We start from the raw sequence: 72089 nt of genomic DNA, 5'->3' as shown, positions 1-72089 counted from the left end.
CTTTGAGAAGGTAAGAAGGAATCTTTCTATCTTTGCCTTTAGGCAAATTTTCATCCAGGCAATTTTCATTTATGATTTCTTGAAATATAGTGTCTAGACTCTAGTTTTGATTATGGTTCTCATGTAGATAAAATATTCTTTTTTAAAAAAAAATTATTTATTTTGGGGATTGGTGAGGCAATTGGGGTTAATTGACTTGCCCAGGGTCACACAGCTAGTAAGTGTTAAGTGTCTGAGGCTGGATTTGAACTCAGGTACTCCTGACTCCAGGGCTGGTGCTCTATCCACTGCGCCACCTAGCTGCCCCTAGATAAAATATTCTTAAATTTTCTCTCCTTGATTTTTTTCTAGGTCAGATGTTTATGGGATGAGATACCTTACATATTCTACTATTTTTTCAATCTTCAGACTTTATTTTCAATATTCTTTGATGTTTCATAGAGTTATTGTCTTCTATTTGATCAATTCTGATTTTGAAGGAGTTATTTTCTTGGGTAAGGTTTTGTCTGTGTTTTTCCAAGTTATTTTTTCATATCTTTCTTCCAAACTCCATATTATATTGACAAAATACTGATTGGTTACATGTTGAGGAAAACATACAATATAAAATATGGGAAAAGTTGGTTCTGTTCCCTTCTCCCCCCTTTCCCCCAAATACTCATCTATATGATTTGTTCAAAATAGGACTCAGAGCCAGAGGTCCCGGTGATAGCTGGAGATTTGGGTAAAGGGTTCTCAGCTGCCACAATAATGCTGTTTTTCTCTGGTCTGTGAGTCAGCGGGGTGGGGTAAAGGAATAGGGTGGCCCCCAAAAGGACCAGCTGAGGGGAAATCGTCCTATTCCCTTCCCCCCACCCAGGGCTTTCTTTCTGTCCCAAGATAAACAAAACTAACTCCCTGAAGGTGAACGAGGATATAATGAAACTGAGGTACTACCAACACTTCTCCCAATCAGCAAAAGGGACTGGAGGGGTAACCACCTCCCTTATTCCCCCACCCTTAAAAAAATACAAGGGTAGGGAGAAGAATTGGGACATGCAGTGACCACCAGAAAAGAATAAGAGGGGAGGGGTAGGAAGAGCTGAAGTTCATATATATTAAAAAATTGACTTAAGACTTAAAATTGTATTAGTATTTGTACAGAAAGGTGCCGGTGGAATAGCTCCCTCCAGCATACGATCAAAAAATATATGGAGAAATCACTGCAATGCCCCCCCCCCCCCCCCCCCCCCCCCGCACCCCATGACGGCAGCTGGCTCTCGTTAAGTGCGATTGGTTAGAGTGGATTCCAGTCAGGTTGTTCAGGCTGGGAGAGGTGGGGGGGCAGTGGGCAGGCAAGTGGGTGTTCAGTTGCTGCAGGGCTGGCTCCTGCTGGTTGGGCTGTTTTCCTGGAAGTCCACGCCCTAATTATGGCCCTGGCACCAGGTACATTCTGGGGCTCATTCTTGGGCAACTTCTTGGCTATTGCCATGAAAATTTCATTCACATTCCTTGCTGTCTTTGCTGATGCTTCCATGAACAGCAAGCTGTTGTCATCTACGTAGGCTTGTGCTTCTTGGAAATCCACAGCTCTCTTGCTGGCCAGGTCAGCCTTGTGGCTGGCGAGTGCAATGACTATGTTGGGACTAAGCTGCTGCTGCTGCTGCTGCTGCAGCTCTTTCAGCCTGTTCTTGGCCGGTGCAAATGTATCTGTATTTGTGATGTCGTAGCCCACAATGGCTGCCTGAACACCCCAATAGTACATAGGGACCAGGCTGTGATATCGTTTTTGTCCTGCCATGTGTCAGATCTCAAAGTTGACCATTGTGTCATCCAAGCAGACAGTCTGTGTGAGGAAGGTCGCTTCAATTGTGCTCTCCTGATATTTGTGAAATTGTCCTTTGATGAAGCAGAGGACGCTTGACTTGCCCACTGCTGACTCCCCCAGTAAGACCATTTTAAACTGGCAGATTTTGTTACCAGCAGCTGGTCCATTGGGTCGTGCTATGCCTCCCTGACCCTCCATGGCCCCTACCACAATAGTGGCACCAATGAACGTGGGGGATGGGGTAGGAGGCGAATACTGAGTGCAGAGGCACTTAGTGGGGAGAGGAGGCCTCCAATGAGGCTCTGAGGTGACTGGTCTGCTGGGACCGGATCTGTGGACTGGCTGCGCTCCTCTCCCCCAAACTCCATTTTTTAAAAATGTATCTTAACATTCATTTATTAAAATTTTGAGTTCTAAATTCTATCCCTCTCACCAGTTCTTTTCTCCCTATTGAGAAGGGGGGTAATATGACATCCGTTATACATGTGACATCATACACGGTATACTGCAGAGTTCATCAGTTCTCTCTGGAGGAGTTTAACATTTTTCATTACAAGTACTTGGAAATTATCTTCGATCATTTTATTGATTAGAATAGCTGTCTTTTACAGTTGATCATCATTACAATATTTCAGTTACTATGTACAATGTTCTCCTGGTTCTGCTCACTTTACTTTGAATCAGTTCATATAAGTTTCCCAGATTTTTCTGAAACCATCCTGCTTGTCATTTCTTATAGCACAATTGTATTGCATCACAATCATATCCCACCATGTATTCATCCATTCCCCAATTGATGGACATCCCTTCAATTTCTTTTTTTTTTCTTTTTTTTTCTTTTCTTTTCTTTTTTTTTTTTTTATTGGTGGGGCAATGGGATTAAATGATTTGCCCAGTGTCACACAGCTAGTAAGTGTCAAGTGTCTGAGGCTGGATTTGAACTCAGGTCCTCCTGAATCCAGGGCTGGTGCTTTATCCACTGTGCCATCTAGCTTCCCCCATCCCTTCAATTTCTAATTCTTAGCCACCACAGAAAGAACTGCTATAAATATTTTTGTATGTATAATGCCTTTTCCCTTTCTTTGATCTCTTTGGAATATAGACCCAGTAGTTGTATTGCTGGATCAAAGAGTATGCAGTTTTATAGCTTTTTGGGTACAGTTCCAAATTGTTCTCCAGAATGGTTGGTCCAGTTCACAATTCCACCAACAGTGCATTAGTGTCTCATTTTTTCCATATCCCCACTAGCATTTCTCAATTTCCTTTTCTGACATGTTAACCAATCTCATTGGTTGAGGTGGTACCACAGAGCTCTTTTAATGTGCATTTCTCAATAGTAATTTAGGGCATTTCTTATTTGACTTTTGATAACTTTGATTTATTCTTCTGAAAATTGCCTGTATGTATCCTTTGACTATCAGTTGGCTCTTTTTTTTTATAAATTTGGCTCAGTTCTTTATATATTTGAGGAATGAAGCCTTTATCAGAGAAAATTGCTATAAACTTCTCCTCCCATTTTTGGCTTTCCTTCTAATTTTGGCTACAATAGTTCTGTTTTTGCAAAAACTTTTCAATTCTGTGTAATCAGAATTATCCAATTTACTTCCTGTAGGTCTTTCAATCTATTGTTTGATCATAAACTCTTCCCTTATCCATAGATTTGATATGCAAATGTTATCGTTGTCCACTTATTTGCTTATGATATCAAGAAAGTGAAAGAATGGGGGCAGCTAGGTGGCACAATGGATAGAGCACTGGCCCTGGAGTCAGGAGGACCTGAGTTCAAATCCGGCATCAGATACTTGATACTTACTAGCTGTGTGACCCTGGGCAAGTCACTTAACCCTCATTGCCCAACCAAAAAACAAACAAACAAAAAAAGAAAGTGAAAGAAGGCAAGCTAGGATTCCAATTAGGAGGCTGTTGCAAAAATTTAGGTCAGAAGTTAGTACAGTGGAGGTGGAGATGCTAAGTGAGTGGGGATAAAAGAAGAGACAGAGAGATATTATAGAGATACAGTTGTCGAGACTTGATTGTCACCAAAGTGATTTTTCTAAAGCCCAGGTTCAATGATGTTGCCCCCACTCTTACTTAATAAACACCAATGCCCCCCTCTTACCTCTAGTATCAAATATAAAATCTTCTACTTGGCACTGAAAGCCCTTCTTAACCTAATTTTCTTCCTCCCTTTCCAAACTTCTCACAACTTCTCCTTTACCAATTCCTCTTCAATCCAGCGGCAATGGTCTCCTTGCAGTTAGATGAATAAGATGATCCATCTCTTGGCTGAGCATTCTCTCTGGCTATCTCCCATTCCTAGAATGCTCTCCTTCCTTATACTCACCTAATGCCTTCCCTGGCTTCCTTTAAGTTCCAAGTAAGTCCCTACTTTCTACAGGAAGTCTTTCCCAACCCCTTGTAATTCTACTGCTTTCCCTTTTGTGTTATTTAAATTATTGGGGGACTGGGTTGGGTTTTCTAAAATATTACTAAATTAGATATTAATGGCTACTGCATCAGATTTGGGCAGTAAGCATTTATTATTAATTAATATCACATATTATTAAAGTATTGACCATGTGTCTCTCTGAGTTCCCCACTACTCACAGGCTTAAAGGCCTAAACATTTACATAGCCAGTGTATTGAGTGAAGAGGGCAAGGAGAGGGCATATAGAGAGTAAAAGGGAAGCAGAGAGCAAGCCTCTCATGGCCCTGTCTTTTTATCCTCTTTTTGGTAAAGGTGGGTCACCATACATTGATCTAAGCTAATTGGTTAGCATTATTCTGCTCCACTGATTAACAAGACTTGGCGCAGTGGGGTGGTCTGGAGATCAAATTCCAGCAGTCTAGGTGTGCTTCTTCCACTAGCTAAACAAAAGAAACAATCTACATTCCTTTTATTAAGCTGAAGGCTCATCCCAGGCTGCTTTCTGGTTAAGGGGAAAGAGCAGCTAAAACTAAAGTCTGGGTTTCTCTCAGAAATCCATTATTAATTATTATTTTCTCACACTTTGTAAATTCTTTCCTATTTATCCCATATATAGCCTGTTTGCACATATTTTTTGCTTGTTGTCTGTCCCATTAAATTGTGAGGTCCTTAAGGGAAGAGACTATCTTTTTTGCCTGTCACATAGTGGGTGCTTAACTAATGTTTATTGACTGACCGGTTATATATGGGGGTAAAGGAAAGCATAGTCAGTCAATTAGTAAATATTTATGCAATGTATACCATGTGCCAGGCATTGTGCTAAGCACTAGGAATTTTAAAAACAAAAAAGGCAAAAGGTCCTTGCCCTCACAGAACTCACAATCTAATGGGGGAAAATTACACATTTTTTTAAAAAGCAAAAAAGGGAACAGAGCTTGTTTATCATGGAAGGGAAGCATAATGAAGACCTGAAGGTGGGTGGGAAATGATGAGATGACTGTCCTGAGCTCTCTCCTTTTGTGGGAGATCTGGAGAAATCTCTCAAATGTCCACCTTCCACACCCTCCAATCTGAGGGAAGGAGAAGTCCTGGATCCAGTAGATACTAAGGAGATACAACTTTCAGAGTTGATACAATCTTGCAGGAAGATGAATTGGTGAAGATTTGAAGTTCACTCCAAAGTTGTGAACATATATGATAAAGGTTCTTACTGCCATGGGTGTAAATAGGAAAGGTAGGAAAAGGAAATTATGGGCTGTGGAAGGAATATCCTCTTCAATGCAGTGGCAATGGCCTCCTTGCAGTTACACGGAAAAGACACTCCATCTCTTGATGATGATGATTGTTGTGGGCCCAAAGTTCCCCAGAAGTTCCCTGGGGTACATTGAGGAATCTTCTCCTTGAGAAACTAAACTGAAGGACAGATATACCTAGACAGATAAGCTGAACCAAATCCCACAGCCAGCTCCAGGACCTCCACCCTTCATTCTGATCTCCCTTACCCCTGGGGAGATAACTTTGGGTGTGGCTGTGGTCTTCTGTCAGGAAGAGAGAGATGGCTTGAGAGATCCATAGCCACCCCTCACCCAATTCCTCTAGCCACCACCAGTGGGGGATGGTCCTCCCTCACTAAAGGAACTTTCCACAGGCAGATGGTCCACCCACATCAGCCCCCTATAAAAGTGCCTGAGAGTCTCCTGCTCGAGGAGATTGGTACCTCAGAGCCATGTGCTTTGTTTCATACCTATCTCCCCATGAGAAGTCCAAGGATTTCTTTTATGGTTTCCCTTCCCTCCCTGCCTCCCTTCACTTGCCCCTAAATAAACTACCATCTTATTCTAACTGCTTTTGTGTGCAAGAGGGTGTAATTCTTTAAAGAGGAATTCCTAAGAACTCCAACCCCTAACCCAAACCCGTACCCCATTTCCCCCCATAACATGATGAACTCTGTTTTAACTGTAAGTCCATGTTCCTATATTGGCTTTGATGTGTCTATGGAACATGTAGATGGAGACAGGTGGACATCAGGTTGTCAGAGGAGAAGGAGAGCTGCTCAGGAGAGGGATGAAGGTTGGCTATGTAGATTGGTGAGTCATCTGCATAGAGATAAACCGAAGAGATCACCAAGAAAAAGAGAGGGTAAGAAGAGAAGACCGTGCAGAACAGAGGACATTTTACTATGAGTTGCTGGAGACAAGGGCCTGCTTTCAGGGTGTACATTCAAAATTGAATGTGGAAATTACCTATATGAAAGAAGGAGTCATGGCCATGAAGTGGGGAAGGAAATTTGTGGGTCCTGGTTCAGGTCACAGTACAGAGATAAATAGGCATAGACTCTACCTAAGCCTAGCTTCAGCTCTAAGTGAAAACTTTTGGTTTTGCTTCTTCCTCTCACTGTGAACAGGAAATTATTATTTCTCTCACTAAGTTCAGCTGACCACAGAAACCAAGCTCCTTCTGATAAGAGGTAAAGAGCATGAAAATAGGAAACAAAACTGGTCATGATATAGGGTGGTAACATGCAGAAAGAAACTCACTGAGGAACAACCTGAGAGCCTAAAGATGCAAACAATTAACACAGGATGTTCTAGGAAGAGTGAGGGTGAGACAAAAGCAAGAGGAGAAGAGGGTCAACATGTGCTTTGGACAGGCCTGACCATTCCAGTGCCAACGAACTACAGTTGTCAAGTTGTCATCTGCCTTGGACGATAAGGGTGTATCAATTGAAATTTGTGTGGTATTGGAAAAATGAAAAAAATTTTATGTGTTGGGGATAAAAATACGAGCAAGACAGTCCCCATCCTCAAGGAGCTTACAGTATAAGGGGAAGAAAATGCATATAGGGGGAGGGGGGCAGATAGGTGGTGTGGTGGATAAAGCACCAGCCCTGGATTCAAGAGGACCTGAGTTCAAAAATCCAGCCTCAGACACTTGACACTTACTAGCTGTGTGACCCTGGGCAAGTCACTGAATCCTTATTGCCCTGTCAAAAAAAAAAATGCATATAGGGGAATGGTGGCCAAAGAGGACTGTTTTAGGCAGTGAAGTCAGAGGGAATGTGGTTAGTTTCACAGGATGATGGATTGATTGAAATTTTCTTTCCAGTGTTGAAGTGATTACTCCAAGTCAGAGCTACAAGGCATGTGTCATGGTGGTTAGGGGAAGAGTAAATAGAGATATGTCAAGTTGCTAGAGCAAATATTTATTAAGTATTTACTAGAAATTTGAAATTGGAAATCTTATAAAAACAAATATTGAAAACTATCTCTACATGTAACTGTAAAATAATAAAATACTTTTATTTTAAAAAGAGTATTGAGTATATCCCAGTACTAAGGATACAAAGGCAAAGAGAAGATAAAAATTTATATGGTGCCTACTATCTGTCAGACACGGTGCTAAGGGTTTTAGTCTTTACAAGTCTGATTTGCTTTGATCCTCACAACAACCTTGGGAAGTAGGTGATATTATTATTCCCTTCTTACGGTTGAGGCAACTGAGGACAACAGAGATTATGTGACTGAATGAGTTCATAAGACTCCTGTATTGGACATTCTGAACTAGCTGTCCTTCAAATAACTTAAACTCATTATGTTCATGGGAAGTAGAAATCCAGGAAAGATTCGATGCAGAGGGATGTAAGCAGAAGGACAATTTAGACACTGACCACAGAAAGGAAAATTAATTTTGATAGACTTATGGACTCTGTTCAAAGAAATGACTAACAATGTCTCCAAAGAACCTCTGTTGGGTAACAGAAAGGAGATACTTTCACAGTGAGAAAGAAGACATAGATTTTTAGATATGGCCTCACGATTTTGTTTTTCTTGACTAGGCCTATTTGTTACAGCCTCCCCCCTCCCTTTTTACTTGGGGGAAAGGACTAAAAGGGGAAGGGGATTCCAATAGTGATGCAAAAGAAAAGAAAGGAGACCATTGAAATGACTTGAATGAAATTCACAGAGGTGTTAAAAAGAGTGCTGACTAGCACTGAGAAGTGGGGCAGTTTTGAAAGAAACCAGATGGATTTTATTATATGCTTAAGGAGAAACAAAGAAACAACAATAACAAAAACCAGTACAAGGGAATAGGAATTTGTGGTTTGTGCTACAAATTGTAAAGCCTCATTTTGGTGAGTTAAAATCCAGCCTTGGACACTTACTAGCTGTGTGACCCTGAGCAAGTTATTTAACTATTTGCTTCAGTTTTCTCCTCTTTAAAATGAGCTGGAGGGGGCAGCTAGGTGGCGCAGTGGATAGAGTACCAGCCCTGGAGTCAGGAGGACCTGAGTTCAAATCTGACCTCAGACACTTAACACTGGCTGTGTGACCCTGGGCAAGTCACTTAACCCCAATTGCCTCACCAAAAAAAAAAAAAAAAAAAAAGAGCTGGAGAAGGAAATGGCAAACCAGTCCAGTATCTTTGTCAAGAAAAACTCAAATGAGGTCATGAAGAGTCACCTACAACCAAAAATGACTGAACAGAAAGACAGTTACACTTCTTAGGGGCACTTTCATATTACCAGGTATCAAAAACTTTTTCCAAAGGAATAGATATCTAATGGTATGAACTTTAATCGTGGTGGCAGACCAGTGAGTGAAGTGTTTCTGGTCAGGACATAACTTTCATCAGTGGGCATTGGCCCACATTAGGCACATAATTATTATTTATTATTATCTCCTTTGTCCTTTTTAAGGCCAGTCCTACTTTCATCAATGTGACAATTAAATAAATCAATATCAATAAAAATGTAAAAGAAATCACAAGGACTCCACCTACTAGGATAAAGATTCACTATTTTACAAAAACTGCTGGAATAAAAAAGGATAGCAGTATGGAAGAAATTAGATTTAGACCAACACCTCATACCTTACACAAGATAAGATATGCAGAAGCAGCTGGATGGCACAGTGGATAGAGCACTGGGCATGGAATCAGTTCAAAAGGAATGAGTTCATATATGGCATTAGATGCTGACTGGCTGTGTGACTCAGCGCAAATGACAACCTCTGACTTCCTCAGTTTCTTCAACTGTCAACCTATATCTTAGAATCGTGAGGATCAAATGAGATAACATTTGCAAAGCATTTAGTTTATCACCTGGCACATAGTAGAAGATTAATGAATGTTTGTTCCCTTACCCTCACTTCCAAATGGGTACCTGACTGAGATATAAAAGGTCATATCATAAAGAAATTATAGAAACATGGAAAAAAATCACCTTTCAGGACAAAAGTTTGTGATGAATCATGGAATAAAGATAATTAAGACAAAATAGATAAATTTTGATTACATAAAATTAAAAAGTTATGGCATCATAGGAAATAATGAAATGAACAGTTTCAGAGTAAACTGGAAAGATCTCTATGAACTGATGAAAAACAAATTAAGCAGAACTAGGAGAGAAATGTATATTATGACAATAGCATTACCCAAAAAATAGTTCTGAAATCCACAGTTGCTAATGAGTTTCTGAAATTTATGCATGTTCATCATAAACTTCATCTGGTCCCTACCCACCAAGTTTTTTTTCCAGGTGAACAGAATAATAATCATACATTTCCTCAAAGTGTCTTCTCCAAAAACTTTGTTGATGTTCCCCTCAACTGTTTCATCTTCCTCTGTATATAAGCCCCATGGGGTCACCAGGAGGAGGGCATGCAGGCCTGGAGAGCATAGAAAGGAGAGATCGCAGAGCTCTTGCTGGGAGTCTATTCAGAAAAAGATATCTGGAGTGTCAATGAGCACAACTTTTCTTTGTCTCCAGATCTGTTGTTCTGTCCTGCACACTTGGGTCACTGGCTGCTCACTGAACCTGCACTCAAATACACACCTGCCCAGGATGCTGTTTCCCATGGCACTTTTCCCTGAACCATGTTTCCCTACAAGAAGAATCAGCAATTTATGTATCTCATTGTCTTGCTTAGGCTCTGTCATGTGCCTAGACCCTGTCAGAACAAGATAAACCTATTAATTAATAGCATTTTCCTGCAAATGGCAACAGTGTTCAGCAGGACTTACACAGGACTTTCCTGACAAGGAGCCTCACTTTACTATGTTTGAAACAGAAGCCATGGGAGTAGGTGAATACTAGAATCTGAATTGAAAAGGATCTCAAAAGCGTCATAAGAAAATTTTAAATTTCTTTTCTATTGGTTCTAGTACATCCATTTTATTTGAAAAGAAAACCATGTAACCTGCTGAAGCTTTTTGGAATTTAGCTGAGATTCCCAAAAGTTAAAAACCAGGAAAGGACATGTTGCAGGTAAACATACCTAATGTTTTTACCCTTTATTTGCAAAGGGAAACTTTTTAAATGGTCATTTTTAGAGACACTGGCATCAGGCAGCCTTGAGATGGATTCCCTATTGTCTCTGTACTTGAGCAATAGAGTACGAGGACATTGGTCAATCAGATAGATGAAATGTTGTAACAGATACTGGACCCATTCTGTGAGTTCTCTATCCCAAGATGGTTGGTATCAGGCTGGGTGTAGTGCATTAAACTCCAGTACTGTCTACGTGTTCAGATGGGTCAAGCTTCTCCTGATGGAGAATAGGAGTCCATATAGTCAGGACATGTAGGGAGCTAATCTGAATTCACTGTCATTAAGGGTCAGGGCAAAAAGGATTATTTCTGCATTGTCTAAGTTTTCATTTGTCATGGACAAAGAAATTAAGGCATTCATTTATTCCTTGAAAATTTTATATGGAGAATGCCGATTATGCTTATTGACTTGACTTGACTTGACTTGATGGGATGTGCCTGGAGCATAAAGGACTAAAGCTCATCCTTATATATAGATCTCCTACTAGCTAGTCCTTACCCATACCATGTTCCTTACATCCATGCTTTTTTTCATGCTGTCATGCTTTTCTTCTTACTGAAATGCCCTCCTTCTCTTTCCCTAACCAAATCTCTCTAGTCTTGGCCTATGTAGACACAGACATAAAATAACAGACTCTAAAAGGATAAAATAGAAATTGAGACATGGTCTTACCAGGTCCATTGTCTTCCAATTGATAGGCTTTGATCATATTCACCAATCCCTGAAAAAATAAAGAGGGAAGGTATGGAACAATCTTTGTGAATCACCAAATTCACCATCCCTCCAAGAACTTTCTTGGAAATTGTTTTTAAATCTTTAAATACCAAGAATTGAGCCTACTAAGGAGAATAAAATAGTCCCAGATGTTAAAAATCAGAGATGAAACAATAGGTACCTACCCTGCCAGAACCTTGGGACCCTCAAGAAAGCCCAGCAAGGCCTGCACAGAAAGACAGTAAGTTGCTAGTCCCAACTGCTGTTGCTATTTCTGATACTTCTTGGAAATCATCCATTCCAACTCTTTTTTACATAGGAGAAAACTGAGGCCCAGCGAGGGTGAATGGCTTGCTAGTCAGTAAGTTTCAGTATAATCAGGCCTCCTGATAGATCCTGCTCAGTCTGCTTTAGATTTTAGCACTGCCTGCTTAGCCTAGAGTTTTATTTCCTACACAAAGCTTATCTCTGTTGGGACAAAAAGGACCTATTGAAGCCATTCCCTCTGAGCATCCCAAAGGAGAGGGTCATCAGAATAACAAGGGAATATATATTATTTCCTTATAGTTCAGTGTCATTCAACAGTCATTCATCTAGTGTTCCACTATGTGTCCATGTTTGGGGACAGACCTCTGTTTGGTGTTCAGAGCCCTTCATAAGCTGTCCTTCCTTTCTAGTTCTCTCACACTATCCTTCCCTCCCCCAAGTATTCTGTGATCTAGTGACACTAGTATCCTTGATGTTCCTTGAACAGTTCTTTGAAATCCATCTCTTGGCTTCATCCATTTTCTCTGACTCTCCACCATGCCTGGAACACTCTCCCTCCTCATCTCTACCTACTGCCTTCCCTGACTCTTCAAGTCCCAACTAAAATATCATCTTCTACAGTAGCCTTTCCCAACTCCTCTTAATTCTAGTGCCTCACCTTTCCTAATTATTTCCTTTTTAAACTGTATCTAGTTTGTATACATTTGTTGTCTCCCCATTACTCTGTGAACTGCTTTAGGGCAAACATTATCTTTTGTATCTCTTTGAATTCCCAGCACTTAACATAGGGCCTGGTACATAGGAGGTGCTTAATAAATGCTTACTCACTTGACTGAATGGCTGGTAGTTAGAAGAGAAGGTGAAGCCACTATTCCTGTTGTTTATGGTTACAATTCAATTCAAAAAACCTTTTTTCAAGACCACTCTGCTTGGTAGCTTAACAGAGTTTAAGCTACATTCCCTTATGGGTATTACAGTTTATTAAAAGGATAGGAAATCAAAATGATTATAATGCATAATAATACATGATAAGTACATTTTACCAACAGGAAGAGACAAAGGAAGACTTCATGGAGGAATTGGAATTTAATAGGAGTTCAGCATTAAAGGATAGGTAGGAATTTAGAATGTGAAGATGAAGACAAGACATTGTCGACTCAGGTAACCATGTAAATAGAGAAACAGAGCTGGAAAAGTATATTGCATATTTAGGAGAAAGATGATAGTCCAATTTGGCCAAAACATAGAGTTGATAGAAGAGAGTAATAAGAAATAAGGCCAGAAATCTGGGATGATGCCAGATTTTGGAGGAGCTCATATTCCAGGCACAGGAATTTGATATTTATTTATGTGATGTTTAAAATCTAATGTGGGTCCTAACCTGTGCCTCCCCATTTTGGGGGGTAAACTAGCTAAGATTTACTGATAAATTCAGCAAGAGTTTAGGCTTTTAAGTATTTATTAAAGTGTATTAGAAGTTAGTGAATAGAGAGAGGTTGAGAACAGATCCCTTATAGCATGGAAAACCCTAGCTTATGTGGGGACCAAATTTTAATTGGGGAGTGTTAGCTAGGCGGCTCACCGCAATATTGGGGAAAGGAAGGAGACCAACAGCCTCCCTCAAAAACAGAACAGGGTTTATTAACAAGAACAAACTTTAAAAACACAAGCAAGATCAGTAGAATTAAGGGAAAGGGGAAAAATGGGAGGAGGGAAACGATATGACCTGAATAACACCACTGCCCAGGGATCAGCTGAGAACACACGACTGCATCCTGTAGCTTTCCAGCTTCAAGCTAGAATGGGGAAATTCCGCCCTTCTCCTTCCCAGCAGACCCCAGCCTGGCCACACACAGCCCCAAGCCAATTGGCTGGCAGCCCTGACTGACAGTCACATGACTGACCTCATTGGGCTTCCAGTCTTTACAATTTTGCGAGGCCCATGTAGGCATCATCGAGTGGTGATGATGTGAGGTGTCAGTGCCATGGTGACAGCTACACCAGTGGGTGAAACCCCATGCCATTTGCAGAGGCATTGTACCTGAGCCCCAGGCCAGTGCGCATGCCAGGGTTTTAAAAATTCTAGCCAAAAGATGGGTTTATAAAAACCTCAAATAGTAATTAATTCTTTACACTTAGATCTATTTGGTATAGCCAGAGAGAAACCCTTGCTTTTCCTAGCAGTTCACGTGAAATTCTGCCACCTCACTGAAATCCCATATGAAAAGAGACCCTCTATTTTTCTCTGTCTCCCTGCTGCCAAGCCAATGTCTGAATGAAAAAGGGCCTGATCCTCAGCAACTTTTCCCAGAAGCCATCTGTGAAACAGGAAGCAGGCCCGTCGACACACACAGCTGCAAGCTAATTGGCTGGTAGCTTTGATTGACATGACTACAAGCAGTTCTACAGACACAATTTCTGGATGCCAAGTCACATGCTTTCTCCTCAGGGTGGAGCTCTGATTCTCATACTTAGAAAGAGTAAGATGGCAGAGGAGAGAATAGGGGAAGAGTAGGGATCAATTGATCATTATAGACAGAAGTCCTAAACAACCTACAAAAGAAATGGAAAAGCAAATAAGGAAACTGGAAATAAGAATTGGAAGAACTTAAAGGGATAGATGGCAAAGGTACTAATATAGATCATGATTAATTAGCTGGTCAGAATTTATCAAGAATCTATTATTAGAGGGACAGCTAGGTGGTGCGATGGATAGAACACTGGCCCTGGACTGAGAAGGACCCAAGTTCAAATCCAGCTTCAGACATTGACACTTGTTAGCTGTGTGACCCTGGGCAAGTCACTTAACCCTCATTGCCCCACCCAAAAAAAACAGTTTTTAGGGTGCAAGGAGTATTTCATGTGTAATCTGAGGATCTGAGTGTAAATCTTGACTTTGTATAACAGCAAATTAATTAATTTCTCAGGGAAGCACTTTCCTCATCTGTAAAATGAAAAACTTGGCATAGTAGGTGAAGGTCTACATTCCCTTCCAACTCTTAATCTATGGTTCTATATGTGAGATAGTGTGCTATTTGTTGATCATTCAGAGGAGGATAGACTATGTTCCCTAACTTCAAGGAATTAGCAATCTAATTGGTGAAATGAGATCGACCCAAATAAAATGACTAGAAAATAATAAAGGACAGAATATTTTTTAAATGTAATACTGTTGGAAACAGACTATAAGAGAGAGATGACAGAGAAGAAATTGGTGAAAAGCTAAAAGAAAAAAAGTATTTTGGGGGGGATATTTGCCTCCAATGGGGACATTCTTTCTAGTCCTCCCTCTTCCTTCAGCCCTCCTTCTCTAGAGTTTCTACATTTTATTTTCCAACCAGGCCTAATAACAGACTTCCTAAAGATACAATGCTGGCCTCCATTGTATACTGTTATACAGATCTTCTCCAGAAGCCCATTCACTTGGAGTCATTCCGCCCTCCTGTAACTTGGCAATTGAAAATATAGTACTGAAAACCACAATACTTAATGAGTTTCTGAAGTGGTTTATGTGTATTCTTTATGAACTTCATCAGGTCTCTGCTTCCTAAGACTTTTTTTCTGAGTGAACAAAATGATCACATCATTCCTCAAAACTTCTTTTCCAAATACCTTCTTAATAATACCTAACCACTGAGAAGCTATGGAGGATGTGGATTGAGAAAAGGCCCTATGGTTTGACAACTAAGAGATTAATCATTACTTTGGAGACAGCAGGTTCAACTGAATGATAATGTTAGAAGCCAGATTGCAGAGACTTAAGAGAATGAGAGAAAAGTAAGTAGAAGCACCAATTGTAGACAACTCTCTCAAGAAATTTGTTGTTGTTTGTCCTTCATTCTCAAACAGGACCATGACATCATAGTGATGTCATGACTTGCACTGAATTGGATTTAAGTGAGGGAGGGCTGTGCAACATCACCAACCTCACTCTCTCCTCCAGAGCCATCTGGAGCCAGTGGCAAGATATACATCAGGATGATTGAAGATGTCCCCAGATGTTTAAAGCAATTTTGTTTAAGTGAGTTGCCCAGGGTCATACAACAAGTAAGTGTCTGAAGTGAGATTTAAACTCATGTTCTCTTGACTCCAGGGCCAGCACTCTGTCCACTGCACCACCTAGGTGCCCTTTCAAGGAGTTTAGACAGAAAAGGGAGGAGAGATACTACATAATGGCTAGTGGGGATGGATGAATCAAGTGAAGAATTTTTGAAGATGGAGAAGACTTCAGAATCTTATAGGAAGTAGGGAAGTTGCCAGTAGGCAGGGAGAATTTGAAGATTAGTAAGAGTAGAGATGATATAATAGTATCTGTTGGAGGAGACAGGATCACTTGAGTATGTAGAGTGCTTTGCCTTGGCAAGAAGGGCTACCTCTTCATGTGAAATAGATGTGAAGAAGTAGAAGAAAGCATCTAAATGCTATTGGATGAGGACTAGAGGGTACTCTCAGTTAATGGCTTCATTTTTTTTCAGTGAACTATGAGGCAAGGTTCTCAGCTGAGAGTGTGGGAAGGGGAAGCCCTAGTGTTATGGGAGATAATAGCTTTGTGTAGGTTCCTCACCTAAAGAATTGGAAACTCAGACTCCATTCATCTGAAGACATGAAAATGTTTATTTGAGGAGGATACAGAGTGTGTAGCAATAGTAGGGATCAAGATTGCTAGATTTATTGAGGGTCTGGGTGATTTTCTCCTCCCATTCTTGGGATTCTCTTTCACAGACTTTGGAATGTTGGGCAATGTTTAAATCTCACCTCAGACACTTACTAGTTGTGTGACCCTGGGACAGTCACTTAACCCCAATTGTCTTATCAGCTGGGTGGAAGGAATAAAGAAAGCACAGAGTGGTATGTATCAACTGAGTGGAAAGCACAAGACTGGTACGTACTTTTGTTCATCCTATTTTGCAATATTTGCTAACTGGTGAAAAGCACAGGGTCTCATCTCAAAACATAAGGTCCCATCTCCATCACTGCCTACTCCCATCAATAGGAGATTGGGAAAAGTTGCTGTGGTTAGTGGGATAGTGAGTCAAATAGAGATATAAAAGCATTGGCTTGCTTCCATGAAGGATCAGTTGAGATTATTTGAGATAAGTTTGTTGTGGATTCACCACAGTTTTCTGACTGTCTCCACCTTCATCCAATTGCATGTCAGTAGGAGTGAAGGAAATGAATTGTCAGAGTAATCCAAGGCTGAAGTTTGACAGGGAATTATCAACAATAGGACAAGGAGACTTAAGAGAGGAGGACAGTGTGGAGTTCAATTGGTTTACAAAGGGAGTCAACATGGGAAAGGGAGCAGACTGTAGCCAGTACAAAAGAAACAGTTTGGGGGAAAACTGAGGGATTGAGGAAATGAATGTCTCAGTGAGGACTTCAAGGTTTGGGTTTGTAAGACAGAGAGAGATAGAATGACAACAGATTGGGATCAAACAAAGGCAAGTCAGTTCATAAACATGAGAATCATACATTTCTGGATGACGACAAGATAAGAGTATGATGTATGGGTTTGAGTTGAAATGGTGGAGGAGGTCATAGGAAATGAGCAAGTTGAAGAACTGGGAGCATCAATATATAGGTTGAAATCGATTATTATGAGAGTAAGAAGACTAGTATGAATAAGAAGACTATGAGACAGTCACTAAACTCACTAAAGAAGGAAAGAGTGTCCTATAAATTGGTAGACAAAAGCCATCAGAATCTTGATTGGGTGATAAATATGGACTGAATAAATCTCAAAGGAAAAGAGGTGAGTTGTGGTGGTAGAGAAAGAATCTGGAAGAGGCAAGGGGTAGCAAAGAATATTTTAACTCCTTGATGGCTACCAGTTAGTCTGGAGTTATGAGTAAAAGTGCATCAAAATATGGAAAGTGTAGCCAGGGTAGCTGTGTCTCCACAAGGGAGTCAGGACTAGTGAGTGCAAGATGGAAGGACCAGGAAAAGAAAAGATTTAAGATGAAATCTATTTTTTTACCTATGGAGCAGGCATTCAAGAGTGCACAGAGTCCACAGTGCACAAAGGAAGGAAGTAGAGAAAGAGGGATTGAGGGAGATTAGAATAAGGGAGTGGTCAGTAGGGGACAGATAATGGGATTTGAACAAGAGCCACCAAGGGTTCAGGATCATTGGGATGAGAAGGGAATTACAGAGTGGGAATAGGGGTAAGGATTCAGCTTCAAAGTGTGGTCCCCGGTGCTCAGGCAGCTATGGGTAGGTAGAAAGATATAGGCAGATATGGAATTTGTAAGTTTGCTTGGAGTCCTAAGAAGCCATAGAATGTCCCTGAGCATGACAGAATGGTTGTTCAGGGAGGTTAAGGAGACAATAGACTGCTATGTAGTTGTAAGAAGCCTCAGACAGTGCATGCAGTGGACTGGATACCACCTCAGGAAGTCTGCCTACCCTCCCACTGAAGTGATTTGGTTCTTTACCCATGTAAGTAAGAGCTGTCTCCTCTTTCCCTGTCCACCTGCAGTGAGTGATAAATGAGGACACATCCACCTCAGTGCAGAAAGGATTAAGATAGCAATGAAAGGGATGATTTCTCTGTTTGAGCCCTTAGTCTGTGGAGAGTGGTCCAAGAAGGAATAGGATGGCAACTTGGGTACTCAACAAATCTGGAATATTACCCACAACGTATTTTAAGATAACTTTTCCTTGTTCAAAATTCCTATAAATGTTACCTAAAATTATCTAGAGGTAGAGTCATATCAGAAGGCATGGGGACTATGTCAGTTTGTCCTACCACCCCGCATCTCTCACCACCATGCCTTCTCCCTCTGCATCTCATTCTTTCTCTCCATCCTCACTACACCCACAAGTTAACCTGGATTTAGTTTAATGATATACTGAACAAACTAATTTCTGCTAGACTTGAGCTAAAATTATAGAATCCACTATTAGTATTGATATTTTTCTTCAACAGATATAATAGTTATATTCAAGCATTTCAATGCTGCTGTACCTAAGAGGAATGCATTTGGTTCTATTTGTTCCAAGAGTGAAGATATAAAAGCAGTTGGAAAGAGGTAAATTGAGGCTTGATGTCAGTGACAATTCTTAATTATGAGAGCCCTCCTGAAGTGGACTACACTCCTTCAAGAAGTGAGGGCTTGGGCATCTAGGTGGCACAGTAGATAAAACACTGGCCTTGGATTCAAGAGGATCTGAGTTCAAGTCCAGCCTCAGACGCTTGACACTTACTAGCTGTGTGACCCTGGGCAAGTCACTTAACACTCATTGTCCCCCCCCCCCACACACACACACACAAAAGTGAGGGCTTCCTCTCCTTGGAGCGCTCCCAGCAGAGAAAGGAGGACCACCTGCTAAGCTTTGCTACAGTGAGGAGACCCCTCAGGTATCAGCTGGAATCACTGGCCCCAGAGGTCCCTAGCAACTCTCAAATTCTGTGATTCTGATTCTGTGGTATTGTCTAACAAATGACAGAACCCTATAAAATACCAAGAGATCATAGGGCAAGAGTGATAAATTCCAGAATGGTTCAAAAGAGAAAGTATAATTTCTAAAATAAGAAAGAAGGTATAAATTAAGGTGAAGAACCAGAGCTTTCAATGTTGATTTTAAACCTCTCCCTGTCTATTCTAAAAACAAAATTAACACAGTAGGTAAAATGAAACACACATGGGAAGCACTATGATTTTATTTGTATGGCCAGGTCACACAAGGAATTCTGACCTCCCATTTACCCTGTTGTATAAGGGAAGGTATGTGTTCATGTACATCTTCCAGGCACACTGCTATATCATTAGTCTGTCCTCAACAGTCTTGGGGACTTTCTTCTCCATAGTTTCCCAGGGAAGTATAAGTGTACACCTGGCCTCTCTCCTGCATGCCTTGTTTGTCCCTCTTAGGGTGGGATAGTGTGGGGGATCAGAATGAATCCATTTGTTGTCTACCTGCAGTCATGGACCTCTGCTACCCAAGTGTGAGTTGCTTATAACAAATCTTCCTTTATTATTCACTATACTGGCTGTTCCAGCATCATTCTTCAGTATCTCTTTTATCTCGGCTTATGGGGGTACTTATTCCTGCAAGGCTTTCCTGGGATCCAACGACCTAATAGAGAATTTCTCTAAAGGAACAGAAACTGTACCACAGATCTACCTTCATAAAACATAAATAAAATGTGCGGCTCAAAACCACTCAACTTGAAAACAGGAAGACTTGCACATTTCTCCTCATAGATATAAACATCTGAGCAAGCCTAAATTGCAAGGAGAGCTCCACATGGTTGTTCTGCAGGTATTCAAGGATGGGTAAGGGCTTTTTCCTGAAATTTTCATATAGAGGCTCCAGGGAGCAAAACTTCACTTGACTACACTAGGGCAGCATGTTTCCTTTGGCTGCATTTAAATCCCCCATGAAATAACATCCAGAACATAAGAATCAAAAGCTTTATAGCTGGAAGGGACCTTTAAGATCCTCTAATCCACCCCTGCCAGGATGCTGAGAAGCAACTTGAGCTCCTTCTCTGAAGTGCAATGAGTTGCCCAAGGTCACACGGTTAATCATAATAAGATGGAAAGGGAAACACACCACAGCAGGAAAGATTGAAGTGAGATAGAAGAATGTGTTAGGAACAATTTTTAGGTGGGGGAACACACCAACAAGGAAGCTGCTCCTCTTCGCATCCCAGCCTGATTACAGATGAGGTCAAGATAGCCAGGATTATAGGAAACCATCTTTGTGATCAGATTGTGGGAATGCATTAGCAACCAGGCCCCTTCTTGGAATTGGCAGACACTGGGGCTACCTTTGCTCCCTCCAAGATAGGCTGTTACCCAAGGACTCTGGAGATAGTGCCCTTATTGCCTCCGGGGAGGTTCCAGCTTCAGTACATGACAGCCAAAAAAGGGTGGGCTAGGCCAAAGCTTCTTAAACTGTGGGTCTTGGTCCCATATGGGGACATGTAACTGAATGTGGGGTTGGGGTAGGGTTGAAAAATTTGGCAACAGTAAAAAGTTAAGAAGCTTTGTTATATATCAACATACTTGGGGTTACATAAAATGTCTCTGGTGAAAAGAGGTTATGAGGGTGAAAAAGTTTAAAAAGCTCTAGGCTAACAACTTCTCTACTTTATTTACTTTGTGAGGGGTGGTAATTTAATATAACTATGGTTACAGCAACGTTTATGAGGATATTACCCAGGTCCCTACTGACTCCAACGCTAAGTTTTCTCCCATTTTCTCATGTTAAGCAAACAACAAAGGTTAAATACACTGCATAGGATTAGAGAGACCCTGGCCGAGGTCGAAGGGGAATTATAATGTAATTTCCAAACAAAAGACCTTTTTCAATTTTACTTGCTACTTTTCTTTGTAAACCGAGGCAGACATTTTCTTTAGGGAATTTAGATCTCTCTTTTCCCTCAAATGCGAAAGATAACCCAGAGAATGCAAAGACAGTTCTCAAGACCCAAAATGCCCTTTTCCAAAAGGAAAGAAAGCCAGAGAAAGGTGATGCCTGTGAAATTAAAGAAAGGTGTTTATTAAGCAGGGAAGTAAAACGTGAAGATGGGGACTGTCAGCCTATGCTGACCACTCACCAAGTAATGAATGGAGAGAAAGAATGGGTAAGGAACTGGGGGGATGAGCCTGGTGTGTGGGGGAGATGAGGTGAGCTTTGAAAGGAATGAGTCAGTGAGAAACTTTCCATCCAAGGGCAGAGAGGAGTGAGGCATTTCAAGTATCAGTACTGTGGCCCTTTGATACACAAATAAGAATGTATTCTTGGTGATAAGTAGTCCATAGTTTAAAGCTTGAGCATAGGCATTGATCAGAAGGACACATAAAACAAGATGTGTCCTAGAGCCCCATAACCAATACTTAGGGAAGTGTCTGAAGATAAGCATGTCTCTTGAAGGTTCATAAACTACCAAATGCCTCAGGCTTGGCTTTAAAGCTGCTATAGCTTCCAAGCTGGGTTTTCTCTTGGTCACTGCATAGGATTGTTACTATGTCAAGCCACTCACTCTGTGTCTTAGTTAATACAGCCAGTCTTCATACATCTCCGTTACTTGGATAATTGGAGAGCTCAAACACAAATGAACTTGAACATCTACAAATGTTGCAATTCCCTGTTACTCTGTTTTCCGGGGCTTAAGGCCTATAACCCTCAAGTGAATCCCATTCTCTCTTGGGTGTATGCTCTATAGGGTCCCCTAAGATTCAAAGGAGAGAAACAAAGGGGCCAGCTAGGGTGGCGCAGTGGATAAAGCACCGGCCCTGGATTCAGGAGTACCTGAGATCAAATCCGAGCTCAGACACTTGACACTTACTAGCTGTATGACCCTGGGCAAGTCACTTAACCCTCATTGACCCTGAAAAAAAAAAAAGGAGAAACAAAAGACCCTCTCCTCCTCCACCTCCACCTCCCTCAATCCCCTTCTACTTCACCCCTTTCTGCCCCCTTGAGAAGGCTTCCAGGTGATCCGTGCTGGAAGATGGAAACCATAGTCAATGCATAATCTTCTTCATAATATTCTGAGCACACAATAGAAATACTCTGTTGAAAGAAGCAATTTTTCAGCTCCTGGTCACAAGTGATCAGGTCAGCTGGTGAGAATGGTGCCCAGAGGAGACTCCAGGTGGAGGGCTTTCTCAGTGATCCTTTAGATTCCTCCCTCCCTACACCTAAAGATCTCCAAAAAGGACTGGAAAACCTGAGAAAACTTTGGATTTAAAATTTGCAGCTTACAGGGTCCTCCTCTTTCTTATTCTCACATACACACATTGTACATACATGTGTACATGCATGTAGGCACACACTTGTAAACATGGACACACTCGTAAACATACACACACACATATATCTGCTCCTCCTTTCAAAAGTAAGCTCCTAATCTCTAGCCTTCCACAGAATCAGAATCTTCTTCCAAGAAAGTCTTAAGTACCATTAACACTTCATGGTAAATTGAGACTCCATCTTCTCTCTTTGAGAAAAATTTGATTTCAAGATTTCTCTGTAGAATGAAAGGTCCTGACCCATTTGAGGGATTCTAGGTATCCTATGCATTCATAGGGAGAGATGCTTGATCCTTCTCAAAGTCCCTGACAAGGTAGGCAGCCATCTCCCCAATCTGCATATGACTGCCCTGATCTTGAGTTATTTCTGAAAGAATTGTCACTTTCAAATCCATTCCTGCTTCAAACACAGATGTGCACCTGCACACATAGACAGACAGTAGCTTGGAGGAGTCCATTCAGCTCTGGACACTCCTAGGTTCTCTACTTTTGACCTGGTCCCACCCTGCTTTCTCTTCCTCTCCTAGGAAGGATGGTTGCCTTCTTACTGCAAAGGATTCTGTTTCCTCCCAATACAGTTCCTCCCAATACAGTTTCTGTATAAATCTACGAGAAAGAAGAGGCTCTTTTGGTGGAGAAGGGATTAGGGATTAGGGAAGGGAGAAGGGATTAGGAGAAAGGCCAGCTGTTCTCTGCCTGTCTCTCCTAGATCATCAGCCTTCTTCCTCCCTTAGGGACTGTTGATTAATACTCTTGTAAAAAAGAAATCTTGTGACTGAGGAGAAAACGAAAGCTACTCTGTGCCAAGAGTGATGTAGTCTGACGAATGAGACATGTAAACAGAGAACACAGACACATACACACTCCCCTCCTGCTGGTACTTCTCTGTTGCCTGGTGTGCTAGACCAAATTTCTTAAAATGTCAGTCGAGACTCCATATATGGGGGTTGGGAATTTTTTGCACTAGTAAAAGGTTTCTGAATGATAATGACTAAAAATTAATTCAAAATCAAATGCAATGAATACGAGGTGCTTCTGGCAGTGTTTGCCGTGTGCAACACAGCAAACACTGCCAGAAGCCTCGGTTCTGAACACACAACATGAGCACTTTGCACTGCACTGCCTTCAACACCAGGCAATGCCAATGAATAGTTTGAGAAACACCTCAGCTCAGAATCGAGACTATTATATGTTATGAATTGCAGTGTTTTTACTGTACATACAAAGATTTCTGCTCTTACAGAAACATAATAGCTTAATTATGGATAATAAAGACTTTGAATATTCTCCTACCATCATTCCTCAGCATGCAAGCTTCAAATTAGTATATCTTTGGATTGGATTGTGTTAGAATGTTTGATTTCCAGGGGTGAAGCAAGGATTCCCATTATCACCTCTTTATTTCATATTGTACTTGTAATGTTGACCCTAGCAATAGGAAAATAAAAAGAAATTAAAGGAATTAGAATGGGTAATGAAGAAACAAAACTATCACTCTTTGAGGATGATATGGTGTTATACTTAAAAAATCCTAGGGAATCAACTAAAAAGTTTCTTTAAATTATTAACAACTTTAGCAAAGTTGCAGGATGCAAAATAAACACAAATAAATCATTAGCATCTCTATATCAAGTACTAGCAGGAGTGGGGTATGTATGTGTTTGTGTTCTCTGTTTACATGTCTCATTCCTCAGACTACATCACTCTTGGCAGAGAGTAACTTTCGCTTTCTTCTCAGTCACAAGATTTCTTTTTACAAGAGTTTTTTTTTTCCTTTTTTTTTTTTTTATTTTTAGTGAGGCACTTGGTGTTAAGTGACTTGCCCAGGGTCACACCACTAGTAAGTGTTAAGTGTCTGAGGCCAGATTTGAACTCAGGTACTCCTGACTCCAGGGCCGGTGCTCTATCCACTGCACCACCTAGGTGCCCCTTTACAAGAGTTTTAAGCAACAGTCCCCGAGGCAAGAAAAACAAAGTCCAACAACAATAGATAGAAAGAGAAATTCCATTCAAAATAACTGTGGCCAGTATAAAATATTTGGGAGTCTACCTGCCAATAAAAACCCAGGAACTACAAAACACTTTTTACTCAAATAAAGTCAAATCTAAACAATTGGAAAAATATTAATCGCTCATGGTTAAGTCAAACTAATATAATAACAATGCAATCCTACCTCAGTTAATTTGTTTATTTAGTGCTATACCAATCAAACTATCAAAAATGTTTTATAAATCTAGAAAAAATAATAACAAAATTCATCTGGAAAAACAAAAACTCAAGGATATCATGGGAATCAATGAAAAAATACAAAAGAAGGTGATCTAGCAGTACCAGATCTCAAACTGTATTATAAAGTGGTAATTATCAAAACAAACTGGTACTGGCTAAGAAATAGAGAGGTAGATCAGTAGAATAGACTAGGTACAAATTACACTATAGTAAATGACTATAGTAATGTAGTATATGATAAACCCAATGATCCAAGCTTTTGGAATAAAAACTAGTTATTTCACAAAAACTGCTGGGAAAACTGGAAAACAGTATGGCAAAAACTAGGTACAGCCCAACATTTCACACCATACACTAAAATAAGGTCAAAATGGGTACATGATTTACACTTAAAGGATAATACCATAAGCACATTAAGAGAGCATGGAATCAGGGCAGCTAAGTGGCACAGTGGATAAAGCACCAGCCCTGGATTCAGAAGGACCTGAGTTCAAATCTGGCCTCAGACATTTTACACTAGATGTGTGACCCTGGGCAAGTCACTTAACCCTCATTGCCCCACAAAGAGAGAGAGAGAGAGAGAGAGAGAGAGAGAGAGAGAGAGAGAGAGAGCATGGAATCATTTATCTGTCAGATTTATGGGCAGAGGAAGAATTTAGGGCTAAAGAAGATATGGAGAATAAAACAAAATACAAAATAGATCATTTTGATTATATAAAATTTAAAAAAGTTTTGCACAAACAAAACTAATATAACCAAGATTACAAGGGAAGCAGGAAACTGGGAAAGAATTTTTGAAACAAATATCTTGATAAAGGTCTCATTTCTCAATTGTATAGAGAACTGAGTCAAATTTATAAAAATATAAGTCACTTCCCAATTGATAAATGGTCAAAGGATATGAACAGGAAGTTTGGAGACAAAGAAAAGAAAGCTATCTATAATCATATGAAAAAAATGCTCTAGATCACTATTGATCAGAGAAATGTAAATTAAAACAACTCTGAGGTATCATGTCACAGCTATCAGAGTGGCAAATATAACAAAAATAGAAACATTGGATGTTGGAGGGGATATGGGAAAACTGGGACACTAATCCACTGTTGGTGGAGTTGTGAATGAATCCAACCATTTTGGGGAACAATTTGGAACTATGCTCAAAGGGATATAGAACTGCGCATATCCTTTGATCCAGCAATACCACTGCTAGGTTTATATCCCAAAGATATCCCCTAAAAGAGAAAAAGACCTTTTTGTACAAAAATATTTATAACAGCCTTTTTTGTGGTAGGTAAGAATTGGAAATCAAAGAAATGCTCATCAATTGGGGAATGGCTAAACAAGCTGTGATATATGATATGATGGAATATTATTGTGCCATAAGAAATGACAAGCAGGATGACTTCAGAAAGGCCTGGAAAGACTTGTATGAACTGATGTATAGTGAAGTGAGCAGAACCAAGAGAATGCTGTGAAGATATGGCAATATTGTTTGATGAAGAACTGTGAATGACAACTATTCTCAACAATACAATGATCCAAGAAATTCCCAAAGGACTATTGATGAAACATACTATCCACCTTCAAAGAAAGAACTGATATTGATGGAACACAGAGTGCTATTTTTGCTTTCTTTCATTTTTTCTCTTATTCAAGTTTTCTTGCATAAAATTAATAATATAATAATGCTTTTACATAACCCATATCTGATTACTTACCACCTGGAGAGGGGGGAGGTGGAAGGATGGATAAAAATTGGAACTCAAAACTATAAATAAAAATGTTCATTGCTTTAAAAAAATAGGTTGTAAGGAAATATACATTAAGGTTCATAACTGTGAATGTAAATGGAATGAGCTCACCAATAAAATAAAAAAAAATAGCAGAATGAATTAGAAAGCAGATTCCAATGACATGTTGTTTACAAGAAGCCCATGTAAAAATGCATAGATTCACACTGAGTTAAAATAATGGGCTTTACCACAATTTATTATGTTTCAGAGGAATTAGGAACAGCAAGGGCAGCAATCAGAATCTCAAAGAAGGCAACAAAATAGATTAAATGAAGAGATGAATAAGAAAACTACATTTTACAGTTGAGGAAACTGAGGAAACAGGGTGAAGTGACTTTTCCAGGGTCATACAGCCAGTAAGTCTGAAGCCAGATTTGAACTCAGGAAATTGAGTCTTACTAATTCTAGGGCCAGCACTCTATCCACTGTGCCACTTAGTTACATTCTTCAAGGCCTACCTAATCCCCAAATATCTGTAAAATGAGCTGTAGAAGAAAATGGCAAATCCCTTCTGTATCTGTGCCAAGAAAACCCTAAATGGCAGCATGAAGAGTCAGACACAACTGAATAACAACTAGAAGGCATTGAGGGGAAAAAGCCCTTGAGGAACTCACCAAATCATCCAGAAACACTGATGATCTTTTTATCACAAATTAGAAGGCTTAGTCATAGTCATACTGCCATGTGAAGGCACCAGAGTTCATTGGTTACGGCCATGCCCTGACGCTTCTGAAACATAAACACTGATTTGGAATGCAAAACTGAAAGTAACACTTCAGATTCCTTTACCAGCCCAGGGGAGAAGACCATTTTTAACTCTCTGAGAGGTGAGTCTGGTTAGGGGCTGAAGAATAACAGGGGAGGAGATGTGAGGAGATTTGTTGTCAGGGGAGGGAACACTGGAAGAAAAGGAGCAGGGATTTCTGGGTTTGGAATTGTGAAAGGAAGGGTGGCTCAGTCTAATGCACATGTTTGACTAATTTGTCTGTATGTCTCTTCCTATTTAATACCTTTCTTTTACTGTACATTAATGAAGGAAATTATCTTTATTACAATGATTTTTAGGGGAAAAAATTATCCTCCATTATTACCCCTCCACTGCATGATTATCTACTACTATACATATTCACCTGTGCCCTAGGCAGATGATAAATATGGATAAAATTTTGGACTAGGAAGACATGACTTCAAGTCCTACCAAAGACATTTACAAGCCATGCTAATTCATACCAACTAAACTCACAAGAGACTTACTGCTAAATTAGAAAAACAATTTCAAATGTAGGATTTCAAATAGTAGGATAGCAAGTACAAATTCTTAGGGCTGACAGTCCCTATGAACATTTCCACTCAGAAGAGCAAATTATAGATCTGCAGGTGTTTGGTTAATATGACATTCGATCAAGAGAAGCAGAAGGTTCTTTTTAAAAAGATTTTTATTGATACCTTCTGTGTTTTCATCACCTAGATTTCCTTGCCCCCAAATCCTCTTTCCCCTCTCCCCTACCAGATAGTAAACCCTTAATATCAAATATGTTTAAAAAAGAAAAAGAGAAAGGAGGAAAGAAATCTATCAAAATCAACTGAGAGATTGGAATAAAAATCCGATATCATATATCATGTTCAATACTTGTGAATCCTGACCTCTGATTTCTCCTTTTCAGGAGAAAATTATTAATCATTACTTCTTGGCATTCTGGCATATCTTTCTTGGCATTCAGATTTGGTTGCTTTTTGTTGGTTGTTATTCCCAGTTATTCTAATGCAATTATTATATACATTGTTTTCCTATTGTTCCTCATTTCCCCTTTGCTTCAGGTTATACATTTTCATGCTTCTCTGGTTTCAATATGACTATTATTTCTTTATTTCTTTTCTTTCTTTTTTTTTTTGCGGGGCAATTGGAGTTAAGTGACTTGCCCAGGGTCCCACAGCTAGTACGTGTCAAGTGTTTGATGCCAGATTTGAACTCAGGTCCTCCTGAATCCAGGGCTGGTGCTTTATCCACTGCACCACCTAGCTGCCCCATGACTATTATTTCTTATGGCACAGTAATATTCCCTTATGTTCATACACATTAGTTTGTTTAGCTATTATTCCATAATTAATGGAAATCTTTTTTATTTCTAGTTCTTTACAACTGTAAAAAATAGTATGATATTCATTAGGGAAATTTCCTTCTGTGATTGCTGGAGAAATTGTCCTTTTTTTCTCTATGGAGATTTCTGTCCAATAATTAGTATGTCATTAGGATCCCACAATTGTTGTTGTCATTTTGTAAACAACCAACAAGAAGATTCTAGAATCTGGTGCTGGAGGTAATCTGAGCCAGCTATCACATGTTATAGATGAGAAAAAAGAGATATGGGAAGGTCAAGTGATTTGCTCAGGGTCATAGAGCTGGTAGGCAACATAGTGCTTGAACCCAGTTTCTTGATTCCAAGTTCAGGTCTTTTCCCATTCTAGCACCTACCCCCATGGAACAATGATGAAGAAACATTAACATATTATTGTCTTTGGTTTCTCTTTTTTAGATTCCTTGTAAACCATCAACCAAACTTTTGTTTGTTTGTGTTTGTTATTTAAAAGTTGTAATCCTGGGGCAGCTAGGTGGCACAGTGGATAGAGCACCAGCCCTGGATTCAGCAGGACCTGAGTTCAAATCTGGCCTCAGACATTTAACACTTACTAGCTGTGTGACCCTGGGCAAGTCACTTGACCCCAATTGCCCAGCAAAAAAAAAGTTGTAATCCCTTTCATTAGTGTAGTAATGGTCCTCAGGACCTGCCAATCTTATTATAATTTTAGGTAATGTTATTGCTATCTCCTGAAGGCTGTAACTATACTGGGTCATTTAGAAACATTGCCCTATTTGAGTATGGTACAGCTGTTTCTATAGCTCTGATGGCTCCTTATTAAAACCTCCCTCTCTCAGTCAAATATTTATTAAGCTCCTACTGTGCTAATCACTGGGGATACAGAAAGAGGCAAAAGACAGTCCCTGATCTCAAGGAGCTTATAATCTAATAAGGGTGACACTTTGAGACACCTCCATTCAGAGTGTTTTCCCCAATATCAGTCTCACAGTTGCTGTTAACATCTCCTTCATACCAATGACTAACCCACTGATTAGTGCCCTCATATAATTTAACCAATTAATATCAATTAGTTTTTACAAAGGAATAATTTATTTTTTATTTTATTTTTAATTTATGGAATAAAACAAGCATTTTATAACAGAGTGTAATAAAAAAGATGATTGCAATGTAACTCCAAATCTATTATGTACAATTTGCTATTCCTTTTAAATATGTAAGAAAGTTACCAAGTAAATTTATTTTTTTTCTTCCTTCCCACACCTCACCTTAGAGATGGCTACCATTAGACACAAGTAGGTATATGTATATGTAAAATTATTCTATACATACTTCTATTTATCAGTTCTTTCGCTGGATGCAGAAAACATCTTTCTTCCTATACACTTTATAGTTAATTTGGGTATTTATTCTGCAAATAAGATTGCTGCTACTATAATACAATGTTCTCCTGGTTCTGCTCATGTTGCTCTTCATTATTTCATGCAAGTTTTTCTGAGATCTTTGAAATCATCATTTCTTATAGCACAGTAGCATTACATAACAATCATATACAACAACTTCTTCATCCATTCCCCAATTGATGAGCATCCCTGCAATTTCCAGGGTTTTTTGCCACCACAAAAAGAGCTGCCATAAACACTCTAGAACATATGGGTGTTTTCCTTTTACCTTAATCATCTTTGGAAATAGACCTAGCAGTAGTATTGATGGGTCAAACAGTTTAATCAGCTTAATCATTCTCTGGACATAATTGCAGGCCACTCTCCAAAATGGTTGTATCAGTTCAAAATTCCACCAATGATGAATTAGTGGCTCAATTTTTCCGCATCCCTCCAACACTTTTAACCTTCCCCATCAATTATTTTAGCTACTCTGGTAGGTGTAAAATGATATCTCAAGGTTGTTTTAATGTGCATCTCTTCAATCAATAATGGCCTGGATCATTTTTTTCATACGACTATAAGTTATTTTGATTTCTTCATTGGAAAACTGACTGTTCATATCCCTTGACCAATTATGAATTGAGGAATGACTCATGTTCTTATAGATTTGATGAAATTCTTTATATGTTTTAGATATGAGATTTTTTTGTGGGGCAATGAGGGTTAAGTGACTTGCCCAGGGTCACATAGCTATTAAGTGTCAGGTGTCTGAGACTGGATTTGAACTCAGGTCCTCCTGAATCCAGGGCCAGTGCATTATCCACTGTGCCACCTAGCTTCCCCTAGATATGAGTTCTTTAACTGAGAAGATGTCTACAAATTTTTTTCTATGATTTTCTACTTTCTTTCTGATCTTGGCTAAATTTGTTTTATTTGTACAAAACCTTTTTAATTTAATGTAGTCAAAATTATCCATTTTATACCTAATTTTTCTCTCTACCTCTTGTTTATTCATAAATCATTCACTGATCCATAAATCTAATAAGTAATATGTCCATGTTGTTCTAATTTTCTTGTAACATCTTTCTTTATATCTAGGTCATATATTCACTTTGACCTAATCTTCATAAGTTGTACAAGATATTGATCAATGTCCAGTTTCTGCCATACTGCTTTCCCGTTTTCCCAATAATTTGTATCAAATAACAAATTCTTATCCTAAAATATTAAGTCTTTATACCTGTCAAATACAAATTCCATTCACATTCAAAGTTATAATTAATATTTGTGAATTTCCTTCCATTTTATTTTTACTCACAATTTTCCTTCTCACCCTCTTTTTACCCTATCCCTGCTACCTTATTTTTTCTCCTTCCCCTATTCTTTATTTTACCTACCCCTCTGAGTCCCTCCACCCTCCCAACCTTAATTCACACACACCTCCAAAAGTCCCCTCATCCTCAACCCCCACCTTCCCAAATACCAATCCATATATTCCTCTAAAAATCCCTCTCTAATCCTATCCCCCAATTTTCTCACATCTCGACACATTCAGAAGATTTCTAAACCTCTTCAATTGTATATGTTTTTTCCTCTCCAACACAGAACCCCTAAGGGTAAGGTTCCAATATTACCAGCCCTCCATCTCCACTCAATTCCTCTGTATTGGTTCTTTCTTTCATGTCCCATTTTTATGACATAATTGCTCCTTTGTACCTTTTCTTTCAAATTTTGTTTTTTAGAATCATTCTATAATACATAATTCACCTCCACCCTTTCTTTCAAACTACCTTAGGAATGACGACACTTTTAAGAACACTGATAACATTTTCATATATAATAAGTAAACAGTTGGACCTTGAGGAGTGCCTTATAATTAGTTTTTATATATAGTCATTATATTTTTCTGGATCTTTTATATTGAATTTTCCATTGAATTCTGGTCTTTTTGTCATAAATACCTGAAAGTCTTTCAGTTTTTCTAATGTCCCTTTTTTACATTCAGGATTATACTCAACTTTTCTAAGTTATTCTTAGATGCACCACAAACTCTTTTGCTCTTTAAAATATAATGCTCCAAGACCTACATTCTTTTTTTGTTTGTTTTTGGTTTTTTTGCGGGGCACTGGGGGTTAAGTGACTTGCCCAGGGTCACACAGCTAGTAAGTGTCAAGTGTCTGAGACTGGATTTGAACTCAGGTACTCCTGAATCCACTGCGCCACCTAGTCACCCCTCAGGACCTACATTCTTTTAGGGTAAAAGCTGCTATGTCTTGTGAAATCCTGACTGCATTTCTGCAATATTTAATTTTGTTTCTTGTTGCTTGCAATATTTTCCTCTTTACCTGAGAGTGTTGAAGCTTGCCTATGATATTCCTGTAAGTTTTCTTCCTGGAATCATTTTCAAATGGTGAAAAGTACATTTTTTTCTACTTCTACTTTACCCTCTTGTTCTAGAACTTCAGTACAATTTTCCTTTAAAATTTCTTGTAATATGGTATCCAGATTCTTATTTTGATCATAGCTTTTGGTTAGTCCAACAATGCATATATTGTTTCTCCTCAATCTGTTCTCCAGATTAGTTGTTTATTAAATGAGATGTTTCAGATTTTCTTCTAATTTTTCTAGTTTTATTATTTCTTGGTGTCATAACATCATTCTATTCCACTTGTTCAATTTTAGTTTTCATGGAGTTATTTTCTTCCTTGAGATTTTGTACCTCTTTCTCTGATTAATTTTCTTTTCATGATTTTCTTGAATTGCTTTTATTTTTTTCTATTTTTTCCTTGATCTCTCTTATTTGATTTTTTAATTCCTTTCAAAGTTATTCCAAGAGTTCTTTTTGGGCTTATGACCATTTGATGTTGTTCTTTGGAGGCAGCAGTGGCTTTTCTTATCCCACTATCTTCTTCTGAATATGAACCCAGATCTTCTTCTACACCAAAGTAGCTATATATGGTTGGGTTCTTTTTCCTTAGCTTACTCATTTTATTTTTATTTTGTTTTTCATGGCTTATTATTTGAATCAGGTTTTTTTCTGGGTTTAATTCTTTAAGTTTATCATGAATACTTCTTTTTTTAATAAAAGTATTTTATTATTTTCCAGTTATATGTAGAGATAGTTTTCAACATTTGTTTTTATAAGATTTCTAATTTCAAATTTTTCTCCCTCCCTCCCCCCCACAAAGACAACAGGTAACCTGATATAGGTTATATATGTACAATAACATTAAACATATTTCTGCATTAGTCATGTTATAAGAGAAGAATCAGAGCAAAAAGAAAAAAACCTCAAAAAAGAAAAACAACAGCACCAAAAACAAAAGAAATAGTATGGTTCAATCAGCATCCATATTCCACAGTTCTTTTCTTTTTCTGGCTTTGGAGAGCCTTTTCCATCATGAGTCCTTTGGAACTTTCTTGTACCGTTGTATTGGTGAGAAGAATCTAGTCTATCACAGTTGATAATACATAATGTTGATGATACTATGTACAATGTTCTGTTTCTGCACATCTCACTCATAATCAGTTCATGAAAGTGCTTCCAGGCTTCTCTGAACACTTCCTGCTCATCATTTCTTACAGCACAATAGAATTCCATTATATTCATATACCACAACTTGTTCAGTCATCCCCCCAATTTAATCAGGTTTTAATCCTGAGTTGGGGGTAATGTTGCCCTAGACCTCAAGTCTTCCTTACTTTTATTTTCTGAATTGTGTTGGGGGCTCAACCTAAGCCACAATTAGGTCCCCAGGCCACTTTTTCCCAAAAATGTGCTTGTTCCCTGAGGTTCTTCCCTCACTGGGTATGCACTTGCTTTTCCTCCTCCACAGACAGCCTGGGATAATTTCTGGTCAGCACTACCAGACCTGTCTTCTAGAAACAGCAGGGGGTCCTTCAATCTTCCCCCACTCAGCCCTCTGCTGATAGATACAAGTTTGTGAGGTAAAATTTCTTGTGGCCATGAGTGAGGTGAAAATTGAGGTGAAATTTCTTGAGACTGTTTATTCAGAAGTTATACCATGAAGTGAGATAATAAAGCATCTCCCTACAACCTAAGGTTATACTTTCCTCTCTGCTACCTTGGTCCCTGAAAAGAGTGGGAGACCACAAAGTATTTGTCCCACCAAGTTCACTTCTGAATGGAAAATGCCTAATAGGCCAAATTGCATCCTTCCTTTCTCACTATCACTCCAACTTTGATCCAATTCTGGCCTTGGTCACTTGGGTCACTCCTCAGGGCCTTGACTAGCTTCAGCTCACATGAACTCCAATTGTTGGATCTCTAGTGTTCTTCCCACCATTCAAATCTCACAGGGTCACAACCATTCTTTTGTCTCTCCAATGTCCCTTCACCTTTCAGCAGGGCCATATACCTGAAGGTTTAATCTAGGTGCCTGATAGGAGAGAGCATCAGATATTCCTCACTCCCTGGAGGCCCACACTAGTTCATCTTATGTGTGTGTGATGTGTGTGTGGCTGGGGGTGGGGGGTGGGGGGGAATGGTAGAAGAAGAAAAAGAGATTGAGTTGCCCCAATGGGAATCTTCTGTATGCATATCTGGTTCTGGCGAAACAGCAAAACAAAAGACACACGGCCATTGGATTAAAAACAGTCATACAATATTTATTCATGTATGTTCTGATTGCATTAGGCTGAGTACACTAAGTATGCTCCCAGGAGCTGGGCTCTTGGTGACCAATCACCTGGGACAATCACAAGGCCCATCTGACAGATTATTTCCCTGCTCCTCTCCCTTAACCACATTTCTTCTTTACTCTGGCATCACCATGATCAGCAGCTTAAGTGCTGATAAGTGAGAAACTAAGTATTGACTTGTCAGTGTCTTCTGCTGCTCCAACATGCCTAGAAAAGTGAGGACTTTTGTGTCCTTAGACTCCTAGGTTTCCTCTTTGGGCTCACTTAGAAAAGGGAAAAGGGGAGGAGGGATCCATAGTCTGTTGATACCAATCAGCAGCTGCTTGATCAGTGAGCACATGGCAGCTAGCTAATAGGTTACAGCCATCTTGCAAAGTATAAGTTGATTTGTTTTTAAATGTAGTAGGTAAACAGGTTTAGTGGAAGGAGAACTAAATCTAAAGATGGGATACCTATAGTAGGTTTAAATCCTTCCTCAGATATTAACTGTATGGGTTACTTTCTAAGTTTCAGTTTCCTCATATGTCAATTGGGGATAATGATTAATGGCTGTATTATGTACCTCACAACATTGTTGAAGGGAAAAGTTTTCAAGTCTTAAAACATTATTAAAATATGAGCTATTTTTATGGGTCTCTGATATTTCAAAAGGCCTCATTTTTAGAATATTCTTTTATATGTCCCTTTATCTCCATGAAAAGATTTGGGAGATACCCTGAGGAAACCAGATTTATTTGGGGCACTTCATGAGGAGGCCTGGGCATTCCTCCATTATTCCTGGAGTAACAGAGAGGAACTACATAATGTTCATCCTTCCTTCCCTAAACCAGGACAATTCTGCCTCACTTTCAAGGTCCAGCTAAAGTCATTTGCTATTTACAAAGTTTTAATGAGTGCATTCTATGAGCACTGTGTTAGACTCTGTGGGAGAATGGGGGTGGGGGGTGGGGGAGGGCCAGTAGGAGACCAAGACAAAAGTCCTCCAGTAGTTTAGAATCTCATGGTGAGAATATGACACAGACATCACTCCAATTTAAGGTAAAATAACAAGGCCTTTGTAAGTAGCACAGCAAACACATAGATGAGTTCGGAGGAGGGGAGATCATCCCCACTTAGGATGATTTAGAAAGGCTTCATGAAAGATGTTGTCCTTATTTATCATCCTTGCCCCTGAAATTCCTCATATTTATAATCTATGCCAAACAGTTCAATTTATTTTATCTATATTAGTCTTATTTCCCCAAGTAGACTGTCAGCTTCTTGTGGTCAAGGGACATTTCCCATATTTCATTTACATGTTCTTCAGGGCTAGCCATAGTTATGGGAAGATGGGTATGTGATGTTTAAAATCTAAATGTGCAGTCGCCTTAAATTAGAAGCTTTACCACCAATCTTTGGGCATTAAGCATTTATTAAAGCATACCAGGTATTCATGTGGAGTTCAGAAAGTTAAGAAAAGGCCTACCTAGCCTAGAGTTCCAGCCTGATCAGGATCTTCCTCAAGTCCTCCAACACAAGTCTGTTTCAACCATGAACTGCTCTCAAAGTGAGTGTGAAAGCTTTTTATAGGTCTGGAGCAGAGGCGATCTTTACACACTGCTTCAAGCTGATTGGTTAGTGTCATCCAAATCCATTGGTTCACTGGACTTGAAGGTGGTCTCCTGTTGAGTTCAAAGTCCTTAGCTTCTGAGAAAAATACCTCCTTAAGGGCCACCTAGGTGTGGTTACAATCTAATTAACTTGAAGTAGGCTAATCAGCAAAGTCAATCACTCTCACTTAATTCAATCGGTTTAGATTAATCTCCAGGTGAGCCTTTGAGTATCTGTCAAATCCCATTATTTTCTCACTGGTACATAGCAGGTACTAAATAAAAATTTACTGATTAAGTGTTAGTATTTCTATTAATGTCAAAACAAATGCAAATGTGTATTTGTCTTTGTTTCTCCTCTTTCCCACTCCCAGCTTTGGTACCTCCCCACTGTTTAAAGATGGGATCAAGCTCAAGTTCATCTGCCAGTTCAGTGAGTATCATTTTCCTCAGTTCCTCCTACTCCTGTGATTAAAAATCATAGATAGACTTCACAGAGGCATTGAATGCCTAGGCCACTAGAGAGAGTCTAAAGTTACTTTGTTTCTTTCCTTTCTCCATTTGACATCTACATGTCCCAGAGAAATGGAGGTTACCTTTTGGAGCTCCATAGAGACATTGGAGCAGTTTCATTTCTGGGTCTCCCCCACATCATGGCAAGGGCATATTTGCATGAAAGTAACCTAATCAAGCCTACTTCACTGGGTAGAAAATGTTTCCTAAACACCACATTTAATGGCCCAAGAATAACTTTCTGACAACACTTTAGTATTATTATGCTAAGGAAACCACAAAAATTAAGACACAGGGGTTGCTAGTGACTCTCCACCTCCCATTTTGTGCTTTTCCCCCTAAAGTGCCTCCTTTTGTGCTTTGTGACTCTCCCTGGAGGAGACAAGACCTCCCAGTAAGGAGCCCCACAAAATAGGCTGATCTTCCCCCTAGATTTTGCCTTCCTCTCTTGTCTGTTATCCACTTACCCATCACTCCTCCCACAAGCCAGCAGATCATCTTATCAGTTTATCAAATCTAAGGCATTAATGGCTGATAATGACTTAATGAGATTCCCCTTTTCAAAAATATCCTTTGAATTTTAACCATCTTCCAATGCCTTAAGCTAGAGAAATGAATGAAGTGGGATATATCTTGGGGCTTTATGAACCCCTTTCCTCCTCCCTTCAAAAAAGGAAATTGTACCATTAAGGAAACTCCTAGGTCTATAAGTCTTCTAAGTCTAGCATAGGATAAGGGGACAGAAAAGGGGCTCAAGAAGAGGACACATGTAAAAGGACAGTGCTGGATGGCTGTACATTTAAGTCACTGATTTATAAACTGTTAAGACTGGAAGGGACATTAGGAGTCATGTTGTCCAATCCCTTCAGTAAAGATATGATGAATCTGAGACCCAGGGAGCAGAAGCATGTGCACAAGTGACTGTGGTATGAGGCTGTATATGACAGCTTCCAGATGAGTTGTTCAAAGTGCCATGCAGTGACCTTGCCATTACCCTCCAATGTTCCATGTCTATGTTTATAAATTCTAAGATTCCCTTATTTTATCACACATATTATTCTACCTTCCCTTCTGCCTTGCAACTCCAAACCCTGTTCTTTATCTTCACTGTGACCACCACCAAACCCCAATCCCTATAGCCTTCAGTTCTCTCCCAGGCCATCATTCCTGCACTGGTTGCACTCTCCTCCCTTTCCCATGCAGAACCATTGGTGAACCAGTTCAATTATACACTGTCCTCTTTTTTGAGTCCCTTGTTCCCTTTTCCTATTGTCCATCTTGCCCTGCCAAGCCTCAGCCTTATATTACTTCTAATCTTGTGCTGTTGAAAGAACCAGGAGAAAACCTAAAACCATGCTGACTGGGTTTATGTTATATATTCTCAACTGGGAACTCACTACAAGACAATTTTCTCATACCCCTCCCCCAATAAACCTTTCATGCCTCCTTAAATCTTTTGACTCTCTCTCCATAGATCTTCACCTATTTCATGCACATTAAAAATAGCTATCCCTTAAGACTCTCTGATAGGCTCTCTTCTCTCTCTCTCTGTCTCTCTCTGTCTCTCTGTCTCTCTCTGTCTCTGTCTCTCTCTGTCTCTGTCTCTCTCTGTCTCTCTCTGTCTCTGTCTCTCTGTCTCTCTGTCTCTCTCTGTCTCTGTCTCTGTCTCTGTCTCTCTCTGTCTCTCTCTCTCTCTCTGTCTCTCTCTCTCTCTCTCTCTCTCTCTCTCTATATATATATATATATATAATTTGACCTAATCTCATTACCTTTCATGGATTCAATTATCACATCTTTGCTGATGATTCCCAGATCTACTTATCCAGCCTTAACCTCTTTCTTAACCTCCAGTCTGACATTTTCATCTTTCTAATGGAGATCTTGAACTTGGCATCTTATAGAAATCATAAATCTATTGTGTCCAAAACTGAACTCATCCTTTACCTTCAAGCTTTCCTCTCATCCTAATTTTCCTGTTACTGTCTGGGGTAGTAACACCTTTCCTGTCACCCAGACTTGCACACTAAGTGTCATTTTTTACTCCTCACTTTATGCGCCCCCACATCCAATCTGTTGCCAAATCTGGTTATTTCTAGTTGCATAGCATCTCTTGTAAATAAATATGCCTAATTCTCTCCTCTGACACTGCCATCACCCTGGTGCAAGCCATCATGGCCTCACCTAGGACTATTGCAATAGCTTTCTTGTCAGTCTCCATATCTGTATGTCCCATGTCTCTCCCTGCTTCAGTCCATCCTCCACTCAGATGTCAAATTAATCTTTTTAAAGTGTAGGTCTGACCATATCATCCCCCATCCAATTAAATCCAGTGTCTCTCTATCACCTCAAGGATCAAATACATAATCCTCTGTTTGTTGTTTAAAGCCCTTTATAACCTATTCCTTTTCCACCTTTCCAGTCTTCCTGCATCTCCCTCCCCTCCACATCCTCTGTGATACAGTAACACTGACTTCCTTTCTGTTCCTCCCACAAACACCACCTTCAGATTCCAAGCATTTTCACTGGCTGATCCTCATGTGCAGAATTTTTCCATCCCTATCTTTCTCTCTTGCCCTCCCTGGCTTCCTTCAAATTGAAGTTAAAATTCAAACTTCTACAAGAAACTTTTTTTCAGTCTACCATAATCTTTGCTTTTTCCCCTCTGGTGATTATGTACAATTTATGCTCTCTATAGCTTGGCAGTATATAGCTGTTTTCATGTTCTCTCTTTCTCTCTTTACACTGTGAGATCATACAGAGCATGCTCTAATTTTCATTTTTCTTTTTCTTTTCCTCTCTTTTAAATTTTTTTAATATATAGAATGAAACAAGCATTCCCACAACATAGTACAATAAAAAGGTGACTGTACATGAAATTGCAAATCTGTCATGTACAACTTGCTATTCCCTTTGAACAAAAAATAAAATTATCACACAATTTCCTTTTTTCTTCCCTCCTCTCCACCCTACAGATGGCAACTATTAGACACAAATAGGTGTGTATATATGCAAAATTATGCTATACATACTTTTAGTTACCAATTCTCTCTCTGAATACAGATAGTGTCTTTCTGCATAAGTCCTTTATAGTTAATTTGGATATTTATAATGGACAAAATAATTTATTTGCTCAATATTAAAGATTGTTGTTACTGTATACAATGTTCTTCTGGTTCTACTCATTTTGCTCTTTGTTATTTCAAATCTTTGCTTGTCTAAAGTCTTTGAGTTCATCATTTTTTATAGCACAGTAGTATTCCATAACAATCATATACCACAACTTGTTCAGCCATTCCCCAACTGACGGGTATCCCTACAATTTCCAGTTCTTTGCCACCACAAAGAGAGCTGCTATAACCATTTTAGAACATAAAGGTTCTTTTTCTTTTCCCCGAATCATCTTTGGAAATAGACCAAGTAGTGGTATTGCTGGGTCAAAGGGTATATATATAGGTAGTTTAATAACTCTTTGGGCATAATTTCAGCCTATTCTCCAAAATAGCTAGAACAGTTCAAAATGCCACCAATAATGAATTAGTGTTTCAATTTTTCCATATCCACTTTAATATTCATCACTTTCCCCTTTTATCATTTTAGCCAATCTGATAGGTATAAAATGATATTTCAAAGTTATTTTAATCTATATTTCTCTAATCAATAATGATTTAGAGAACTTTTAATATAACTATAAATTGTTCTGATTTTTTTTATTGGATAACTACCTATTTATATCCTTTGACCATTTATCAATTGGGGAGTGACTTATATTCTTATAAATTTACCAAAATTCTTTATATATTTTAAAATGAGACTTTCCACTTTTCTCCTTTCCCTCTAATCTTTGCTATATTTGTTTTATTTGTAAATAACCTTTCTAATTTAATATAATCAAAATTATACATTTTACACCTAACCTTGCTCTTTATCTCTTGTTCATAAATTGTTCACCTATTCATAATATGTTCTAAATTCTAATTGTCTTGTAAGATCTCTCTTTCTATCTACTTCATGTATCCATTTTGACGTTATTTTTGTAAATGGTGTGAGATATTGTTCTATCAGTTTCTATCAGACTGCTTTTTAGTTTTCCAAACAATTTTTATGAAATAATGATTTTTGTCCTAAAATTTTATGATTTTGCACTTGTCAAATACAAGGTTATCGTATTTTTTGCTATTATAAACTGTATGTGTACATTGATCTACAAGTATGTATGTTCCATTGATCTACAATTCTGTTTCTTAGCCAGTACCAGATAGTTTTTAAAATTACTGCTTAATTATACAGTTTAAGATCTAGTATAGCTAAACCTCCTTCCTTTACACTTCTTTTCATTATTTCCTTTGATATTCTTGACTTTTTGTTTTTCCAAATGGATGAAGTTATTATTTTTTCTAATTCAGTAAAACAACTTTTGATAATCTAATTGATATGGCATTGAATATATAAATTAGTTTGGGTAAAATCGTCATTTTTATTATATTGGACCTGTCTACTGATGAACAATTAATATCTCTCCAATTACTTTATTTATTTATTTAAAGTTTTGAGTTCAAATTTTTACCCCTCTCATTCTCTCCCTCCCCACCCTCCCCAAAGTTGCAAGCAATCCGCATAGGTTATACATGTGCAATTATGTAAAACATTACCATATTAGTCATTTTACATAAAAAGACTAAAATTTTAAAGAAGAGAGAAAGTGCAAAATATCATGCTTCAGTCTGTGTTCAGTCAATATCAGTTCTTTCTCTGGAGATTGATACTATGCTTCATCATTAGTCCTTTGGAAATGTCTTGGATTATTGTATTGCTGAGAGTAGCTAAGCCATTCACAATAGCTCATAGAATAATACTGCTGTCCCTGTGCACAGTCCTCCTGGTTCTGCTCACTTCATTATACATCAGTTCATATGAATCTTTCCATGTTTTTTCTGAAATCATCCTGCTTGTCATTTCTTATAGCACAATAATATTCAATTACAGTCATATACCACAGCTGTTCAGTCATTCCCCAATTGATGGACATTCCTTTGATTTCCAATTCTTAGCTACCACAAAGAGTTGATATAAATAGATGATAGATAGATAGATAGATAATGATATAGGTATAAATATAGGTATATAGATATTTATTTGTTTATTTATTTTCCCTTTCTCCCAGTACATTCTTCTCTAACCCCTTAATTTTATTATTTTCACATAATATCCCTTCAAATTCAACCCATACCCATGCCCTCTGTCCATATATGTGCTTTCCAACTGTCCTAATAATGAGAAAGTTCTTAAGAGTTAGAAGTATCATCATCCCATGTAGGTATGTAAACTGTTTAACCTTTTAAAATGCCTTATGATTTCTTTTCCCAGTTTACCTTTTTAAGATTCTCTTGAGTATTATATTTGAAAGTCAAATTTTCTAATAAGGTCAGGTCTTTTCATCAAGAATGCCTGAAAGTCCTCTCTTTCATTGAATGCCTATTTTTTCCCTAGAAGGATTATACACAGTTTTGCTGGGAAGGTGATTCCTGGTTATAATCCTAGTTCCTTTACCTTCCAGAATATCATGTTACAAGCCCTCCAGTCCTTTAATGTAGAAACTGCTAAATCTTGCATGATCCTAACTGTGGCTCCATGGTACTTGAATGGTTTCACTCTGGCTGCTTACAATATTTTCTCCTTGACCTGGGAGCTTTGGAATTTGACTATAAAAGTCCTGGGAGTTTTCATTTTGGGATCTATTTCAGGAGGTAATCAAGGGATTCTTTCAATTTCTATTTTACCCTCTGGTTCTAGAATATCAGGGCAATTTTCCTAGATAATTTTTGGAAGATGATGTCTAGGCTCTTTTTTTGTGGGGCAGTGGGGGTTAAGTGACTTACCCAGAATCACACAGCTAGTAAGTGTCAAGTGTCTAAGGCTGGATTTGAACTCAGGTCCTCTTAAATCCAGGGCTGGTGCTTTATCCACTGTGCCACCTAGCTGCCCCTCTAGACTCTTTTTTTTGATCATGGCTTTTGTTCATGGGAGTCCAATAATTTTTATATTATATCTCCTGCATCTATTTTCCAGTTAAGTTGCTTTTCCAATAAGATATTTCACATTGCCTTCTATTATTTTCATTCTTTAGGTTTTGTTTTATTGTTTCCTGATTTCTTATAAAATCATTAGCTTCCACTTGCTCAAATACTAATTTTTAGAGAGTTATTTTCTTCAGTGAGCTTTTTCATTTGTACCTCCTTTTCCATTTGACTAATTCAGCTTTTCAAGGCATTCTTTTCCTCATTGACTTTTTGTACCTCTTTTACCATTTGGGTTAGTCTTTTTTTAAAATGTGTTATTTTCTTTATTGTTTTTTGTGTCTCCTTTATCAAGCTGTTGGCTTTTTTCCCATGATTTTCTTGCATCACTTTCCCTTCCCATTTTTCCCTCTACCATCTCTTACTTATCCTTCTTTTATTTTGTTTGTTGTTTTTTATTTGTTTGTTTGTTGGGGTTTTTTGTGCAGGGCTAGATCGAGGGTTAAAGTGACTTGCCACAGAGTCCACACAGCTAGTAAGTGTCAAGTGTCTGAGGCCAGATTTGAACTCAGGACTTCCTGAATCCAGGGACAGTGCTTTATTCACTACGCCACCTCACTGCCCCCTCTTACTTTATTTTCAAAGTCCTTTTTGAGTCCCTCCATGGCCTGAGACCAATTAATATTTTTCTTAGAAACTTTGAATGTAGGAGCTTTGACTTTGTTATCTTCTTCTGAGAGTGTGTTTTGATCTTCCTTGTCACCATAGTAACTTTCTATGGTCAGAATTTTTTCTCTTTGCTCATTTCCCCAACCTATTTCTTGACTTTTAATTCTTTGTTCAAGTAGGGCTCTGCTTCCAGGGTGTAGGGTGCACTCTCCCAAGCTTCAGGGGGTTTGTGCAGCTGTTTTCAGAGATATTTTTAGGACCTATAAGTTTTCAGTTCTTAAAAGGTGATATGATCTAAGGAGACTTCCCGGTTTGTGCTTTGGTGATAAGTCACTACACATATGCTTTTCTGCCCTGGAACTGTGAATAGTCCCAGCTCCACTGTGGCCACAAGCTCTTGTGTGCTAGTGCTCTTCCCTGCCTTGGGATTTCCACCCAGGACTGGGACCTGGATCCAAATATGGTCAAAGCAACAGAGTCCTGCCTCAGTGCTAGCAAATAGACTCCTGTAATCTTCTTCTGGTCAATTGTTTGACCGCCTTACCTTCTGTGGCCTAAGGGTTCCAGAAGCAGTTGCTGCCACTGCTCCCAAGTGACTCCCAAGGCCTGCTCCTAGTTTATTGGGTTTGGGTCTGTCCTGGATGTCTCACCTTTAATTTTTAAGCTTTCCAGTTTAGTGTTTAATCTGTTTTTTTTTCTTTTTATCCCCAGTGCTGAGCACAGTGTCTATCATATAGTACATATTTAACAAATGCTTGTTGACTGATAAAATTCTGTAGTGCTTCAGACGAGGAAGAAGTCACTTCTAGGTAGGATGATCAGGAAAAGTTTCAAGGAGGAGGTAGGTTTTGAGATTAGACTTGAAGCATGGGTAGGATTTGATAAGGAAAAATTGAGGAGTACATTCTAGGTGGGGGGGAAAGGGTAGGAGAAAATACTTCAAGACTCAAATAATCTTGGGAAATGGTCATTTTATGTGGACTATAGAGTATGGAGGGATTAGTGGAAAAGTAAACCATAGAGGCTGGTTACAATGAACTTCTGTAGAGCCTTGAATGTATGGCTGAGGTAGATAGATGGTACCATAGTTTGTTGTTAATGTGTGGGTTTTGTTTGGGTGGTGTTTTTTTTTTCCATGACTATATCATGTTCAAACTTGTGCATTAGGACAATTGATCAACTAGCTCTGTGAAGAATGGATTAGAGAGGAGACAGACTAGTGGTGGGGAGTTGTCATTTTTTCTCTACAGATAACAATTTCCTTCATAGGTCCAAGTCTTTCCATGTTTTTCTAAATCAACCAGTTTATCATTTTTATGCCACAGAATTATTCCATTACAGTCTCATACCACAACTTGTGTAGCCATTTCCCATTTGAAGGGCATCTGTTATTTTAGCCAGTCTGATAGATGTAGGATGACACCTCAAAGTTGTTTTAATTTGCATTTCTGTAATCAGTAATGATTTAGACCATTTTTCACATATATCTATTTCTCATTTCTTCATCAAAAATCTGCCTATGCATATTCCTTGACCATTTATCAATTAGGGTATGACTTGTATTCTTATAAATTTGATAAAGTTCTTTATATATTTAAGAAATAAGACCATTTTCTGAGATAATGTCTATGAAAGGATGTTTCTCAATTTTCTGCTTTCCTTCTAATCTTGGCTATATTTGGTTTTATTTATAGAAGCATGTTTTAATTTAAAATAATCATAATTATCCATTTTACATTTCAACGATGCTTTCTGCCTCTTGATTCTTCATATATTATTCTCCTATGCATGATTCTGATTGATAATAATTTCTATCTTTTAATTTTCTTGTGATATCTAGCTTTTTATCTAGGCCATGTATCCACTTTGTCTTGATACATGGTTGAATATATGGGACTATGCCCAATTCCTGCCTGACTACTTTCCAGACACTTTTCACCAAATAATGAACTCTTATCCCAATAGCCAAAATCTTAACATTTGTCCAAAATTAAAGTTACTATAGTCCTTTATTGAAGAAATAGATTAATTAGGTAAAATTGTCATTTTTATTATATTGGCTTTGCCTACTCACAATCAATGAATATTTCTCTTTTTTTTAAATTTGGCTTTATTTTTATAAAGAGTATTTTATATTTACATTCATGTAGTTCCTGTGTTTGTTTTGGCAGGTATACTCTCAGGTATTTTATACCAACTAGTTATTTTAAATGGTCTAAAAATATTAAATAATATTAGTGAAACCTATTATAATTTCCCTATTTTTCTCTTTTAATTAATTCTATCTTAGCTTTAACTTTGCTTAAGATCATGATTACTTCCTCTGCCTTTTTTTTACATAATAAATTCTGTTCCATTTTTATTGTTTCCTGAAAGCAATATATTGTGGAATTCAGATTTTTTTATCCCTTCTGATATAAATTTCCACTAATGAGTAAATTTATCCCATTCATATTCAAAGCTATAAATACTTGTGTTTCCCTCCATCCTATTTTTCTCCTCACTATGCTTCTTACCCTATCCCTTCTCACTCATCTAATTTAGTTATGCTACCTTTCCTTCTTACTCCTTAATCTACCCACTCCTCTAATAGTCCCTGCCTTAAACTCTTTTCCCACCCTCTAACTCAATGCACCTATCTTTCTAAGAGTTCCTCCCTTATCCCTTGTCCCTCTTAATTCTGAATCTATAAATTTCTAAAACTCCCTCCATTATCCTATCTCCTCACCCCTTTATTTGTTTCTAAATTTAGAAGACTTTTATACCCTTCTAGATGTTTCTCTCTTTAACCCATTTCAGATGAGAGTAAATTTCCAGCTCTACCAGCTTTACCCACTCCCCAGCTCACATCTTCTGTATTAATTCTTCCTTTCATGCCTCAGTTATATGAGATATTATTCCTTTTTCTCTTTCAGTATGTAGTTTAATTTTTAGAATCACCCCCATCATACACAGTTCAGCCCATTTTTCTTTCAAACAACCCAAAAAAATGATGATACTCATAAGAGTACTAATAACATTTTTATTATATGTGAACAGTTTGACCTTATCAAGTCCCTTATTATTGGTCTTTAATGTTTACCTTATATTTCTCCTGAATCTTATATGTCAGATTTTCCATTAAGTTCTGCTCTTTTTGTCACAAATACATGAAAATCTTTCATTATTAAATGTCCATTTTTTTTCATTCAGGATTCTACTTTGCTGGATAAGTTACCCTTGTTCATAATGCCAACTCTTTTGATCTATGAAATATAGTGTTCCAAGACCTATAATCCTTCAATGTAAAACCTGCTAGGTCTTGTGTAATTCTTATTATAGCTCTACAATATTTAAATTGTTTTTTCTTATTACTTGCAATATTTTTTCCTTAACCTGGGAGCTATGAAACTTGGCTATAATATTCCTATAAATTTTCCTCCTGGGACCTCTTTCAGGTAGTGATTGGTGGATGTTTTGCCCTCTCATTCTAAAACTTCAGGGTAATTTTCCTCTATAATTTCTTGTAATATTGTATCAAGATTCTTTCTTTTAGTCATAACTTTTAGGTAATCCTACAATTCTTTTATTGCCTCGCCTCAATTTATTCTCCAGATAGTTCACATTATCTTCTCTTTTTTCATTCTTTTTACTTTGTTTTACTATTTCTTAGTGTCTTATAATATCATTAGCTTCCCCTTGCCTATATAAAGGCAAAAAGTTCTGATTGATACACATAGAAGAAATGGGTTTTATGCCACTTCAGCTTTTTCCCATGTCCAAGTACACTTGCACAAGGGTATCTCCAGACCATCATTTCCTGCAGGGTGCTTGGTCATGTACCTGAAGTTCAAGCAAGATTTATACAGAAGTCACTGAGGCTAACTTTGAACAACTAAATTGTTAAGGAGATTGCAAGTTCCTCGAGGGCAAGGACTATTTCATTTTTGCCTTGCATCCTCAGCACTGAACTCATAGAGCTTTCTCCTGAAGATGCTACATTATTAAGCTGCTTGGCACCTTCTCTAAATCTAGCTGTTCATTCTACCTCATCTTGAAAGACTTGGCAGAGCAGAGGAAGGAGTATACGCCAGCTCCTCAGTGATATTTTCAAAGCTTTTCTGTCTTATCATCACTTAGAAAACACCTTTCCTCTATGGCAGTTCACTTCATCCTTGTCCAGATCTTTGTGGTTGTGTCTTCCATGGAGATCTCTCTCTCTCTCTCTCTCTCTCTCTCTCTCTCTCTCTCTCTCTCTCTCTCTCTCTCTCTCTCTCTCTCCAGTGTCCAGACTTATAGGTTTCTTCCCCCCCCTCAACCTTCAACTCCTTCTAATTCAATGGAATCCTATGTCATGAACCTCCTAAACTCCCATAAGTTCTGCTTCCATTCTAAGAGAGCAATAACCGCTCTCTTTTTTCTCCATACCTACCATTTAACTAAATTTGTTCCATGTACCAGAAATCCTAGTTATGATTCTAATGTAATACTTTCATCTCTGGAGGAACACAAAGACCTTCTTACTATTTAGTCTTCCCTTGTTTAGATTCTATGTAAACCAATGAGTAATCATTAATATCCATTTTGCAAATTAAAAGGGTGCTTTTTCTTAATGCAGTGGATAGAGAGGTCATATACATATAAGAGGAAAAGATCTAAGTCATGGAGCAATCCCTGCTCCAAATGGGCAGGCTTAGCCTTAGGGCCATACCTGGCAAGGGCCACATGTGGAATTCTCTTTCTTTTGCCTGTTGTAATCTAGTCAATCTTTCTAGGCCTAATTCATGTCATACATTTGTTGTTTACAAATAACGTGCAAAGAACTGTGTGAGACTCAGTGGAAGTATGGAGCTGGGAAACACAGGCCATCAGGACACAGGTCCTGCCTCAATGGACTCTGAATCTAGCACTGGGAATATAGGATATACCCTGAAGACTACAAGAAAAGTTCAAATAGATGCCCTACAAGGCAGACAACATAGGGTATAGAAATCAGAGAACACAGCTTCTGAACCCAGGTTTCTGACCCTAAGCCTCACAATCAATCTATAGCAGTTCCCCAAGAAGTAGATAACCAAGCTTCTTATAAATTAAAACCATTAAACATAAAAATTAAATGAAGGACTAAGTGGGATAGAGATGGGAACTAGACCTGTGACTTCATTGGCAAAGTCAATTCTTTATGAAGTCAACAGACATTTATTAAGTACTTACTGTGTGCCAGACATTGGGCTTAGTGCCAGGGATACAAAGAAAAGCAAAATCAGCACCTGCTCTCAAGGAGCTCACCATCTACTGGGGGAGAAAACAAGCAACTGGTCAAATGATCTATAAAGTATAAATTGGAGATCCTCTCAGCAGAAAGGCTGGGAAAGAGTGGGATTTTAGTAAGGAAGCTAGGAAAAGCTATAGATGAAGAGAGAGAAAATTCCAGGAATGAGGGACAGCCAGTGAAAATACAGAGGTGGGAGATAGAGTGTTTTTTGTAAAGAATATCAAGGAAGCCAGTGTCAATGGATTGCTGAGAGGATTAAGGTTTAAAAAGGGTGAAAAAGTAGGAAGGCGCCAGGTTTTAAAGGACTTCAAATACCGAAGAGAGAAAATTTGATTTGTTACTAGAAGCAATAGGAAGCAACTGGAATTTTTTGAGTAAGGGAGAAGCTGATAGAGTCAGACTTGTGTTGTAGGACAATCACTGTGACAACTGAGTGGAGAATGGGGTGCTGAGAGACTTGAAGTAGGGAGGGGAGAATGGTCAATACTGCAACCCTGCATTGAGGAAACTCTCTCTACCAATGCAAATTAGCACTTTGTATCTCGCAATCTTAAAGTTTTGCCTTGAGAACTACCAGTTTAAGTAATTTGCTTAGGGTCATCCAGAGAGTTTGTGTCAAAGATGGACAGGGCTAGAACCTAGGTTATCCTGACTCCAAGGCCAGCTCTCTATCCTCTACACTACATTGTCTCTTTCAAATAACAAGGCTATAAATAAATGACATGGTAAGTTTTGAAAGAAAATAAAGTTTTCTGTACAGTTGATGTCTTTTTAACTAATCTTTTAAAGATAGAGTTATGCCAATCACTATACATCCATTCACAGACCTAATTAAAAAAGTTTTTTTTTTAATTTTAACTCAGTCTACTTCTTTTAACATTGATTTAAAAGTCAACCCTAGATGTGTACAACTCTGGAGTTTTGGGACTTTTAGCCATACTGGGATCAAAAGACCTTGCAAATGACTGTCTTGTTTTCAACAACTTCTATTCATTCTGTAGTTCCCTCTCATATTTCTTAACTATTATATAAGAATTCTGAATTGGTCAAATTTCTCTCCACAGTCCTCTGCTTATCAGGCCAATACTCTAAGGATTGTACTTGTTGGGAAAACTGGAAATGGGAAAAGTGCAACAGGGAACACCATCCTTGGGGAGAAAGTTTTTGAATCTAAAATTTCAGCGCATGCTGTGACCAAGAGCTGTCAAAAAGGAGTTGGAACCTGGAAAGGGAAAAACCTTATAGTTGTTGACACACCTGGACTGTTTGACACAAAGAACAGCCTAGAAACCACTTGCAATGAGATCAGTCGCTGTGTCATCTATTCCTGCCCAGGGCCACATGCCATTATTCTGGTTCTGCAACTAGATCGAGATACTACTGAAGGAAAACATACTGTCTCTTTGATTAAGGCACTCTTCGGGAAATCAGCCATGGACTACATGGTCATCTTGTTCACTCGGAAAGATGACTTGAAAAATATGACAGTAGGTGACTTTGTAAACGAGTCTAAGAACCTCCAAAGTCTCGTCCAAGAGTGTAGTGGTAGATGCTGTGCCTTTAACAACCATGCTAAGGGCAATGAAAGAGAAGTTCAGATGAATGAGCTGCTGCACATGATTGAGAAGATGGTGCAGAATAATAAGGGGAAATATTTTTCAGATAAGATATACCAGAAAACTAATGAGTCACTGAAAAGAAGACAAAGTACCCTGATGAAAATCTACACTGAAGAAAGAGACAATGAACTGAAAATTATAAATCTAGAATATGCTAACATAGGTCCTCTGACAGAAGAGCAAGAAAAGGAAAAGCAAGGAAAAAAAAGACAGGTAGAGAGGATATATGAAGAAAAAATGAAAAATGTAAACTCAGAGGCTGAGAAGCCTATGTTTGAAGATATTATTCAGTTTATTATGGATGTGGTTTCTAAAATTTCTGGTTGGTTAAGCAAATAATGGTCTGCCTGGTTGGGTTTTATTTGCTTTCAGTTAATATCTTCATAAATGTTAATATCCTGGATGTACAGAATTATAAACTTATAAATGGATAGAATTAGGTCTAATTTCCTCCCTGCCACTAAAAGATAAGGAATTTTCAGGCCAAGCAACACTCTATCTTGGGGGTAGAGCCCAACTAGAGATTTCCTACATTATGCCTCCCACAATTGAATTCCCCACTTGTTTTATCTGAGCCTTCATTTACCAAGTGCCTAGAGAGCTGGGGCCCAAGTATAGAGTCTGAGGCTCTGCCACTTCAAATATTTTATAGAAGCAGGTATTTAATTGGTAATGAATAATTGCATAAATAAATAAGAATTGTGGCTCTTTAAGCATGGGAGAAATGTCTACAGAGGGAGGAGGACCAGGGGTTAGTGATGGTTTGTTCATTTGCTTTTAGGTCCTACCATCATAGAGGTCAAATTGTTCCCTGGGCAGCTTCCTGACTCTGTACTTTCCTGAGTCTGATTCTCCTGGATTCCCAGATGGTGTTGGTCTCCCATGTTTATTAATTCTTTTCATGTATCACCTGCACACTTAACAAATAAACAAAAGCTATTCTCCTTCCTCCTAAACACTCAGCCCTAACATTCATTTCATTTTTGCATCTGTTCAGTTGCTATGATCCAGAGATTTCTGTCCATTGATTTAGCCTGTGCAGAATGTAAACTCTTCATTAGAATGGATTGTTTCATTTATTATATTTGTACTCACAGTTCCAGAATTGTCTACCATATATCAAATAAATGATGATTGTTGAGCTCAGTCAAGTAGTTTCATTGACATGGGACATTCCAATGGCACTGCACTAACTGGGATATTCAAGGACCTCAGGCATATGAGGGGGATTTTTTCCTCTCATATTCACTGGCTAGGAAAAAATATTTCTTATTGTGGCTGGGGGACAAGGAGGGTACGATTATATGAGATTTAAATTCCTTTGAGTGAGTGTTCTTCTGTGAGTAGAGATAGTTGGCAGCACAATGTGAAGGTGGAAGGAGGCGGTGGGGCATCAAACGAATAAGCATTTGCATATCTACTATGTGCAGGCACTGTGCTAACTGCTTTTTACAAATATTGCTTCGTCTGAGCCTTAACACAACCATGCAAGATAAGTGCAACTATAACTCTCATTTTATAGTCGAAGAAACTGAGGTCAACAAAAGCTAAGTGACTTGACCAGGGTCACATATATAGAAATTGGCTTAAGTCAGATTTGAACTAAGATCTTCCTGATTCGAGGTCAAATGCTTTAGCCATTGTGACACAAGCTGCCTCTTATGGTGGATGCATCTTAGGCACTGAATAGCCCTGAGAATAAGATAATAATATTTTTGCTTTCTGCTAATGATTTTTTCTATTCTTCATTAACTTAAGAAAGACTCTGGGAAAAGAAAATAGGAATGAGAATGCAAGCTAATAAAAGAATCTAAAAATTAAATATATATGACTGTAGTTCTTAAATCTCACAATATATAAGGGGAATTTCTCAAAGTGTGACAAGAACACATGAATCCCAGAGAGTAAAGCAGAATTATAGTCCATTAGAGATGGAGGTGATCTTGGTGATCATGTAATTCAACACTCTTAATAATGAACATGGTTTTCTTCAGCCATGTAAATTTGAAAAAGGAACTTCATTTCTTTTTTTTTTTTTTTTTGCAGGGCAATGGGGGTTAAGTGACTTGCCCAGGGTCACACAGCTAGTAAGTGTTAAGTGTCTGAGGCCGGATTTGAACTCAGGTACTCCTGAATCCAGGGCCGGTGCTTTAACCACTGCGCCATCTAGCTGCCCCCGCGGAACTTCATTTCAATTCAAGAGAAAGTGACTGAAAATCCTCCAAGCAGGACTCTATGCTAAGCTATGTGATGCATAGAAAAAGATATGATGCAGGCATTGTCCTCTAGTTATCTCCAGTCTAACTGAGGAAATATGATGTAAAAAAAAGAAATGATGGAACATATAATCCAGTATAGGTTCAGAGGGTCATAAACATAGAACTGAAAAGAAAGTCGGGGGTCATCTAGACTCATTTTAGAAATGAATAAACTGAGGCCCAGTGGAAAGAAGGAACACAATTTTACAGAAGCAATTGAAAAAATAAACATAATCAAGTGCCAAATGTGGACATATATCTTGAAATTCAATTTCGGTAGGCCCCCATAAGCCCTCTGGGCTTCAGTGTTTTCATTTATAAATCAAGGAGTTGGACTAATTGTCTTCTAAGATCCCCTGAAAATCTAACAATCTCTGTGCCTATGAAATAACTGCCTCTCTGAGCAGATAAAGAAAGAAATCCTGAACATCTCTCAAAGTCCAGCTCAGATGAATTTTATAGGAGGAGAAAACTAGCAAGAGACAACATCACATAATGGATAAGGTACTGTACTACGTGAAAAGCTATGAACACAATAAAAAGAGCCTAGACATCATCTTTCAAGAAGTTGTAATGGAAAACTACTTATATATCTGTGGATCAGAAGGCAAAATAGAAATTGAAAGACTCCAACAGACTTAACCTGATAGAAACACCCAAATAAAAACGTTTAAGAATATCATAGCCACATTCCAGAACTCCCACATCAAGGAGAATTCAGATATTGTGGAGTCACAGTCAACAGGAGCCACAGGAACAAAGGACCTGAAATATGATATTCCAGAAGTCAATGGTTCTAGGATTACTACCAATAATAACAGCAAATATATATTGTATAATAATGTTATATAGTAACAGAAAATATATAATAAATACCAATAGTGCAGCAAAATTGAGCATCATCTTACAGGGCAAAAAAACCCCATGGATATGAATAGGAAATTTGACATTTAAACACAAGACTCAAGAAAAGCATAAAAAGAAAAATATGAATGAGAAATCATAAGGAAAAAAGGTTCAACTATTTACATTATTATATGAAGAGATGATACATGTAACCCCTCAGAACTTTATCATCATCAGGGGCCTTTGAAAGAGAATAATTAGGCAGAGAGCGTGCATGTAATTCAATTATGTTCAAATTATTTAAAATTTAAAATTGAATGGGAAAAGAATTCACTGGAAGAGGCAAGAAGGGAAAGATAGAATACGAAAAATCATTTCACATAAATGGGGAAACATAAGGAAGAGTTTTTATGATGGAGGGAACAGTAGGAGGGAGAAGAGAACAGTTGAATCTCTCTCCTTTTTTAAACAAAAATTTTTATTTATAATTTATGGACTAAATGGACATTTATATAAAATAGTATAATAAAAAGATGATTGTACATGAAAATACAAATATGAAGGCAGAGCCAAGATGGAAGAGAAAAACCAGGAAGCTGCCTGAGCTCTCCCCAGTTTCCCTCAAAAGCAACGGTTCCAGGGCCAGTGCTCTGTCCGCTGTGCCACCTAGCTGCCCCTGGAAACACATTTTTTTTTTAAAAATTTTTTTCTCTTTGACAATTCCTCAGTCTGAAGTTTTGGGAGTTTTTTGACTGTTTTTTTTCTCACAACCTAGCTAATGTGGGAATGTTTTCCATGACTACTCATATATAATTTATTTTGAAATGCTTGAGTTCTAGTGGGTGGGGGGTGGGAATAGAGGAGGAAGAGAAGTTGGAACAATTTTTTTAATTGATGTTAAAATTTGTTTTTACATATATTTTGGAAAATAAAATTCTATAAAAAAATTAATTAAAAAAATAAAAAATAAAAAAAAAATAAAAGCAACATTAGGGGGCAGCTAGATGGCAGAGTGGATAAAGCACCGGCCCTGGATGCAGGAGGACCTGAGTTCAAATCCGGCCTCAGACCCTTGATACTTTCTAGCTGTGTGACCCTGGGCAAGTCACTTAACCCTCATTGCCCCACCAAAAAATAAAAATTTTTTAAATTTTTTTAAAAAGCAACATTAAATCAAGCTTCTAAAAGGATTCTGGAGCTACAGAACCTACAGAAAGATGGAGTGAAACCATTTTCCAAGTTAAGATAACTTAGATGGTCTTCAGGAAAGGTATGTCTCACTTAAGTAAAAGGGGAGTGCAGCCCAGTGCAGATGGTATCTCAGCAAGCCAATGGGAGGCTCTTAACCACCACACAGATCAGCACAAATCAGCAACCAAGGCCTTGGTCCTAATTCAGCAGGCTAGTGGCACCACAGGCAAGCTGGAAGGCCTCCATCCTCAGTACAAAAGACAAACTGCAAACTGCTGGCCCAGGAACCCCAGCCTCTCCCCCACTCCTTGTGCAAGTGGCACTACTAGGCCACACCACCACAGCACAGTGAACTAGCTGTGAGCCCCTGAGGCACCATCACAGAAAGTCAGTGACAGAACCCCTGACCCGCAGCATAAGACACTTGGGACAGTGCCCCCTGTGCCCCAGGAGCAGAACTCAACTTTAAAAGACACCCAAAAAAGGCTAAAAAATGAGTAAAAATAGAAAAGAACCTTGACCACAGAAAGCTACTATAGCAATAGGAAAGACCATAACACAAACTCAGAAGATGACAACATTGTCAAAAGGCCTACATGCAAAGCCTTAAAGGGGAAGATGAATTGGTCTCAGAACCAAAAAGCCTTCTTAGAAGAGCTCAGAAAGGATTCTATAAATCAAATAAGAGAGATAGAAGGAAAAAATGGAACAAGAAATGAGAGTTATGCAAGGACCCAACAGCTTAGAAAAGGAAGTACAAAAACTGACCAAAGAAAACAATTCCTTAAAAAAAACTAATTGGCCAAATTTGAGTAGGGGGTATCTGCTGAAGAAAGCAACTCCTAAAAAAGTAGAATTGGGCAAATGGAAAAGGAGGTACAAAAGCTAACTGAAGAAAATAATTCTTTTTTTTTTTTGGCAGGGCAATGGAGGTTAAGTGACTTGCCCAGGGTCACACAGTTAGTAAGTGTCAAGTGTCTGAGGTCAGATTTGAACTCAGGTACTCCTGAATCCAGGGCCAGTGCTTTATCCACTGCACCACCTACCTGCCCGAAAATAATTCTTTAAAAAGTAGAATTGGGCAGGTGGAAGCTAAGGACTTTATAAGACATCAAGAATCAGTCAAAGGAGCAGTTATGTGGTACAGTGGATAAAGCACCAGCCTTTGATTCAGGAGGAGCTGAGTTTAAATCTGGCCTCAGACACTTGACACTTACTAGCTCTGTGACCCTGGGCAAGTTGTCACTTAACCCTCATTGCCCCACAAAAAAAAATTCTAAAGAGCATGAGAATAAATATAGATTTCTTTAAAATGATATATAATATCTATCTCAAACCACCAGCATGCATTATCTGTAATTGGGATAAGCTAAAAACCTTTCCAATAAGATCAGAGGTGAAGCAAGGATGCCTGCTATCACCACTGTTATTCAATATTGTACTAGAAATGCTAACTATAGAGATGACAAGAAAAAGACATTGAAGGAATTAAAATAGATAATGAGGAAACATCTTCACATCATCTTTGCAGATGATATAATTGTATACTTAGAGAATGAACTAAAAAACTGCTTGAAATAACTTTAGCAAAGTCAGAGGACATTGTGGTAAAATAATAGAATTTGGCAGATGCCCAGGGGTCTAACTTGATTGACCTAGCAGTGTTTGAATTGGATGTGAATGAGGAACTACTATGTACCCATTTAAAGGTGATTAGATTTTAGCCACACCTGGCCTGCTCTGTTAGCCACCTAGTTTAAATTTAGCCAACCCTGATGAGAGTGTCTTCTCAGAGGCTATGGACTATGACATCAACAGGAGACCACTCTCAGCCAATCAATTTGAAGAACTTCCCATTTCTGGGAGGAGGACAGGAAGTAGGAAGCTGAGGCTGGCGGATGGGATGTTTCTCTTTTGGTTTGAGACATCAGCTTGGTGGCAGGACTTCACATGGGCTGTTAGGAAAGCTAGGATTTCCATGCTATAAGGAATATGTTCTCAATCTTTCTCTCCACTATCTTATATCTTTTAATAAACACTTAAAAGCCTACTCTCTTGGTGAATTTATCAGTGATTTTAGCCATTCCCCCCAAAAGATTTTTAAACAACACAACATAAAATAAACCCACATAAATCATTAATATTCCTATATATTGCCAATAATTATTAATAATCAATTTTCTGGGGTTCCCAGCAATCACTTTCTCAGTGCTCTCTCCCTACCACTTCTGAAAGTCCAATCTCCTTAAGAAACTTCAGTAAATCTCATCTGGGACAAACCTGGAATGAAAGGGATAGAGATAGATTCTTATGTCTAGATGGCTGAAGGACTACTGGATTAAACCTCACCTAGATAATGTACTTTGCTTTGGGCAAAGTTTCATTCTTTTCCCTGATGTCATCCCTAGAGTTCATTTTAATGTAGACCAATAGAGTAGAACTATACTAACCAATAAGATTTGTTTGAGGTATAATGACCTAATTAGCTTTGATTAATGGATAAAGACTTATTACACCAAGGTCTTCTAGGGCTTCTGGGGCTTGTAGGGCTTCTGGGACATCTTCTGGGTCTCTTTTGTTCTCTGAGACCACATGGTCTCTGTCTCCTCTTGCTCTCTTGGGTCTCCTTGAAACCACATACTGGGTCTTTGGGGGCTTTTCTATTGCTTGGACTAACTGGCATGCTGAAGCTCTCTACCTGCTTTTCCTACTGTGTACCTAAGACTATGAGAACTTAGGGAGACCCGGTGGTCAATCCTTTATTGGTATAATATTGATAAATTAATAAAATGCTTACCAAACTGTTTGTCTATAGTAATTATTTTAAACACACACAATAAAACATGGCTGCAAGAGGTAAAAAAAGAGAATTTCCATTTCAAATAACTGCAAGACATATAAAATACTGGGAAGTCTACCTCACAAGATAAACCCAGCAACTCTATGAACACAATTACAAAGCACTTTTCAGAAAAAGTCAAATCTAAATAATTGTAAAAATATGAATTGCTCATTGTTAGGCTGAACCAATATAATAAAATTAAATTCCACCTAAATTAATCTACTTATTTAGTGCCATACAAATGAAACTACCCAAAAAAATTTATAGAGCTATAAAAATTAATAACAAAATTCATCTGGAAGAACAGGTCAAGAACATAAAGGGAATCAATGTGTGTGGGGGGGATGTGAAAGAAGCTGGCCTAGCTGTACTAGACCTCAATTTTATTATAAAGTAGTAATCATCAAAATAATATGATACCAACTAAGAAATATAAGAAATAGAGTGGTGGATCAGAAAAATAGATTAAGTTTGCAATACATTGTAGTAAATGACAACATTCATTTGGTTTTTGATAAAATCAAAGATTCAAGCTTTGGAGATAAAAAAATTCATTATAAATTCATTGTAAAACAATAACTGGTGGGAAAACTGGAAATTAGCTTGGCATAGACTACATATAGATCCACATCTCACACTGTACCCTGAGTTAAGATAAAATGGGTACATGATTTATATATAAAGGGTGATACAATATGCAAAATAGAAGAGCATTCAATAGTTTACCTGTCAGATCTATGAATAAGGGAAGAATTTAAGACCAAAAAAGATAGAGACCATTACAAAATATAAAATGGATAGTGTTGATTATATTAATTTTTTTGCACAAACAAAATCAATGCAAACAAAATAAGGTGTGAGAAAATAATTATTATTAATAATGAATTTCTTGGGGCGACTCAGAGATCAGTTTGTCCTTTCTGCCACCCACTCCAGAAAGTTCAGCTCTTGTCTGGGACAAGCCCAAGGGAGCAAGGGAAATGGAGACTGATTCTTTTGTTCAGATAGATGAAGAACCACACCTAAACACTGGAATTTGTCCTTTTACATACTCTGTAGACCACCCTCAAGTCATGTCAATCAATGGGACTGAAGGATGCTATAACCAATTGGCTTAGATCAATGCATAGTGACCCTTCTCTATCTGAGGAAGATAAAACCCTTGGCCGCACCAGGGTCAGTCTCTTTTTGCCTTCTGCTCCTCTCTCTGAACTCACTCTTGCTTGGTACAGACTCTTCCTCTTAGGAATGTAATGATTGGAATGACGCCACCTGCTGGAAACTTACTGTAGGAAAGCTCCACCATGAGGAGAAGGCACCTGAGGGCAAGACATTTGGCTTTTCTTTAGCATCAGGAAGTGACGTTTACTTGTGGGAGGAAGAGGGGGCAAGGCTGGTTCTCTAGCTCTTTTTTACCAGGACTCTTGTGGAGAGTGGAACAGGAGAACTGTAGCTCCCCAAGATAGGATAGATGAATCTAGGCCTTTCTTTCTCTCTTCACCAAATTCTTATTCTCCTTAATAAATGCTTAAAAGTCTAACTCTTGCTAAAGCTTACAATTTATTGGTGACCACTCATTAGATATTTTAGACACACTAGCTAGAATTTTAGCCCCTTACAGGACTATGTAGGCATGAAGGCCTGAGACTCTGAGAAGTTAGGAGACACACAGTCAATTCTTTACTGATATATATGATATTAATTCAAATAAATGCTTACTGGCCAAAATAGGTGGCAATAGCCTTAATGTTAAAAAGCAATCAGTTAATTTATAAAAATAGAGTAGTTGTTATTATTTTTAAAAAACACAAAAGAAAGCAAAAAAAACAGGAAAAACTTACAAGGCCCTCATTTATCAAATATATGGAGACTAAGTCAAATTTATAATCATCAAGTCATCTTCCCACTTGATAAATTGGGCAAAGGATATGAACAGCAGTTTTCAGACAAAGAAATCAAAGCTGTCTTTAGTCATGCAAAAAATGTTCCAAATCACTATCAATTAGAGAAACACAAAACAACTCTGAGTTACCACCTCACTTATCAGATTGACTAATATGACAGAAAAGAAAATGATAATGTTAGATGGGGTGTTGGGGAAGAACCTCAACACTAATGCACTTTTGGTGGAGTTGTGAACTGATCCAACCATTCTGGAAAGCAATTGGGAACTACACACCCAAATAGCTATAAACTACACATACGTTTTGACCAACAATACCACTGCTAGGTCTGTATCATAAAGAGATCCAAAAAGGTGTATGTGGCAGTGGGGGTGGGGTGAAGGTGTGAAGAATCTGTTTGTACAAAGATATGTATAGCACCTCTTTTTGTAGTGGCTAAGAATTGGAAACTGAGGAAATGCCCATCAGTTGGGGAATGACTGAAAAAGTTGTGGTATAGGAATGTAATGGAATATTGGTTGTGCTATAAAAAATGACAAGTGCTTTCAGAAAATCCTGGAAAATATTACTAACTGTTGCAAATTGAAATGAGCAGAACTAGGAGAACACTGTTTGCAATGAGAGTCAATATTTAACAATGAACACTGAGAATGACTTAGCTATTCTTAGTAAAACAATGATCACCAGACAATCCTAAAAAAACTCATGATGAAAAATGCTATTTACCTCCAGAGAAAGAACTGATGGTGTCTGAATAGAGACTGAAGCATACCATGTTTTTCACTTTCTTTCTTTGTTTCTACCTTCCTTCCTGTCTGCCTGTCTTCCTTCCTTCATTCCTTCTCTTCTTCCTTCTTTACTTTCTTCCTTCCTTCCTTTCTTGCTTCCTTTTTCCCTTTTATTCAAGTCTTCTTGTACAAAATAACTAATGTGAAACTGTTTTACATGATTGCACATGTATAACCTGTATCAGATTGCTTACCATCCCAGGGATGAAACATTGGAGAGGGGAGAGAGAAAGAGAATTTGGAACTCAAAGCTTAAAATAAAAAATTTTAATTGTTTCTATAAGTAATTAGAGGAAAATAAAATATTGTTTAAACTACATAGGATTGAGATCGCCCAGGGGGCACTGGATGCACCACAACTGGGCCCTATGCTTCCTGCACAAGGCCGAGAAACTCTACCCATCCCCCATGGCCAGAATGCCTCTGGAAGCAATTATGAAAAATGGAAGCATAGCTGCAAATGGCCTGCATTGCCAAAACCCAACAAGCTTTCACTGTGGTGATCACAACAAGCCCAACAGCACAAAGGACAATACATCAGCTGTTGGTGAAAGCACAAAAGCCTATACCAAAGATCAAGTCGATAGAGTCCTTAGCATAAACAAGTGTAAAAATTACTATGAAGTACCGGGAGTCACAAAAGATGCTGGTGAAGAGGATGTGAAGGAAGCTTACAGAAAGCTTGCTTTGAAGTTTCATCCAGATAAAAACCATGCACCTGGAGCAACAGATGCTTTTTAAAAGACTGGAAATGCCTATGCTGTTTTAAGCAAACCTGACAAAAGAAAGCAGTATGCCCTCACAGGAAATGAAGACCAAGCGGGTAATCACCAAGACAATGGCAGATTTAATTTCCACAGAGGCTGTGAAGCTGATATAACCCCAGAAGATTTGTTAAATATATTCTTTGGTGGTGGATTTCCATCAGGTAGTGTAAATTTTTTTCTAATGGACGAGCTGGGTATAGTCATCACCACCAACATCAGCATAGCAAACATGAGAGAGAAGAAAGAGGCGATGGAGGTTTCTCTGTGTTTATACAGCTAATGCCTATTGTATGTAGTATTGATCCTTGTGTCCTTGTTAAACCAACTGATGGTCTCCAATCCTCCTTACTCCTTATATCCCAGATCTGGTTCAAGACAAACCATTGAAATGCAGACAGAAAACTTGGGTGTTGTTTATTGTGTCAATTAGGATTTTAAGAATGAATATAAAAGACTGTTATTACAAAAAGTAGGAAAAAAATGGAAGATTATGTGACTAATATTTGAAATAATTGCTGGAAGGAAAGACAACAAAAAACAGATATGCAGTATGCAACAAAAGTATACCTGGATGATCAACTGTGGAAAAAGGCAGAATCACTGAGCATGGACAAATGTAAAGAATAAGAGTGGCTGACTAGTATCTATAGAGGAGGATGAACCAGGATTTTCACGTACATCTTTTAGTACACATTTTTTTTTCCTGTACAAGAAGAAATTTAGTTTCATTGTAAAATCTCAATAAAGAGTTGGATATTAAAAACTAAACTGAATAGTTGCTCCCTGACATCTTATGCTATAGGACTCAAAACAGTTAATGACTTCATTACATAATAAGAAATTGAAAACTAGTTATACATCTCTTAATTGCTATTTAGTTTTACTTCCCATGCTTACATAATTCTTTAACTACAGATAATTCAGAAAAGGATTATCACACCTCCAGTATTTTTCCAGTTATAATGATTCCATTCTTCTTCCCTTGTCATGTAAATATTTATGAAAAAAAACATTTTGTGTATATACAAGTTATTGATTTTATATTTTAAAATTCCAGAAGTTTAGCTCCATGAATCACTTCATCTCACTGATGGAAGAAGTATATGACAATGTTACTTCTTCCTTCTCAGGTGTCCAGTGTGTGGAGTTTAAATAATGATACTTTTTTTTAAAGGAATTTAACTTTGTGTAAAAAAAATCCTCTCGCCTTATCCATTTAGAAGAATGTAATATTTTTAAATATGTATTCCTGAATTTAAGTTGAGATAAACTGAACTGGTATAAATTATCAGTTTGCCATTTAGTTTTATGAATTGCTAAGTAATATGAGGAAATGAAAAGCTATCCTGATTAGTTTTAAAATAAATACCATAAAGATGTTATACAGATAAAAATAAACTACATAGGATGACAAATGGAACCAATTGAATTTAAAAAGTTATTAAAAGATAATTCAAGGGGGCAGCTAGGTGGTGCAGTAGATAAAGCAGAGGCCCTGGATTCAGGAGGACCTGAGTTCAAATTTGACCTCAGACACTTGACACTTACTAGCTGTGTGACCCTGGACAAGTCACTTAACCCTCATTGCCCTGAAAAAAAAAGATAATTCAGGGTCTCCAGGTTAAAAAATCCAGGTTTACAGAAAGGCATGATGAAAACACACTAGGGGACTGAAGTGGGGGCATCGTAAAGGGGTGTGTAGACCTTATGGTACTTAAAGGAAGAAAAAAGTAAAAGGAATGTTCCCTGATGACATTATTTGTAGATATGAACCATTCCTCCAGTCTCTTTTCATGAGACAAAGATCAAAAGACTCAGACCTTCACTCTCTCACGTTGCTAGGAGATTTCTAGGGCCAGCGATACAAGAAGGGAAACCAAAACCTTCTTTCTCTCAGTCTTATCAGAAAACAATTATTTTTCATTTGTCTAATCACAAAAGTCAAAGTTCATCCCAATGAACTGGGAGGGATCCTGTTATCTGTGGACTGAAACACAGAGGCCACAGTTGATAACAGAAACATATTCTGGTCTATGGAAGCATTGTTAGATTAAATAGTTAGGTCTCCAAGGGGACACATGTGCCCTCTATATTGGATTTCCCCTCTGCCACTTCTCCTTATGCCTCTGAAGGGCCTGTACAACAAGCTCTATCTCTATTTCTGTAATCCTAGGTTACACCTGAGGGCTAGAGAAGACAGGAGTAAGGACCTAGAGAGGGAATGGGGGCGGGGAGGGGAGGATGAGAACAGAGCTAAAGTTCTTCCTCTGGAGACCATGGAAGCAGACTCACAGCATCAGCAACCTAACAAGCCACCTAAGTTGCTTTAAAGCTCCCTGCCAGGGGCAGCTAGTGGATAGAGCACTGGCCCTGGATTCAGGAGGACCCGAGTTCAAATCTGGCCTCAGACACTTAACATTTACTAGCTGTGTGACCCTGGGGGCAAGTCATTTAACCCCAATTGCCTCACAAAAGAAAAAAGCTCCCTGCCTCCCCTCTACAGATCCCCTCAAACATTTGTTGCTTTGTCCTTCAATCATTTTAGCCAATCTGATAGGTGTAAAATGATATCTCTGAGTTGTTTTAATTTGCATTTCTCTAATCAATAATGAGTTGGAGCATTTTTTCATATACCTATAAACTGTTTTGATGCCTTCATCAGAAAACTTCCTGTTCATCTCCTTTGATCATTTCTCAATTGGAGAATAGGTGCCATTTTCTTTCCTTGATTCTACTATATTTGGGTATCCTACCTCTTCTCCCTTAACTCTCTTTAGGCTCCCAGTTCTTTTGAACTCTTTCCCCTATTTTCTTTTTTATTTATAGTTTTGAGTTCCAATTTTTATCACTCCTTCCCTTCTTCCCCTCCTGCCTCCCTGAGGTGATAAGCAATGAGATATAGGTTACACAGGTACGATTATGTAAAACATTACCATATTAGTCTTTTTTGATAAGAAAACTTGAATAAAAAAAAATAAAGAAAAACAGCATGCTTTAATCTGTGTTCCATCATGTTTCATCATTAGTCCTTTGGGATTGTCTTCTATCATTGTCTTGTTGAGAATAGTTAAGTCTTTCACGATTCTTCATCAAACAATATTGCTGTCTCTGTGGACAATGCCCTCTTAGTTCTGCTCCCTTCAGTAGACATCTGTTCATACAAGTCTTTCCAGCCCTTTCAGGAATCATTCTGCTTGTCATTTCTTATACCACAATAAAATTCCATCACCATCCTATACCACAGCTTGTTTAGCCATTTCCTCAATTGATGGGCATTCCTTTGATTTCCAATTTTTCCCCCTACTTTCAATGCCTATTTTCTAGAACATTTCCTTTGTCTGTCTTTTACTTCTTCCTGTGGGAGGAAGTCCTCCTTCAGTTGCTCACCAAAAAGGCCACAGTACCTGCACTGCCGCTATCTATAAAACTTTAGGCAAATAAGTCAACGCCCTTTCCTGAGCTTCAGCTTCTTCTATAAAAAGCAAGGTTGTACTCGATAATTCTAAGGTCCCTTCCCACGATAATATTCTGGGGTTCTAAAACAATGTTTCTCCCCAAAAGCAGCAGCCCCTGACCTGGTGGGACTATGAGGAAAGCAGCTGAACTCCACTGGTCACGGGTGCAGTGGGAGAAACACATAACCCTGAACCAGGTGCTCAACAAAGAGGGTGGAAGAGTGGAGGAGATCTTTGTCCATTTGGGACCTTAACCAAAGGGGCATTGTGGTCACTCCACTGCCCCCAGAGGCTTATTCTGTCAGCCAGTGGCATGTACTAGGGACTGAATCCTCCCTATTCACAAAAGACATGGGATGGATATGGAGAAAGAAAAAGGCCACAGTTTTTGTGCTGATGGATTTGATGATATTTAATATTCACTTCTCATAGGTCTCATGGTTTTCAATTCTATATTAGATGAAAGGTAAAAACTGTTTCCTATTTGGCTTTGAATCCCAGGGTCAGCTTTACACATGAAGATAAGAGAGGGTTGTCAGAATATATAATTTCAGCAGGTTTTGAGCAAGCATATTGATAACCCAGCCTGGAAACAGTTCCCTGATCTACTCAGGGGTTACTGCTAGCCTTTTATTCTTCCACTCCTGGGGCTGGGTTCATGATCCCCTCTGGGTGACCCCATATTCTGCTGGTGGTGGCCCAGCCCTGTTTGGAGCTCAGGATACTGAGTCAGTGACCTGAGGCTACTCTTATTCCACAGTTCCTGACTTGGAAACTTGCTTCTAGGTCAGATCAGTGATTCTGAGCCACAAAGATGATGCACTTTGGTTTCTCCTTCAATTTCCTAATCAATATTCAGAATACTATTAGAGGAGTTGTAGTGAGAGCTAGGCTATGCTTCTTCCTCCTGTTTTACCATCTTGGATGGTCTTCTGCCCTCTACTGTTAACATTTTTTTTAATTTAAAAAAATAAATAGTTTTAATTTCTAATAACCAATATAAACTGTCAAGTAGTTAAAAGTAGCAAAAGGTAAAAATAAAGCAATTAAGAGAAACAAGAACTAAACAAAAAAAATCAAAAAGCATTTATTACAATTGTATATTTACTTAATATCAAAAGAAACACAACTCTGTATATCAACTTTAAAATTTTCACTCAGTCTAAAATCTATGACTGATAGACTGATAGAGGCATATTCTTACAAGGATAAAGCTTATCTATTTTTAATGGATAATTTTTTTAAATTTTACAATGCATCACTTCTGAAGATACTCCAACCTCTCCAATCAACACCATTTGAGCCATTTCTAGAAGCATAGATTTAAAAAGAGAAAAAGTGGCTCAGGGAAAAAAAAAAAAAAAGCCTGAGCCATTGACAGCATATGCAAAATCCCATAATTGCAGTCCCCTGCCTCTGCAGGCAAGGGAGGAAAGCACTTTTTCTCAACTTATTTTTCTCAACCCTTCTCCAAGGCCAAATTTTATCATTATTATTTCATATTCCTTCATTCTGAATTAGCGAAAGGGAATGATAAAGCATGTACTAAGATCTTACTATGTGCAAAGTATTGAGGATACATAGTGTGATAAGTAAAACTAAATGTGTGCTCACCTTAAATTAGAAGCTTTAGCAACAGACTTTGAGCATTAAGCATTTATTAAAGCATAGTGAAGAGAGTTCAGAAAGTTAAGAAAAGCCTATCTACCCTAGGAGAGGATAAGAGTTCAGGCTCTCTGGTTCTTCTCCCAAGTCCTCTGCCACCACCAGCTTGTTCCAGCAACCAACTGAGAGAGAAAGCAGCATACCACTTCCTGTGTCCCCCTGAAGAGGGGGTCCTTACTCACTGCTTCAAGCTGATTGGCTAGCATCACCCAAATCCACTGGTTCACTGGACTTGAGGGGGGGGTCTCTCCTGTTGATGTCATAGTCCACAGACTCTGAGAATACTCCCTCTTAGGAGTCAGGCAAGTGTGGTTTGTTTGTTTTTTGTTTTTTTGGGGGGCATTGGGGGTTAAGTGACTTGCCCAAGGTCACACAGCTAGTAAGTGTTAAGTGTCTGAGGCTGGATTTGAACTCAGGTACTCCTGACTCCAGGGCCGGTGCTCTATCCACTGCGCCACCTAGCCACCCCAACAAGTGTGGTTTTAATCAAGTCAACTGTAAGTGAGTTAATCAGCAGAGTCAGTCAGTCTCACATAATTCAATCAATCTAAACCAGTCTCCTCTGGTTGGGGCCTTTTGGAATTGGCAAAAAGCCCATTATTTCTTACAATAGAAAATGAAAAAAAAATATTTTCTCCCAAGGAATTCAGATGGAAAGGTCATTGTTTTTTAGTTATTCTCTAATCTCTTAAATTCTGAAAGAATTCCCTGGTTTTACACATGTCCCAAAAGGTGTTCTGAATTTTCCTTAGTAAGTCCAAGTTCTCTTTCTCTGCAACATTATACCAGCTAATCAAGGACTTTTTCACATTTATTCTAAAGCCTATGGCAAGAGGCATGTTCTCACAACCCTAAGGTGTCAGGGAATGCAATTTTATCACATAATTTTTAAAAAATAATTTCTTTTTATTTTAAAAGTTCAATTTTATTTTATTTTCAGGTTTGAATTCTCTCCCTCTCATCTCTCTCTACAACTAACACCCCTCTTCCTTAGAGGGGTAGCTAGGTGGCACAGTGGGTAGTACAGTGGACAGAGCACTGGCCCTGAAGTAGGGAGAATCTGAGTTGAAATCTCACTTCAGACTCTAGCTGTGTGATCTTTGACTAGTCACTTAACCTTAATTGCCTTAAACTTCAGGGTCCATCTCCAGTCATCCTGATATATATCTTGCCACTAGACCCAGATGGCTCTGGAGGAGAGAGTAAGGTTGGTGACCTTGCACAGCACTCTCCCTTAAAATCCAATTCAGTGCAAGTCATGACATCACCCTGATGTCATGGTCCTCTTCAAGAAAGAAGGAAAAACAACAACAACTACAACTACTCCCTTTGAGAAAAGAAAAAAGAAAAAAAAAGAAAGAAAATAAGAAACCCAAATCAAATTCCTACATTGGCCATGTCCAGAAAAGAAAAATAAACACACACATAAACATCAACTTGCATTCTTGAGTCCACTGCTTCTCTATTTTGATGTGGTTAATATGTTTCATCATGAGTCTTTTGGAACTTTGGTTGGCTATGGTATTGATCAAAGTTCCTAAGTCTCTAAAAGTTACTTATGTTTACAATATAGTTATTGCATAAATTCTTCTCCTGGTTCTGCTCACTTCACTTTGAATAAGTTCATGTGAGGCTCTCAGGTTTCTTTGATTACAAATCTAATTAATTCTTACAGCACAAGATTATCCTATTACATTCATTGACCATAACTTTTTCAGATAGCCCCCAATTCATGGGCATCCCCTCTTTAATTCTTTGCCACCACAAAAAAGGACTACTATAAATGGGTTCTTTTCCTCTTTTTTTCCAGCAGGGCAATTGGGGTAAAGTGACTTGCCCAGAGTCACACAGCTAGAAAGTGTCAAGTGTCTGAGGCCAGATTTGAACTCAGGTCCTCCTAAATCCAGGGTCAGTGCTTTATCCACTGTGCCACCTTAGCTGCACTGAAATTCTGGTAATTTTTTTTTCCTTTTTGCAGGAGAATGAGGATTAAGTGACTAGCACAGAGTCACACAGCTAGTAAGTGTCAAGTATCTGAGACCAGAATTGAACTCAGGTCCTCCTGAATCCACTGCTAGTGCTTTATCCACTGGACTACCTAGCTGACATTTCCTCTTTTTTTTCAATCTCTCTGGGTATATACCCAGTAATGGTATCACTGGGTCAAAGGGTATGCACATTTAAAAGGACTTTGGGCATAGTTCCAAATTGTTTCCCACAATGGTTGGACCAGTTCATACTTCTATCTGTTCATATCCTTGTACATTTATCAGTTAGGGAATGGTTCCTATTCTTATAAATTTTATTAAGTTCCCTATATATCTTAGAAATTCGATCTTTAATCACAGAATTACAAAGATTCCACCTCTCCCCATTCACTATTTTTATTCTAATTTTAGGTAAATTGGTTTTACTTGTACACAAACCTAAATGTTGTGTAATCAACATTGTCCCATTTCTCCTCCCCATGAACTTATTTGTCATTTGCTTGGTCAGGAACTCTAACGTTATCTGCCAGAGCAGATTCAAGTCCTTCTAATCTTCTAATTACTTCTGTACAAGCCATTTGTTTCATTGCAATTTTTCTCAAGAGCCTAATTTTTCTGTGTAATCACATTGGAACCTCCTGCTCTATGTCCATATTCTCTTGGGAATACATAGGGTTCTCAACCTAAATGATTCTTGCTTTAATTTCTTTTGTCTTGGCAATATTTAGTTGTTGCACTTGGTTAGAGATCTGTGACCATCTTCCCTTACATTTAAATATTTTACTTTTGAATTATTTGCTTGTCCTTTGAGTACTTTGCTTAATTTTCTTCCCTTTAAGATCTTTGGCAATTTCAGATTTTCCTTTCCTTTATATTAGTCTGTTACTCATTTTCCAATCCCCATTTTATGGCAGATCCAGCATGGGGTAAAGATCAAAGGTATTTCAGGCCCCTGTCACATTATGGAATTCACTTCACACCAGCCTCAGGCCTTGCCCCAAATCGCTTCTACAGAGAATGTTCTGGCCTTGATGGATGCCAGGTCCCTTTAATTATGGTCTGATGTAGACCCCTCCACACACTGGCACCCCAGGCCCTCTTTTCTTTAGTTCTTTGGCTAAATGTTACTACATTATAGTGCTTTGCCTTGTTATACCTTTCTCTCCTCTGGAAGTGGGTGGGCATAGTTGAGTTCTGCCCCTTGTTTCCACAGAATGCTGTGATGAGGATAGGGGCAGGATGGCCTGAAAGGAACAGCACAGGAACAAGGATATTGTTGAATGGATACCTATTATATTGAAATAATTACTATAGACAGCAGTTTGGGGTAAGCATGCATTAATCTATCAATATTATACCAGTAAAGGACTGGCCATGTGTCTCCCTAACTTCCCATGCTCTCTGGCCACGTGGTAGGGAAAGCAGGCAGAGATTCCAGCATGCCAGTTAACACAAGCAAGAGAAAGCCACAAAAGACCCATGTGGTCTCCCAGAGAGACAACATATGGTCTCAAGGAGACCCAAGAGAGAAATCGAGACAGAGACCATGTGGTCCCAGAGAGCCAAGGGAGACCCAGAAGACTCTCCAGAAGCCCTTGTGTGGTGTTTTCCAAGGGTTTTTAACCTCTTTTGATGGAGGTGGGTCATTATACATTGATCAAAGCTAATTGGATAAATGTACATCAGACAAATCTCCTTGGTTAGCATCATCCAACTCTACTGGTTGACATGACTTGAAGGTGGTGACATGCCATCAGGGAAAGAAATGCAAAAATATCTCACTCAAGTTGCTCAAAAGAAAGTCCACTATGTAGTTGTGGTTTAATCCCATCAGTCCTTCAGCAATGTATACAAAAGAATCTTTCTCCATTCCTTTTATTCACTTGGCTTCGTCCCAGATGAACTTTGATGAAGTTTCTCAAGGAGAAGTCAACTTTCTGGAATAGGTGGGGAGGGGGACAAAGGACTGATCCCTGGCTCTTTCAAGAAATTGATTATTAATATTTTTCTCACAATTCCCCATTTGATTCCTAGAGAAATGAAAGTTTCCTTAATGAATCACTTTCTGATATTATAAATACTTTTATTTTTATTATTTTTTTAAATAGAGACATAAGGATTCAAAGCAAAAGAGGCTACACACACACACACACACACACACACATTTGCTCTGTGCTCCTTCACCTTCTTTATTTACAGTTACATTTTCAGTGCTAGACCATGAGAATTTCTGCCCAAAAGGATGACCCTAAGACTTTACCAAGTCCTCTATCAGCAAGGCAACAACCTTTATTTCTTTTCAATTCAATCTAATAACAAAGGCAGGAGAGGAAACATCCATTTGGGCAGGTTTTCACTGAGAGTTGGAATAGTTTCCTGATTAACCTTCAGTTCCTAAGTACTTTATTTGGAGCCCCAAATCACCCAAAGCATGTAGATTAATCTTCCAAACAAAATCTTTTTCCATTTAACATTGAAGCCAAAAATTGTTTTCCTGGAAAAAATTGATCTAATTCATTCTGAAAACAAAAACATATAGTTGGTCCTTTTATCATGCAGTGAAACCATGCAGTGAAATAAATTCATAATGTAGATGACAACAGGATTTGTAATATTTAATTAATGTGCATCATACAAGCTTTCACTGTGTATAGGTCTTGGGCTGAGTACTAGGGAAGACATAAATATTAATCCCTGCTCTCATGGAGCTTAGAATCACAGAAAGTGATAAGATGTGTATATACACAGATAACTATACTATACAATGTAGCATGTTAAGTACATGAGGAGTAATACAATTACAAAGCAATGTGGGATCTGAGGAGTCAAAGGATCTTTTCTGAATGGGAAGAGTAGGGAAGATGTGGAGGAGGTGACATTTGAGGTCGATTTTGAAGGATGGTTAAGATTTCAACCACTGGATAAGATGTAGGACTGGGGGGAAAAGTATGGTAAGGCACAGAGGTGAGAGAGTCCACAATATGAATAGGAGGGGGCAAGGAGTTTAATTTGTCTAGAACTGAAAACTAGTGACTGGAATGTCAAAGGGACTAGTTTAGTCTCTATTCATTAGACAATACATTTGTTGTAGCAAGGATTCCTTTGATATATGGGTTGTATTAGAGAGTTTTACAATCCCTTCTAACTCCCACATTCTGTATGTTGTGAGTTACTAAAAAGTTTTGAGAAAAGACACATGATCAAACTTCTGCACTTCCTATCTGTATGACCTTCAGAAATCCAGTCAGTTAATGAACATTTTTTAAGTACCTTATCTATGCGAGGCACTGTGCTAAAATTTGGGGATACAAAGAAAGGCAAAAAGCAGTTCCCAGTCTCAAGAAACTCACAGATTTATGAGGGAGACGATATGAAAACTATGCACAAACAAGGTGCATACAGGTTAAATTGGAAATAATCAACAGAAGGAAGTCCCTAGAGTTAATTGGGACCGGGAAAGGCTTCCTGGAGAAGGTAAGAGTTCAGCCAGAACTCAACGAGGCCAGGAAAGCTAGGAGGCAGAGATGGGGAGGAAGAGCATTCCAGGGAAGGGTGACAGCCAATGAAAAGTATCTAAGTTGGGCATTCAAGGAACAGCAAGGAGGCCAGGATTCCTGGATCAAGTACATGGGAGGTAAGGGTGGGGTATAGAATGTAAGAAGACTGGAAAGGGAGGGGCAGGTTATGAAGATCTTCAAACACCAACAGATATTACATTTGATCCTGGATGGGATAGGGAGCCTCCAGCACAGGTGACTGAGTGGGGAAAGAAGGGCTGCCATGGTCATGCCTGTGCTTTAAGATGTGCTCTTTGACAATATTGGGGGCACAATGAATTGCAGCAGGCAGAGACTTCTGGAAGTGGGATCTCTTAGGGCCTAGTTTTCTTACTCATAAAATGAGAAGGGTTGGCCTACATGACATAGAAAAGCCCTTCCATCTCTACATTTATGATTCAATGATCTATGACCATTGCAATAGCCTCTATGGGTGATAACATATTAGTGGCTTTGGAAAGAAAGGAGAGGACAGGTGGGAAAAATATCTTGGAGATCAAATTGACAGGTCAATGTTTGCACAGTTTGGGTAAATGAGAATGGAAAAGTTAGAGAAAATCCCAAAGTTTCAAGCATCAGGGACTGGTTCAATTTTTGCTTTTGGCAAAAATAGGCAGGAAAAAAGAAGGGCACGTTTTGGAAGAAAGCTCATGTGTAGTTTTGTTTTCATGTTGAGTTGGCATTACTGGCAAG

At 38.5% G+C, this 72089-nt stretch overlaps 1 protein-coding gene and 3 pseudogenes across 1 annotated transcript; 2 read left to right on the top strand and 2 right to left on the bottom strand.

Annotated features, from left to right (window-relative positions):
* Positions 1–1346: 1346 nt before the first annotated feature.
* Positions 1347–2005, bottom strand: LOC122729672 (annotated as a pseudogene).
* A 25047-nt stretch (positions 2006–27052) lies between these two features.
* On the top strand, positions 27053–51281 carry LOC122729386 (GTPase IMAP family member 7-like). The gene is made up of 3 exons (XM_043968240.1): positions 27053–27161; positions 36441–36499; positions 49581–51281. The coding sequence occupies exons 2-3, from the start codon at positions 36467–36469 to the stop codon at positions 50472–50474; spliced, it is 927 nt and encodes a 308-aa protein (XP_043824175.1). The 5' UTR covers positions 27053–27161; positions 36441–36466; the 3' UTR covers positions 50475–51281.
* A 9031-nt stretch (positions 51282–60312) lies between these two features.
* Positions 60313–61391, top strand: LOC122728738 (annotated as a pseudogene).
* A 9957-nt stretch (positions 61392–71348) lies between these two features.
* LOC122728737 overlaps positions 71349–72089 on the bottom strand; it is a 13495-nt pseudogene continuing 12754 nt past the window's right edge.

The sequence above is a fragment of the Dromiciops gliroides genome, chromosome 5 (assembly GCF_019393635.1).
Source record: "Dromiciops gliroides isolate mDroGli1 chromosome 5, mDroGli1.pri, whole genome shotgun sequence".
Taxonomy (NCBI): Eukaryota; Metazoa; Chordata; class Mammalia; order Microbiotheria; family Microbiotheriidae; genus Dromiciops; species Dromiciops gliroides.
This window is presented reverse-complemented; position numbering and strand designations above follow the sequence as displayed.

Excerpts from the sequence above, each read along its gene's own strand:
- LOC122729386 (XM_043968240.1), top strand. The coding sequence starts at position 36,467 with ATGGGATCAAGCTCAAGTTCATCTGCCAGTTCA. Across the intron at positions 36,500-49,580 it reads CAAGTTCATCTGCCAGTTCA|TCCTCTGCTTATCAGGCCAA; the intron begins GTGAGTATCATT and ends TTCTCTCCACAG.